The 72,089-nt window shown below is 42.1% G+C and overlaps 1 protein-coding gene across 1 annotated transcript; it reads left to right on the top strand.

Annotated features, from left to right (window-relative positions):
* Positions 1-13,309: 13,309 nt before the first annotated feature.
* On the top strand, positions 13,310-36,399 carry LOC134442689 (GTPase IMAP family member 9-like). Its single transcript, XM_063192731.1, has 4 exons — positions 13,310-13,484; positions 13,833-13,987; positions 22,361-23,116; positions 36,301-36,399. Exons 1-4 carry the CDS (start codon positions 13,310-13,312, stop codon positions 36,397-36,399), a joined length of 1,185 nt encoding a protein of 394 aa, XP_063048801.1.
* The last annotated feature ends 35,690 nt before the right edge of the window (positions 36,400-72,089 follow it).

Raw genomic sequence — 72,089 nt, 5'->3', positions numbered from 1 at the left:
GCTTTTGAAGTGTTTGATGACATAGTCATACGCGTTGAGGCAATATTAGGAATTATTGGTGGAGCTGTTGTTGGAGCAGGAGTGTCTGTGGCTGTTGGAGCGCATGCTGGTGTTGATTTACTTTATGCTGTTGGTGTTGGTTTTACAGCTTTATTAGGAGTGATTTCTGTTTTGACTGTTCTCTTTATAATTGTGTGTGAAGCACCTAGTTCAAAGACTGCACGGCTTACTATTGCTGCTGGTGTTTCTGTGGGAGCTGCATTTGGAGCTGCTGTTGGTGTACTTGGTGCATCAGATTTTGCAGGAGTAATCATATCAATACTATGTGAGGCAGTGACACAGTGGTTAAACAGAAATGTCTAGTGACCATTTTATGCCAGCTGGGTACCACTAACATAATGGTACTCTTACTCTGTCCTCAAATGTTGCTAATTTGTATTTGTACACGGCCCTACTAGAGCGTTTTTTTGGTTATCTGTTGCTTTGTCATCAACATTAAGATGAGGTGTCTGATGGTGTAAATATTTACACACATTATTACACAAGGTATTATCTTATCCATTTTAATGGTAAAAAAGTTAAAGCGTCTATATACTGTAAATCTGATCTATTATTATATTACTATTACATAAAACTGGTGGCTGGGTTGGTTGTTGTTGATATCCCTTGTTTTCATCTAAACACTTCACTGACATGAAATGCTTCTTCTTTTATTTTAGTATATCCTATCCACTCTAGTATTACACATAAACGATTGCTGGGGCTAGGTTGGTTACGTGTGGCACCTCATCTTTTTTCATCTAAACCCTTAAATGTAATTTAATGCTATATGTGTTTGTAAGTTGATGATGTATTCATGTCATGCCATGCTGTCAAATCACACATACAGTATGTTAAAAAGATCCAAACCAACTTTAATATTACAATAAAGTAAATTGGTAAATTGGTGTCATATATTTGTGTTTTTAGTTGAATATTTCTGTGTTCATCTGTCTTTTCCTCATCTGCATGGCACAACAGATCATAGCCAGGCCGTGCCCTGGTGACGCAACACTTCCAGCCTTGTAACTAGTCAGGTCAAGAGCAATGCAAGTCCTTTCTGAGTTCCACAAAAAATGGTAACTCTTCCCCCTTTGTCCGTAAGTAAAAAGTGTCTTCTATAAACAAGTGCATCATGGGACATCTAACAATTTAAACCTATGTATACAGATGCAGCATGTGAAATGTGTTAACATATCCTGAATGGCTAATAGTCACCCTTGCTAGATAGGAACACCAACTGTAAATGTGTAGTTTCACTTACACAACACCAGATGGTGACATTGAGCTGCTGGTGGACGTCTGTGAGTCACCATTGTAGTATCCTATTACCGACCATACAAGGACACCATTCTATGGTATGGTTAAAACTAGATATTGCAGAAGGTACTGTATTTAGATTATTCACATCCTGAAACACATTGAAACACATTGAACTGTCTTACACATAGTGGCCTTATGTCTCTCATTGCTGCACTACGCCCAAAAAACAGGTCTGACAGTAGACATGCATGACCAAGAAAGCCAATCAGATATTGAAGACGTTCACCGCTGTTGTGACATTCTTCACTACACCCTGTGATGAGATCAAACTGAGGGTGGAGACTGGGTGCACTGGAACAGATTGAAGATAACAGTCAACCAACAGCAAGGCCGGATTAATGCACAGGGTATACAGTATATGGCTGCTGGCTACCTGTAGAGTCCCCAAACCGCCAGGGACCCCTGATTGGCTAAAAGTTAAAAATTGCAGAATTGAGACAAGATGCAATGTTGGAAATTGAATCTGTCATGCCGGGTATCGTTATGATAATACTCCTCTCTACAGCTGGCTGATGAGTTATCCTTAATTCCTACCTTGTAATAATGACATTGAAAATGAACTGTAATTAAGCATCCTGCCCCGTGGCCATCTTAATCCAGCCCTGACCAACAGAAAGAAGTAGATATTCTCCACCAGCAGAAGTGACAGCACACACAATCTACCTGTGAACACAGACATGACCAAGAAAGAGACATTTAAACTGATCCTCCACGGATTCTTCATTGGAACAGATTGAAGATAGCAGTGAACCAACAGAAAGAAGCAGATTCTCCATCAGCAGATGTGGCAGCAAACATGAAATACTTGTGAAGAGAGACATTGGGTAGTGCCTCCTGATGCGAGAATAATGCATGTTTCACACTGTAATGTCCTATATTGGGTTGGTAATATATAATAATAATAATAATAATTATTAATAATATGGTATGCCAAACCGGCAAACTTTGAGAGCTTTTGTTTATTTCACTATCTCAATATTCATCTTTTTCATCTTACTTCATCATTTTTATAATTTATAGTTTTGCTATGCACAATAAGCTGAGTCTTCATATCTTTTACTTTCCATCTCTTTGTTCGTATTCCAAACTAGTCAGACAGGATGAGTAGCTTAATGTGCTTCTTCTGACAGAGTTCAGCTCGTGGTTTTATCATTGGTGTGGGGTAGCCAGGCTGTGCCCTCCTAGTGACGCAACACTTTCAGCGTTGCAACTAGTCAGGTCAAGAGCAATGCAAGTACTTTCTGAGTTCCTGCAAATACGGGAACTCCTCCCACTTTGTAAACAAGCAAACAACCATAAGCAAACCAAGGGAGTCAGGGCAACCATGCCCTTTGGGAAATGTTCATTGTTATGATCTTGGTCAGACCAAGTCTTGAAGAGATTTGAACGTCGATGATAATCAGGCTAGGTGGGGGGGGGGGTTGTTTTGACTGTTTTTCTTTTTACTGTATAAGTGTTGGAATTGTGCACTGTGAATTTTGAGTAAGGGATAATAACAGACAATGCTATATCCAGCCTACTATACCTCTCTCAAGAGGTCCTAAAGTTTGGTTATTGATTATACTTTAGATTACAGTAGAGATTTCTAATCCATTTCCGAACTTCTTGAACCTTAGTCATCATATATTATTTACGAAATATTAAATTAAATATTCATTAATAAAACACAATGGAAAATGTGACGAGTGGTTATTGTATGAGATGTGTTCTTGTCTGTCAGCACCTTCCTCTCCTTTGTCCAAGGAAGGAGACTAACGTATACATTTGTTCCAGTAGCAAAGAAATATTGATCTTCATAATACATGGTATGTGCTGTTACACTGAAGAAACTGCAAAGAAATTACTTGGTGACAGTTTTACTGTTGAATTGAATTGACTTACAAAGAGATAACATATCAGCTTCATCAAGTACCTGTGTTGTTATGGGTTCGCACGTTATCATCTCGATTGTCTTGATCTCATGTACACCACAACTTGTTGAATTCTGACATGCTGAGTGCTAGTAAGGCCATAATACAGGTACACTGGAAGGTAGTACAAAAGAAACTATATGTGACAGGCAGTACCAAAGAGGTCAAAGGAAATGACATTGACATTCCACACTCTGAAGATACGTAACAGAAGGAGGAGACTATCGGTTCACTAAAGCCAAAATACAAATCAAACCACTCAACATCAGGACTGGAGCAGTAACAGCACACACCATCAACTACCTGCAGAGACAAACATGGCGAGTGAAGATGGAAGTAAGTACCAGACATTAAAACTCATCTTTGTTCTGTGTTGCTGCTCTGAGAATATTGAATATTCATGTGTTCAAACCATCTTGAAAATGTATACTTAATGTACACACATACAAATGTAGGGGTACATGCTGTACATACTGTAGACGCAGATGGAAGTAACAGTCCATATCATTGAATGCCATTAGTCTTTCTGCACTGGGATTGTGCAAAGCCGATATACTTAAAGCACAGTTTGTTATTGCTTCAACCAGCAAAAAGTATACATGTTAAGGGGTTGTTTCAGATTATTTTCCTCTCCCAAAGTATATATTTTTTCTGTTATGTGTTTCATGCTTCTTGTCCGATATTTCAATGAATGTTAGTTAGGGAGCGTACCTATGTTCCCCGGGTCCTATGTTCCCCTGTCTTTGTATGGGAACGGGGAACATAGGACCCTTTTTCTAAAAAAGGGTTCTATGTTCCCCACATTGTATGTTTCCAAGTTTTCAAATTGTGCCCTTCCCAAAACCATCCCTAAACCTAACCTGTCAGAAATGCAATGTTTCTGAGTTGTAAATTTGTGCCCTAACCAAAACTATCCCTAAACCTAACCTGTCAGAGGTGCAACAACAACCTGCGCTTTGCCATGCGGCAGCAGTCTACTTAGAAGCAGTGGGGAACATGGGACCCTTTTTTGAAAAAAGGGTCCTGTGTTCCCCGGTAGAGGTCGAATACGAAATTGCACAATAGATATTCCAGTTCCTGATAAACATTTCACTGTATTACGCAAGTATTGGTGGCCACGTTATTTCCCAATCCTTGCCTGTAAGACCACACCTTAAAAACAGATTTGACAAGAACAGCTACAATATGTGTATTTCCTTTAGCTTCATTCTCCGCTCATACGTGTTTTTTTTTTTATTTATATATGTATTTTATATTTATTATTTTCAAATACCCGGCTGCACGGGCAGACAGGAATCCCAAACTGCTATGTGGTGAGGTGTTTGACATTGGAAGTTCCATTGGACCAGTGTAGTGCGTGGTTAGAACCTGTTCTCTAGTTGGCTGCTTGTTAATTGTGAGTACATCAGAATTATTTACATGCTTTGTAAATTAAGTTTTATTGTATCACTCCAATCACACATGAACGCTATGTTTAAGTGAAGGCAGCTTCCAAACAATCAGATACTGCATTGCATTATTTAAGGAGCATGCCATAGAATTTTGAGCAACATGATAGTATGTTCTGCTAAACTGTGTCACTGACAGTACAGCATACGAGCAGGTGGGTAAAACCGCTAGCTGACAAGACAAGTTCTTGTCATACACTGTGCAGGGCTCCAATGGGACTTACAATGATAAACTCCAAGCAGCGTAGCATTTTGGAATCCCTGACTGCGTACGCAGCCAAAGTTTACCAACAGAATAAATGTATCCATTAGAACACAACTTTACCCTGGCTGGACTTGTTATCTGGCATTTTTCAGGTGGGCCGACAGTCTTCAGGGGTCAATGCAGTTGTTTTTGTTTGTTTTTTTGATTTTTCGTTTTGTATTTTTCCCGTGGAGACCGGACAACCTATTAGATGTGGTGGCCCATTGGTCTATCTTTAATATCGACAATGGACTGAGCTAACCATAATATCTTAGAAAAAACAGGTGGGCTGTGTGCAGGCCCGCCGACAGGGGGGGACAAAAGGGCTTTTTGTCCCGGGCCCTGGGATAGGGGGCCCCAGAACTGGGCCCTCATTAAGTTTGTGATTAATGATTCGAATTAATTAAAAAAATAAGATGATTTTTGAGAGAGGGAGATTGCGCTATATTTACATGAAATAAATGATGCAGATATTTTGCCTTTCCTGCCCTTAAAAAGGATCAAGAACCCCCACCTCCCCCACCCCCAGTGCACAAATGGTTTGGTCGGTCATTACGAGAAAGAAAAAAACGGCTTCAACTTAACGCGGCTCGTGCCAATTTGCCAAGTTGTCTGAAGAAGCAGTCGTTCAAACCAGGAGGGCAGAAAATGAAGGATAGGAGAAAAATAGATTAAGACACCAGAAGCGCCAGGATTTCAGTAAAAAGTTCTTCAGATGATGCAGGTACTAACAATAGCAGAGGACACTAACAAAGCAAAAGTTTCCCTTCATAAACAGACACGCACTGCACTGCAGCATTCATGTTTAAAACATGATCAGTCACACAGTCACATCATTTTATAACCACAGCTTAGTAAAATTGTGTTTCAAATCTGACCATCTGTGACCTTAGCTAGGAATATGCACATTAGCCCCAATCATAATATGATGAGAAGTTGCGTCGCGCGCAAGGAGAGGGCAAGGGAGAACTTTTAAAACAGCGCTATTATGCAACGCTATTTCGCTTAGCGCGTATAAATCCCGCTTAGCGCAAATGCTAACACTTTATCAACCTGTTAACTTTGTGGGGAGAAAGAGTGTACATCTGTTTTTGCATATACATTTCTGCAACTTGACTTGTTCCTGTGTTTGGCTATTCCTGGTGTGGGAAGACTGACGTCTTTGGTGTGCTCACTTGTTCACTGTCATCACACGTCACTTGAAGTCAGTTTAGCAAACTAGAGCTGATTCAGTCAGGCACGTTTTGATGTGCAATCCCTACAATTGCTAAAGTAAATTACACGTACACTTGTGTTATTAATGATGTGAATCCTATTTATTTTGTTTCATTTCTAAATAAATATTGGCAAAAATGCATGGATAATTGGATGGATAGATCATTTACTATGGAATTATTATATGCGTCATTGATTTCTGAGGCTACTTTGATACCAATGTCATTTATTTTATTTATATACCTAATGGGTAGGCCTAATAATATATAGCATATCATGCGCTTTCAGGCCGAAAGTGTAGTCTGGCCACCTGGTCTCTTGAAAAAAATGGTGGTTTGGTGGTTGGGTTTTTTTTTGTTTTTTTTTGGTGGTGGTGGTAGGAGGAAGGGGGGGCCATTGATATTTTTTTGTCCCGGGCCCAGCCAAACCTGTCAGCGGCCCTGGCTGTGTGTGAATCTGGGGACTATTCCATCAATAATGTTAAACTCAAATTTGATTTCAAGTCATTAAACTGTGCTATTTTTAGACAGAGATCCGTTCCCCGTCTTGCTGACATGCATCTCAGCTGCGTTACCCTGGAAATGTATGCAGTGACGTGCGGTCAGGTTTGTCGCTAGCGAAGCACTGACTTTTCAAAATCAGATTTTCAAATATATGTTCAAAAATATTGTCTCATAGCAGCTTTCTTAACATAAAGTACATATTTTAAATTGCATTTTTGGCCCAGGAAGACTGAAAAATAAATGACATTTCAGTAGCCTACCTACCTACACAGAGCACACTATACACACGGTGTATTACACAGAGCAAACCACAGAGTGACTGATGCCACAGGCAAAACTGACCACATAGCATATGCATCATGCCACATAAACCACACAGCATCAGGATGCTAGACAAACCTGACTGCACCACAGCAGGTGCCGAAGACAAAACTTGTATGTGAACCACAGTGCTGGACAGGCCTCACAGCACCACAGCGGGTGCTCTCTCTCTCACTCACACGTGTGCGCGCGCACACAGGATAGGAATACTGGTCCTACCTTTACTTGAAAAATGAAGTTCATACCCCGCTCCTTCTGGACAAAAATGTATGACTGGCGTAGAAATCCTCCTTGTTGTCAGAAGCCTCCCTCATGCCAGGGATGAAAGCGTCCTTGACCGATGCTTGAGTCTTTTCAAAGCAGAGAATGACCTCTCCGGACACTTTTGTAGCTGGTATGGTGAGGGCCAGTTGAAGTCACTTTGACGCTTCAGGGACCTTTCTCCATCAGTTTTTTCTTGGCCAAAAAGATGAGAAGCTCTACAGGGTATTTGTATTCATGTCTCACTGCTTTTGCTGCTTGTGAGCTTTGCAGTTTTGAGTCATTGAAATGTTCGGCCATTTCGTTAAATTTAGAACAGTCGACTAGCGCAAGGGAAGTTAGTCTAGAAGATTCCCAAAATAGTCAAACCGGTCTTTCGGTTGAACCCAGACCTGCAAACTCGTCAAAGAAAAAAAGGTGACAGTCTCCAGCGGTGACCACAAATTAATAATAGCCAATTATTACCTTGGTGGCTGACATTAAAATCATAATTGCACACGTTGCAAAATGCGGGGACATGTCGAAATTGCTCTCTTGACACTTGGCCAGGAGCATTTGAGGACCATAGGCTACACACCTGTTCACAAAGCTTGCTGACAACTGGGGTTGCATTGTGGCCATAAAATAGGCGAATGGACCATTGCTTGGGGGACAACATTCCTACGACTTTTTGAAGGTGTCATGCTACAGGTCGGGTGAGCTCTGAGTCCGTGCACACGCAGTGTGCCTACCTTAATCGTTATTCTAGTGAAATTATCCGACGTAAAGAGAAAACACATTTAGTTCACTGCTAATCTGCCAATTCATAGCGCAACAGTTAGGCCAAATATTTTACCATCAGTCGAACACATGTTCTCACTCTTAAGTTATTAACATCGCTTTGGTCAAATATCAAAACAAGCATCAACATTACCATCAGATAAGTCAAAACATGTAGGATGACAGACCTACAGCGGGGCTAGTGTACAAGGGACGGGATCAGCTAATAGAAAACAATTCACAATTCCCAAACCTAAAAAAAAAAAAAAGCCCAATTACCTTTTAAACCAGGGCTCTAGTCGCACATGCGCCCTAATATTTTAATAGTGCGACTAAAAAAAATCGGAGGTCGCACCGGTGTGACCAGCCTTTTGTGGGAGAAAAAAACATGCAACTCTGACAGTCTACTTGGGTTCTGTCTACGCCCCATATCGAGGTTTAAACAAATCAGAATTGAGGAAGAGCGGAGCCTTCATCTGGTTGGTCGTAGTCCAGTGTGTGTGTGGGCGTGGGCGTGCACGTCTCCCTGTCAGTGGTCAGTACTACAGCTAAAGGATTAGCTAAGAGAACATAGCGGAGCTAGTACGAGATATAACATTTTGTGAGTCATTATGATAAGAGCTTTTGAGAACTTTTCGTCAAGTTAAAACCACACTAGAGAACTGCATTGGGCGGGTTTTCTCATTTCTCTCCCGCCCGCTCCCTCTGAATATTAGACCATTACCGCCCGCTCCCGCAGGGTTTGCGCACCGTGCCCGCCCAGTCCCGCGGTGTTGTCCACTCCCACTCCCGCATGCTGGTCTCTTGGTGCATTGGAATAGGCTTCGCGCTTCTGTTTTGTTTAGACTACGTTCATTTTCATAAGCGATATAACTGCAGCTTTTTCTATTTTTCTCCGAATGTAGGCTAATTAAACAGGGCTGCTTGAATGACCTGCTAACCCAATGGAATCAAATTTGATTTCGTTTTATTAACACAAACCAACAAACAAAAATCAAAACTTGCAGTCACATGGCAGAAAAAAACCCAATTATTCGTCAGATTTTGCAGGTATTCTGCTTGAAAAAAGGTGACAAATTCTGTCGGCAACATCTGGCATTATCGCGACGACCGGGTCCGAGGCTTTGGTGCTTTGCTCAATTTTATGAACTGATATGAAAAAGATGGGTTCATAACTTCAATTTTCCAGACAGCCTAACTGAGAAAACAGGTAACTGTTTTTTTTCCCATTGTAATTTGTGACATATTGGCTCAAGTAGCGCCAGATGTGGTTTGTAGAGATTGGCCTACAAATGAAATGGATGGCAAGTCAGCTTGAGACTAGGGGTGGGCGATATGGGAAAAAGAAGTCTCGATAATTTTTTGAATTTTCACGATAACGATAATTTGACGATTGCCGGGGGGGGGGGGGGGGGGGGGGGGGGGGGGGGGGGGGGGGGGGGGGGGGGTGCGTGCATGATTCCAGACTAATTTCAATTCTGCACTGGAGGTAGCCTAGTAGTGCTGCATTTGTGTTTTAACTGGGGAGGGACAGAGAGTTGGGAAAAAATGCTGTGCTGAAGAGCTTTCACTTTTTGAATTTAATAATATGCATATGCTGGACTGTAAAGTAATACTTCATCACTTGTCATGAAAACATATCCAAAAAATAGTTTTATGCTGTATTGCTAATGATTCTGTTAGAGGACAGTCATTTTTGACTGGAAACAGTGCATTTGTAGATAGGAATCAGAACCTAACTATGGCAGCTGCAAATTGCATGTGTTGGATTTCACACATTGTAATTTAACTCACTGCGCGAGTCTAACTTAACATTACTTGTCCACCTAAGCAGTTATGATATCTATACATGCAGGTGGGTGTTTGAGTAGTGAGTAACAGCCAATCTAGTTGTAGAGAACAACATTGCTTAGCTTAGTTCGCTAACTAGCATGCTAACACGATTTCTCAGACCAGAGACAAAGCTATTTCTCTTCCTAACTATTTGGCTTTCCATAATCACAGACAGTTGCTGATTAAAGCACATAGTTCCAAAACGCCCTCAGCATCATGCAATGGCTGGTTTAATGGTTGAATTCCTCATGTAAATCCACCATTTGGATAACAGCAACTCTCCTTCACTGCCCAGCAGCAGAAGCGCTGCACGAGTGACACGAGAGATCTCTCTCTCCCCGTCTGCTAAAAACGCTGCAGCCCGCCCCCCTCAGCACTGTCTGCTCATTGGTTCACAGACTTATTCTCCAGTTCACAACAACATTACTATTGGCTCAAAGGCTTGGCTGTCGTCGCTGTCTGGAGGAGTCCTGTCACAGCGCTTTGTTGAGTTTAGCGACTTCATAAAAATATCTCGATATTGCAAAATTACTCATCGTCAAAACAACATTCACGATAACTTCGCAGACGATATGTATCGCCCACCCTTACTTGAGACGTACAGATCTGACAGAACGACTGGCTCCGCTGTAGGACAACCTGCAAACTTCCTAGTACAGTGCCCAAGGTGGGGTATGATTTAATATTGTCATGTTTTACACAGCTCAGCCGCAGGGACATTTCAGCACACAAACAACTGAAGATGTGCGGCATGATCCTTCCCTTCACTCAAAAAACGTTTCAAGTGCGAGGGTGGGAGAAAGTGTCGGGTTTTCATGGCGTTGCAGTGCCAGTTGACACAATTACGGCAGGGCAAATACCTGAGGGGAGGTCACATAGCCAGTTATGAGGTGGAGTAGGCTATGTGTCTGCAGAGTCGGGTAGCCTACTCTATCTTTCATAGGCAAATCTCGGGGGTTAGAAAATGATTGTCCAAATGTTGGGTCATTAGATAAGATGTGATAATGTTTCTTTAGACCTATTGTGTTTGATGTCATTAGATGAGTGAAAATATAGCCTATTAACCATGGCCAGTCGTGGTTCGTCTTAGTTGCGCACTTGTTTCTCCAACAGGGTACTTCTCTCCAGGTATTTAAATTATGCTACCATAATGCTAATATGCTACCATGTTTTGTTTATTTGTATCTTTCTTTTGTTTATTTTTGGTTCACTTCACACCACTTGGGCCGCCCAGCGTGCGGGTTACCCCTAAATAGATATCGTTTGTTGTGCGTAAAAGTAAAACATAAATGTGTGCAGTGGTATCGGTGTGGGTTTGCCGTGCTTTGTACATTTCATTACTTAATTTTGGTTTGCTGTGCTGTGTACTACTAGTGGGGAAAACCTTGGCCTCCTTGGTTCATGTGGGGGGTGCGGGTGTCCAATAGCCGTTAGGCCAAATGTATTTCAACTGTTTGTAAATTTTAAAACGAAAGTGTAAGACAATAACAGAAAAGTCATTTGAACCCTGTCTGTGTGGTCCGACCTCAACGAACATGTGCTGCTGGGTTTAACAGTTGAAGTCTAAATACATTCTAGGGGCGAAATTCCCTCAGTGGCCTAGTCGTGCAATCATCTGTTTGAAATTGGTAATTATTATTTTAATTATTTGCCGACGGCCCAGAGTCACGGACTGTCTATAACTAGCCAAATATTATTTAATTAATTTAAAATTTAGATCGTCTCTGGTATAGCCTTCCTATCCTAGCTCCCAAACTTTTTTTGCCATTGTTTACCTGGCATTGTTGACATCGTGAGAATGAATGACAGCAGCGGTTGCTCTGAAGTGTGTCAAAGCCGTAGGCCCTATATAGATATGTGTGTTGGTTCAGACTTAACTGCTGTTAAGAAACATTAATACAAGTCTGACATCCAATCCAATCCGAGTCTGTCTGAGAAAACTATTAACCATGAATGCCCACTTTGGATAGTTCCAAATGTCGGGGTTGTTACAGGTCTAAGCTCTCTGCATGGCTGTGATAGCCTTGATTTAGCCTATAGCCTACATTAAAAGGGGAGAACCACAACAAACGACTTCAACATCGAGGCCAATGTTAAAATTAGCCTACATAATTCACATGTGGGTCTTGATATGACAAAATGATCTTCATATGCTTCATAGGCCTAATCTTTGAAAATAACCGTTCAGTAACAGTCGTCCCGACTGTCCTCCTTAATTCTGTCATGCTTCTGCAGTGCAGACACGTGTCGTCCAAAAAATCCTATTCCCCCTTGTGTCCGTGCGCAAAGCAAAGTGCTACGGTGTCTCTTAAAATATGTTGTTTATTTAACATAAAACAATGGATAAAATAACGGTATCCTTGCACGTCCTTCCAGCGGTAGTAATGTTTTTGACTGTCAGCATCCCTCTCGCTGTTATCCAACAACAGTAGTGGTGAATTGAATAGCCTACCCCTACAGCTGTGGTGTGTCAAAGCCGTACTCGTGTTGGTTCAGACTGCCCCCCGGTGACCAAAAAGTGTGCTGCAAATCAAAGTGGTGAACCCGCAGATGTAAGTTTTAATTTGCGTTATCTCGCAAAAATATTTGCATTATCACGCAAAAGATTTGCGTTATCTCGCAAATGGTTTGCGTTATCTCGCAAAAGATTTGCGTTATCTCGCAAAGGTGTTAGTCTCCAGTGCATACATTCCCCCCTCCAAAAAAAAATCCTCCGTGTCACTAATGGGCCACCGTAAATCTCAGCTTATGCATCGCGCCACTAAATTCAGCGCCAGTCCCTTGGTTTATGCCAAAATTGCCCGCACTGTTTATTTTTTTGGTCTCAGTCCAGCCCTGACTTAAACCTTGTGACTCATTTATGGGCATAGCTATAACACATATGTTTAGAGAAAGGGAACATTTGAAAATAATATTTTGTTATTATTTCAACAGATCCAGAAGAATTAAGAATCCTTCTTCTTGGTGACAGTGGATCTGGAAAGAGTGCAACAGGAAACACCATATTAGGGAAAAGGGCATTCACAGCCAGACAATCCCAAAACCCTGAAACATTAACCTGCCAAGCGGAAAGAGGAGAGTTTGAAGGTACACCATTGTCTGTGGTGGATACTCCTGAGACCATAATGCGCAATACCACTGAGATGTTTAAATGCATCTCTTACAGTGCACCTGGTCCTGACGCATTCATACTTGTGATTCAACTAAAGACAGTTACTAGTGTGAAGCAACAAGTGAAGCATCTTCAAAGGAAGTTTGGGGAAGATGCATTACGTTACACCATTGTCCTCTTCACCCGTGGAGATGAACTGCCAGATGGGGTCACCACTGAGGAATTCATTCATCAGAATCCATTTCCTTATGGTGTAGGATACCACATTTTCAACAACAGAGACGAAGATCTCTCTCAGGTCAGAGAGTTGCTGGAGAAGATCAAGAGACTGGTGCAGAGGAATGGAGAAAGCTACTGAAATCAAGGTTAAAGACTGGAAACAGAAGTATCTGTATCCATTTGCTAATGCAGTTACTATTGGATGTGGTATTGGGGCTGCCAGTGGAGGTACAGCAGGAGGAACTCTAGTGGCTGTTATAGGATCTATTGGTGGAGCTACTGCTGCTCATGTCGGAGGTAATAGAGCTGTTAATGTAGCTGTTGTTGTAGTTGCTGCTGCAATCATTGCTTTTGTTATAGCTGGAGCTGGTCTTGTAGCTGTAGCTGGTGTCGAAAACTTTTCTGGAGCTGTAGCTTTAGCTTTTGCTGTACTTAGTTTTGTACATCTTGTTATTATATCTGGGCCTGTAGCTGTGGCAGTAGCTGTGGCAGTAGTTATAACTGTAGCTGTAGCTGCATCTACATATGTTGCTGCAGCTTTAGCTGTAACACTAATTGTTGCTAGAGATCTTGCTACAAGTATACCTGAAGATGTAGCTCGACATGCTTTTCCAGCTCTTATTGTATCTATATTTATTGCTGTAGCTGGAGCTAGAGCTGTAGCTGCTGGTATGGGTGTTGTAGATGCAATTGTGGAAGGTGTTGTCGCTGGTGCTGGAATTGCTGCTATAGCTGCAGCTGCAATGTTTGTAGGAGCTCGTGGTGTAGCAGCTGCTTTTGGAGAGTTTGATGACGCGCAGGTACGCATTGAGCTATTGGGAATTTTTGGTGGGGCTGCTTTTGGAGCAGGGCTGTGTGCAGCTGTTGGAGAGCATGCTGATGGGCCTGGTGTTGCAGATTATGGTGATTTACCTTATGCTGATATAGCAGTTTGGATTGGAGTGGCTGTGATTTTGCTTGCTGCCTGTGCGATTGTTTGTGAAGCTGCTAGCGCTATTGACAAGATTGCAGGAATTGCTATTGTTGTTGGAGTGTCTGCTGGTTCTGCATTCGGAGCAGCTGCTAGCTACTGCTGGCATAACAATACCTTAAGATCAGTTGTCTGTTCGTTGTTGGCAACATTTACTCCCTCCATGACAATGCCCCAGTGCAGAAATGAATAAAGACATGGAGTCTGGTGTGGATGGAATTGACTGGCCTGCACTGTGTCCTGAGCCTGAACTTGATAGAACACCTGTGGGACAAATTAGAGTAAAGACTGAGAGACAGGCTTTCTTGATTAGTGCTTTTGGAAGAATGGTCAAATAAACACACACACAAATAAACACAAAGACCAGCATTAGATGTTATAGGTTAGGAATTGTATGGCACTTAAAATCATATGAGAGTCAAGGCAGGTTAGTGAATACTTTTGTCAATATAGTGTATGTTATCGTACAGTATATTTGTTTCAAAGTTGACAATGTATGTATGTATTCTATGCCATACTGACACTCCACATGTATTTTAAAAAGATAAAAAACAGAAATCAAAGTTAATATTGTAAGAATATCAGGGCTATGAACCGTTATTTTTTTCCAAACGTTCCGTTCCGAACAGAAACGGAATTATAACGTTTCCGGTTATGCGTTCCACCAATAAATTGACGTTCCCGAACCGGTTAGAACAGAAAAATACTGTTCCCGGAACGGTTAATTTCGTTCCTGTCAGCTGATTACTCCCATAGGCCTAACTGACGTTAATTAACCAAGAAAGACGGAAGTGCAAATGGGTCAGACTACATTCCAAACTGTTTATTCAAGCAGATGAAAAGAATATCCTCCAGCAGGGGCGAGTTTAGGCTATTTTTAGTGGGGCCACGGCCCCACCGTGACTTGGCTCGGCCCCACTAGCTCAGGAGCCTTTTAAAATATTATTTGTGAATTGGAAATGAATGCAATTGCGCAGTCGCTTTGCCCCTGCGCAATATTCTGCTGCTACTGCCCCGTCTGGCAACCCTGTGTATGAGCTTCAAGAAAGGTCTTGTGACGAGTCTGCTACACCTCTTCTGATTGGTTTGCATCTTCATGCAACTGCCTGCCGCCAGAGTTGTGTTCAGTTATGATTTTTGCGAAAGTAGTTTCTGGATTTATCATGCAGCCGAGGCAGAACCCAAATCGGCGCATATTCTTGTGATGAGAAGGTATGGAGCACACACTACACACAATAAGGTGGTGTGGGCTACAGTGCTATGTGCGGACTATGATAACATTGATTGTCATCATAACTGACATAATTATGTAAGCGTTGGTTAAAAAAAAGTGTTGCCATGAAAGACCATTAAAAACGTCCACTATTAGGTTGTGGATATCCGTGAAATATGCTTAACATGGGTAGCGGTGGGTAAGATCTTGTGAGGTGGTGCCTTGCGACGCACAATTTTACTTTCGTAGGTGTTATGGGGCTCTCTGTTGACCACTTCATGCAAGACAAGGTGAGTCAGTCAGAATCACAAAAGCTTGAGGTAGCAAGATAACGGAAAGGGGTGTCAAAATACGGATGGAATACAATGCGCATCAACCTACTGTGGAAACCATGCCATTTCTTTTGCAAACGTATCAGAAAAAAATCAGAGGACAAATGATGAGGACATAGTGCTAAATATGGGTTGTTGTTACTAATAGCCTACGCTACAATCAGGACAGTCAAAATTATATGTCTGCCTGGCAGCGTTTAGCTAGAAGTTGTGACCCGAGGGAATGAATGCTTCAGCGTTGGACTAGCGAACCGCGGGCAAATCTAGGCTGAAAATTATACTGCGAGTCACCATTACATTGATAGTCGAGGTTCACCCAAATGAGGTTTATCCATATTTTGGTGATGCTGTAGGCCTAATTATGATGTGAGAATGCGGGCTCTCCAACTTCTCACTTAGCCTACTGATTTTAATGATTGGGAAGTGTGAAGGTTGGACCTTACTTTGCTCTTATTGGAACATACTGGCTCGGAATGAGCAGGAGTGACTTTGGTGCCCGTGCCGTTTCTACTGTCCATTTAGTGAGGGAGCGCGCACCTTGTTGCGAGATTCCCATAATCGCATGACTTTGGGCAGGGATGTTTTCATTGCTATTTTTATGTTTGCTTGAGAAGGAGATGTCAGATTTTAAAAACCCACAATGAATAGGCTATTTATCTATTGAGCTACCGATTGGAACTGTGATTTGCGGTGCAAGGAGCGCACATGAGAGGGAAAACTCTTCTGATTATTTTTAAGTCACTCAATGGCCTAGCCCTAAATATATAGCAGATATAGTACAGTAATATCATCAAATTAGGAGTCTTAGTTCTTCAGTGTCTTTTCTACTTGTTGTGCCAAGGGTAAAATCCATACAAAGTGAAATGGCATTTAGCCATTATGCTGCCAAATGATGAAACATGCTTCCTGTTCAAATTACTGTACCTGTAGAGCTGCCCTAACTAGCTGCCTAGGCTATCATGTTTTGACAAAAAAAGCTTCATTGTCATCTGGCTTTGTATCTACTCTGTATAATACTTTATACTTTATAATATTTTCCTCTCTCTTTTTCTTTCCTCTGAATCACATAAGAACTACAGTATGCCAACCATTAGAGTGCATATAGGCTATGCCACACAGTAGTAGGCTACCAATCACAAGGATTACCTATCTAGCCTAGATAATGTAAGTTAGATTTCGTGTGGGGAAATGTAATGTCATGACTTGTGGGTAGTCCTTCATTGAGTGAACTGTTATTTAAAATTGAAAGCCTTTTGAAAACGAAATCTCAAATCTGAAATAGAAATGAAACGCTTACTCTGTCAGGTACTTCTGTCAGGTACCACTGTCAGCACCAGGGGCCCGGCCCACCTAAAGATCATAAGCTAAAATCGCCCCTGTCCTCCAGAATTTTGTCATTTAGGGACGACCTAAGCGGAGAATAAACCTCAATGATGAAAATGCACGCTCCACGCTGACTTGGGTCACGGGGAATGCTATGATGGACATTGTGAGTTTGTGCATATTTAAAGCGCCATGGATGCCCAATAACGTCGAACATTCTTGGTGCGCTTTACACGCGCTTCTCTGCAATGTCTTACAATGATGCTATGGAAACTTTGCCCTTTTGTATGACAGTGGTTTCTCTTATTTAAGATGTGGAGTGGAGACTTTGTAGTCCACACCTCTCTCTCCATTCAGTCAGACAATGTCTGATGTCACACAGGACGTGAGCCTCAGCCGTCATGGTAACGTGCGCAGGAAAATAATTACTTTTTTTGTTTGTTTGAGGAACGGTATTAACCGGTATTAACCGGTTACCATTATTTTTAAATAAGTGTTCCTGTTCCAGAACATAAAAAATAATAACGTTTCCGGTTTCGTTTCTGTTCCCTGTAAAATACAAAAAGTTCCCAGTTTTCGTTTTCGTTCCTTGAACCGGTTCAAAGCCCTGAAGAATATACATATTGTTGTCATACGTGTATATTTGTGATTGTTTGTTGACTTATCATCTTTATTTTCCTCACCTGCATGGCAACAAATAAAGCACCAGAAATAAAGCACCAACAAATAGAGAATGTCTGAATTTCATTTCTAAACAGGATCCACCTCTAACATGTTTCACCTTTCATCTAAAAGCATAGGCCTACTCAATTTTGGCCTGATGATGGAGAATCAGAAGTGATCTGTATGACTCTTAATAATAATGAAACATGCACATGCAGACTGCATCATAGTGTTCGCTCTGAGCAGTTTCAAATGTCTTTAATAAAGTTCTCATAACCAGGTGTAATCTTAAAAGGACACTGTGTGAGATTTTTAGTTGTTTATTTCCAGAATTCATGCTGCCCATTCACTAATGTTACCTTTTTCATGAATACTTACCACCACCATCAAATTCAAAGTATTCATTATGACCGGAAAAATTGCACTTTTCATACAAAGCGGATTCCAAAAAAGTTGGGACACTTGATATTTTGTGAATAAAATCAAAATGCTGGCATTTTCAAAACATTCAATATGTTAATAAGGTAGAGCATTGCGTATAGACAACATATCAGTTCTCAAAGCCAAGCAGAATTATTGTTTTGACTTGCTCATTTAAAATTTCACCCTTGCAACAAATCCCAAAAAAGTTGGGACAGGGCCAAGAAAATGCTTTTTATGTTGGATAAGACTAAACACAACACAAGGGAGGAGACTTAACATTTAAATACTTTGACTGATGGCATGATTTTATTTAAAAAATAGATATTTTGATGTGCGAGACATGATTTCAGCAGCTCAACTGATAGGTGTGTTCTTCGACTTGTTTACCTTCTTGTTATGCTTAATACGTGGCATATCCTCACTGCAAGAAAATAATTTTGTCACCTGTTTACTCTTATGATGGAACCACACTGTTGGAGCATAGTAGAGATTGAAATGTTCCATCATTATGGGGCAATATCTAAAGACTGTGCTCCAAAATATAATGCCTTGGTAGCTATGTATGCTGTTTAAAGTCTGAATATATCATTCAGCCCTCATTTTAATGCTCTACATGAGTAAGAAGACCATAAACAAGGCATCTCTGCACCCTTTTACCATCATATATGCTGTCTTTCAGACTGACCACTAAATCAAGCTGAAGTATTCATTTTCTTCATAACCTGGAGGGTGCATGACTCCATGATTTAAAAAAAGAATGAAATATTTTCCATTCTGTAATCAGAGGACAGTTTCACATGTCTCCTGCTACTGTAGGTCTATCTAGAATGAGCTTTGCCACTTGCAGCACTGTTTAATGTCTGCATCATGTGCCTTAATCAAGTGTTGTGTTTATGGTCATTTTTTCAACAGCTGTCATTGTTGGAGTGTCATAGTTTGCTTATTGACGATGGGTATGTCATGATCTCATAACTCGTGCAATGATTTCACAGAACTCTACATTACAGAAATAGGCCTTACATGCCTGCAATTTTGAGAATTCAATCTTTCTGTGTAATAGATCAGTAATTAGTCCCTCAAAATCTTCGCTTCTGAGTGCCACAGCCTCTCTGTGATGGTATTTTATCTGTGCATTCATGTTTGCAGTCAATATAGTTCCTTTCAAAATATTCCTCCTTGTGTTATTTTAAGAATTATTCAACTATTACAACATTTTTTGGCCCTGTCCCAACTTTTTTGAGATTTGTTGCATGGGTCAAATTTTAAATGACCACATATTTCCCTCAAAACAATGTTTTTGCCTCATTTTAACTGTTCCTATGTTGACCTTGTGCCATTGTGCATCTTATGCATGGATTGAATGTTTTGAAAATGCCAGCATTTTGATTTTATTCACAAAATACCAAGTGTCCCAACTTTTTTGGAATCCGCTTGTACATGAAAAGGGGGATCTTCTCCATGGTCCGCCATTTTGAATTTCTAGAAATAGCTGTTTTTAGCTGCAAAATTACTGTACTTGGACCATACTAGAAAATATTTGTTTATTACTTAGTAAACCTCCATGTAAAGATCAAATTTGTCAATAGGCAGCCCAGTTTCAATGACCAGCATAGTTGCAGTCCCTTTTTTGACCATTGCTTGCACAGTGTCCCTTTTAAGGTACCCAAGGTTAGCAGCGATGAGAGGGTTCAGATGCCCATTATGACCTGCTGTGGCCTCTAGACCAGTGGGGTGCCGCGGAAACATGGCTGATTAATAAATTATGTAATATAATACATATTTGTCTTATTTGTCTAAATTAATTAAATATTGCTTAGTCAGTGGAGTATTTCATCTGCAATTGATGCACAATAAAGTAAATTTAGGTCGCCCCAGTAAACTGCAGCTTCGAACGTAAGTTGTGTGATGTCTCCAAATGTGTTACTTTTCTAAGCTTTTGTGGTATCCAATGTGATGCCATGTTACAGCTTGTTGGTTTGGGGTGCCTTGAAATTTCTCAGGAATTGAAAGGGTGCCTCGCCTAAAAAAAGGTTGAGAGTCACTGCTCTAGACACTGGGCCCAGTTGAGTTGATTAAATGATATTGTTTTATCATTAATCTGCACAATAGCAGTCACCTGTAAAAAAGGAAATACACACATCACACACCACATCCCCTACACACCTTTTATATGCTGTTGTCTGACTGCAGGCTGTTAATCACTACCCCACACGTTTAAAGCAGGTGGTCACTTCAAGTTCAGCACAGCATCACACAGCAAAGATAAAATGTTGAGGACAATAAGCAGCATTGGAATCACACAAAGACAGCATTAACTGATGTAGTATGACATTTTACACCACATTGATGAGAGAGGAAAATGAATACAAAAATGAAAATATGTTTTCTATTAGGCCGGCTCCACACTAAAGCGGAACTGGCGTGAGGTCTTTCTGCTTTGTTTCGGCCGGTGTGTTCTACTCGGTCGCTCACACCGACAGCGTTGGCGTGCGTGGTCAGTCCAGTTCCAAATCCCCCCCACAGCCAAAGTTAATTTGCTATTTTGCCATTCATTTGAATGGGACACCGCTGGTCGCTGCTGTCCAAAATCCGCCAAGTTCTACTTTCCAAATGCAGCGCGGAGCAGAGCCGGCTCCCGCGCCGCTGACGCCCGACTAGCGCCGGTTGGTGTGGAAGGACAGATATGTTTCCATGTACTTTCGCCAGCACCGGTAAAAATCGGTGCCTCACCGCGTTGGTGTGAAAGTGGCCTTACTTCCTCAAGGGAGTGGACGGTCATGCCAAATTACTGGAATCCATTTCGTTGTTATTGCAATGCTGCTGTTGTCCTGTTGGTGAGTCTTAGTTTCATTTCACATCATGTCTGTGGTAGCCTATTAGAGCTCTCTCCTCTTCAGCAAGACAACCAGACAGTCACCATTACTGTCTGGAGGGCGGTCACTATGTACGAAAGCAACACTAACACAAAGAGAAACTTGAGAGAATGTGCATGCCATTCTACGCCCTTGATGAGACCAGGTGTGGTGAGGACTCTACTACATTATAACAAAGCAAATATGAAAATGAAACTGTCATTCAACAACAGGACCTCTGTAACTGAGGCTAACTAGCACAGAGTTGGTGTGGAACATTGGTAAACCTCCCTCCGATAGCCTCATACAGTCTCGTGCCGTTAGGCCGAGAGACTAGTCTCTTGGCCCAGCGGTATCGTACTGTGTCTCCCATTGCCGAACCGATGTAGTTGACGAGGTCGCACGTTCGATCCCCGAGGGGGGTGAACAGGTGCAAGATGACCTCCGTCACAGTGGTGCCGCTGACCCGGGATGGGAGTGAGGTTTAAGGGGGAGAGTGTAACGGAGGCTAACTAGCACAGAGTTAGCGTGGAACGTTGGTAAACCTCCCTCCGATAGCCTCATACAGTCTCGTGCCGTTGGGCCGAGAGACTAGTCTCTTGGCCCAGCGGTATCGTACTGTGTCTCCCATTGCCGAACCGATGTAGTTGACGAGGTCGCACGTTCGATCCCCGAGGGGGGTGAACATGTGCAAGATGACCTCCGTCACACCTCAGCAGTGACAGCACACATATCAACTGAGACAAAGATGACTTCAGGAATTCGTATGTATGTATATTTGTAAATTAACTATGGTGTTGATAAGGAATATAAAACTGTTTATTGTTCAGGGTTTTGAACATATTGTGATAACATTTTCAAGACTGGCTGGATAATTTTCTGGGATTCTGAGGGTGTTTCCCCACTTGGTTGACGATTTTTTTTGGTTTACAAATGCTGCGTGTGAAATATGTTAACATATCCTGAATGGCTAGTCACAATTGCTAGATAAGAACATTTAATGTAAAAAAATAGTAGTTGCACAGCACTTACAACTATACAACACAAGATGATGGTATTCACTGAGCTCCCTTACTGTCTGTGGGTCCCCATTTTAGTAATTCCTACCATACGAAGCCATGAGGTCACAGTTTGATATTGGGTATAGACTAGATGTTGCAAAATGTATTTAGATTATTCAGATCCTGAAACAGATTAAGCTGTCACACATACCAGAGATATTGGCCTTATGTCTCTCACTGCTGTGCTACACCCTAAAAACAGGTCCGGCAGGATTAGCAACAATTTGTGACTTGGTCTTTGTTGGTATTATCTGTTAATCTTTTCTGTCTTTACAGACAGAGATGCATTTAGATAAATAAAAACATTCTTAATATCATAATTATGTCATTAATATCCCAACAGAGCCAGAGGAAATAAGGATTGTGGTCGTTGGGCAAAGTGGATCTGGGAAGAGCGCAACAGGAAATAAAATCTTGGGAAGGGGAGCTTTTGAATCAAGGCCATCCACCTCCCCTGTAACATTAACCTGTAGAAAGGAAAGAGGAGAATGCGATGGCACAACAGTGGTTGTAGTTGATACACCAGGACACTTATACACCAAGAAGACAGAAGTGTTGAAGTGCATCAGTCTGTGTGTACCTGGTCCACATGCAATCCTTGTTGTGATTCAACTTAACAGAGTCACCGAAGCTGAAAAACATTTGAGCATTATTCAGAAGATTTTTGGAAAAGGAGCATCGTACTACGCCATCGCTCTGTTCACCTGTGGAGATAACCTGAAGGAAGATGGAGGCGTCATAGAGGACTTCATTTGTCAAAGTCAAGATCTCCACGCAATCAGCCAGTGTGGTGGAGGATACCATGTATTCAACAACAGAGACAAAGATCCATCTGAGGTTAAAGAGCTTTTGGAGAAGGTCAACAAGTTGGTGCAGAAGAACGGAGGAACTCATTTTACCAATGAGAAATTCACAAAGGCAGATAGAGCCTTAAAAGCAGAAATAGACAGACTTGTGAGAGTGAATCCACATATGTCCCATGAGGAGGGTCGTATATGGGCAGAGAGAAGCATCAATACTATTCAGGGAGACAACAGTGGAATACCTGGTAGTGCTATTGGATTAGTAGCAACAGCAGGGGTGTGCATAGTGGTAGGTGTCATGGTAGGGTTACGAATGATGAACTGACCTATCAATGTTTAATTAGGCTACTTTGTCCTGTTGAAACACATTGGAATTCGATTATATTCTGTGCTAATAGCCTGAAGTGCTCAAATTGAGTACCTTAATTATTGTTATATAAGCAGTTACATTGTAAATATAGAGTAGAGTAGAGTAGAGTAGAGTATCATTTATGAATCCCGTGGGAAATGAAAGTGTCCAGTAGCATACATACATAAATACAGAATACACAAGACAGTAGCATCAATACTATTCAGAGATGTCAACAATGTCTTACCTGGTAATGTCATTGCATTAGCAATATCAGCAGTGTGCATAGTGGTGGGTGCCTTTTTTAAGATGATGAGAAGATGAAGTGTCAATGTCTAATTTATTTGTCCTGTTTCACAAGTGTTGGAAATGATCTTCCATGCCTTCCACCTGAACTATTGTGTGAGCATTTTACAGCGGGGCTAACGCAACCGCGGACTCTGGTCCGGGTCCAGACCCAGAGACGATTCAGTGCTGACCCAAGACCAATCCGATAATGTCACAAGAGCATAGACTATTGTGTTATTTTTTTTAGCCATCTATTCTGACGGACAGCCATGCCTATTAACCGTAACAAGTGACAACCTCCAGTCATTTGAGCCAATGAAATCTAAAATTAATCTATGGCACTGCATTTCAGTTGCTTTGCTGAGTCTGACTGCGCGAGAGGCGCGGCGCCGATAAGCAGAGAGGATTAGAATGGTCTCACGAGTCAGTGGAAGCAGCGGCTGAGTTACAATGCTGAGAACAAAGAATCGCTTGAGGAAAGAACAGAGAGAGCGTGTCGCTCTTTCAGACAAACATTTCCAAACCCAAACACCTATGCTCCAAAACCATGGCATTTACCTCATGCCACTAAGAAGAAAAGTTTTGAAACATTTCATGCATGAAGCCAGATAGGACAGCCATCTAACCGCCAAATTGCATGTCAGTTGACTGACACTAAACTCGATGAAGGAGAATCTCCGCCAGCAAACAAACGTTTCAGAAACCGTGGGGTTTGAGGCGAGAGTCAATTACAGTGTTTTCACAGATTAGTATATTTGGGAACTTGGGAATTGCAACCTAGCTTTCATTAGGTATGAGTTTCGCTCAGCTTCGTGAGTTACACTGAAAATTCTGAGATCGACAAATCAAATTCTCATCTGCGCACCATCTCCGCTTCCCTTTCCCATGTGCTTGTGATATTGTGTAGGCTGATCACATATCCAAAATGAAACTGTTGCCCATCATCTCTGGTTGAACACGTTGGTGTATTTGGGCAAGCTAGCTACAATGCCTACTAGATAGATAGTAGAAGGGGATTGTAATTTGTTCATGATAAAGTTTTTTTTTTGACAGGCTCTGTCACTGAATTGAGTAGCCAAGAAAAATAGTTAAAATCAGAGGGTAAGAAAGTAGATTACTTTACTTTCAAAACTGATTTTGCTATGCTGCTGTTGAGATTATTCTGGTTAAGGGGATGTTTTCGTCTTGACATTTCCTCTTTCATGCTATGAGCTAATGCCCTGACTGTTCCTAAGGACACTTCTGCCACCTACAGGATCAGTTCCAAAATGTGTAGAGGCCTGAAAGTTTTACACAACATAGGACAGACCATTTCCAAGGCGTGGCTGAAAAAATACGTAATTGCCAAAGGCAAGGGGCGTCACTATTTAAAATGACGTCAGCAGCCGCCCAAGGCAGTAAATTAGTTAATTGGCACTGATTATACGGCTTATGTTGATTTAAGTTATCCTGTTTGTCCAGCTTTAATAGGAGTGACTATTGTTTTATCTGCTCTCTATATGATTACTCGTCGAGCTACTAGTGTTATTGATAAGATTACAGGATTTGCTATTGTTGCCGGAGTACCTGCTGGGATAACAATACATTAAGACCAGTTGTCCCTTGGTTGTTGGCAACATTTACTTCGAACAAGGCTGGGAACGACTGATGTATTTGTTTCTAAATTGCATATGTATTGATGAATTCATGCTGTCACACCACATGTATATATCAAAACCGATCCAACACAGATACCAACTTAAATATTATAATAAAGAAAATGTTGTTGTCATATATTGGTGATTATTTGTTGAATGACTTTCTTTGTTCATCTGGCTTTCCCTCGGCTGCATGGCAACACATAGAGCACCAGTGAGAATTTCCAGCCAAACTGAATCCACCTTTAGGATGTTCCACCTTTCATCTACAAAGCTTATTAGCTAGGATATTGAGTGCGTTGCAATATGCAACCTTGCCTCCTCCACTTGCTTCTCTCCTCGTACCAGGAAGTAATATGTCATGATGACATCACTGACAACAGCATTATATTTCAATATCTTGCAAAAGCTCAATTGTAGAGTCTTTTTCTCATTTGCAATTGGGATGGTGAATGAAAAGCAGTCCCTCAAAACAGGGGCGCAGGAAGTGGTGTGCTCCGGGTGCTGCAGCACCCCCCCCCCCTACTGGACAACAGGCGCAACTGCATCACTAAATCCAGACAGTCTTTTTCTCATTATTATTCTAAAATAAAAACAAAAAATATGAATATTTTCTACTTCCTATTATAAGTAGTTTGAAATGTGAATGCAATTTTGGTTTGAAATGAGTGATAAACTTTTATACCCAACCAGAGCGGAACAGTGGTGTAGAACGGTGCAGCCCGTGACGTGGGAGAGATGTTTGTTTTGTTTAGCTTGTGGTGTCAAGGTAGTAATAAATGTGGTATTAACAGCGATATGTTGGCTTGGGCATGCATCAACATACACGGTCTTAAACCCATAAGTGAGTTCGCAATTACCGGTGCGAAATGCATTGTGGGTAATATTCGCCATTTTGAGAGATAAACAAAACAGCGTTGCCCCGGGATACATATAAACGCGCATGATATTTCATCTAGCCGGGTTACTCCGAGCATGTAATGTTGACAACAAACAATTCACACAACCATTTAACAACCCCAAATTACTCAACATTTCGCTGGTAGGTCAAGGATGGTCTTGGGGTTGAAAACAAGACAATTTTGAACTTTTTAAGTGAAACCAGAATTAATTAACGAACTTGTTTTGGAGAGATGTCTGGTACTAGCAGAATGCTAACTATCCGGGTTGCTAGCTAAATCCGAGTACCGGTATGTAGTGTTGACTACAAACAATTCACACAACCATTTAACAACCCCAAATTACTCAAAATTTCGCTGGTAAATCAAGGAGGATATTGGGGTTGAAAGCAAGATATTCTTGAACCTTTTAAGTGAAACCAGAATGTAATAACGAACTTGTTTTGGAGAGATGTCTGGTAACTAACAGAATACTAACCATCCGGGTTGCTAGCTAAATCCGACTATGTAATGTTGACAACAAACAATTCACACAACCATTTAACAACCCCAAATTACTCAAAATTTCGCTGGTAGATCAAGGAGGGTCTTGTGGTTGAAAACAAGACATTTTTGAACGTTTTAAGTGAAACCAGAATGTAATAACGAACTTGTTTTGGAGAGATGTCTGGTAACTAACAGAAGGCTAACCATCCGGGTTTCTAGCTAAATCCGAATATGTAGTTCTAATGTTGACAACAAACAATTCACACAACCATTTAACAACACCAAATTACTCTAAATTTCGCTGGTAGATCAAGGAGGGTCTTGTGGTTGAAAACAAGACATTTTTGAACTTTTTAAGTGAAACCAGAATGCATTAACAAACCGGTGGTAGAGAGAGATGCCAGTTAGCCCACACATAGCTATGTCTTCAGTACAGCTTTACATGTCCTTCTTAAATTGAATGTTTCATTAATTTATTCTACCAGTTCTTGATATAGCTTCATTAATCACCTGTGGCCACTGTCTGTCATCGTCTATCCATGAAACTTTATTCAAAACTTAATTCAGGCTGTCATTTTGATGGTCTCAGTCACTGAGATCGCTCCCGGACGTGCGGTCCCAGGTGTTTCTATCACTCCCGGACGTGTAGTCCCACCCGGTTATATTTCACGTATTATCATATACTGCCACATACAAGCAATTTAGGGTTAGGGTTAGGTTTAGGGTTAGGGTTAGGTTTAGGGTTAAGGTTAGGGTTAAGGTTAGGGTTAGGGTTAGAAACAAAAAACTAACATCAACAACATAACTAGCTCCGTCATATGGCGGTGGTACCGATAGTCTGGCTAGTGGGAGCGAGATGAAAGGGGAGCGTCCTGGGTTGGGAGCGTCAATCAGGGAATCTCTCAGTCACCAGAATTGATAAGCGCAGCAACAGATGGCATAACGGAGAACGGCACACTTCAGCAATGGCGACAGTGCACAATGGCGACGCCCATGAATCGCAATGCAACCATTCTAAAATATACAGAAAGCACCACTTTTACCCCACTACGAAATCCACAAATTATGACATTTATTTACTTCGTTTACTGGTGTGCAGCTCAGTGTCCTACCGCTTTGGGAAGGCAGGATCTGGTATCCACGCATTTGTTTATCTACCGTTTTGCGTTGCTAGGTCAATTTCGCGCAGGCGCACTAGTAATTGCGAACTCACTTATTGGAGGAGCTAACTTGTTGTGAAGAGAGGTCTCATCACTTTGGTGATCAAAAACGGACCAACTAAGCAAGGAATTAGGTGAATTTAAAGTGCGACGGGAGAAGAATGTCACCAAAATTGTGCATCGTGTCAGGTAAGAAGTGACTTTTGTTTCTTGCGGTGGATTTCACACATTGTAGACTAGGCCTACTCATGGAGAAGAGAGAAACTGTCTCGGCAGCGCGATTTGCTCTTAAACACTCCCTCACCTCCACATTAGGTGCCTTCCCTTTCCCTTCCGCAAGAAGAACTTAATAATTTTGAAGTGAAATGTTAAACAAAAAAAAGGTACAATCTAGTCATCCTTGGTTAGGCTACATAAAACATGAAGAAGTTAGTCGGATGGGATTCGCCATTCTTCATCCTAAAATTGATTAGAATGCAGGAAATTGCATCTAAAAAACACATTTTTTTCTGGGAGAGGACTCCCAGACCCTCCGCCGACCACAGCACCCCCTGGTCAAAATGAGTTCCTGCGTCCCTGCCTCAAAAGTTGTTGTGGCTAGGCTAACAGCTAGGAAACTTTATCGTTTTCTCCACGGAGGAGGGGCCAGGAGGCGGGATGAGGAGACAAGCACAAGTGGAGGAGGCAAGGTCGCTATTGCAACGCACTCATTAATCCCAACCCATTAGCTGTCAAACCAGTTGGATCCACCTACAGGGCACCTGCTAAAGACTGTGATGCCTGTGCACCCTACCTACATACCTGAATGTGTAATGACCTTCAAGTCTGGATTTATGATTTGTTTCCTGCATAACAACCTTCCTCTTAAATTGGTAATGGGTTCACTAGGCTTGTCTGACGGGGATACGATCACAGCAGTCAAACTGTCACATCAATGTGCCTAACCTATATACATACTATATACTGCATACTGATTCAGGCAGCAGCATAGTAAGAATGTAATGCATCTGTGACAGACATTAACAGCCACATGGATACCAAGTATCTCTCCACAGCCGTGTGTCTGGTGTAGAAATAACACTGAGCCAATACACTGAGCAGATGATTTCATCTAAAGCGCCGCACAATTCCACTGCTACTGACCAGGGAGTATGTCAGCAGGGTTTGCAGGAGACCCACCCATATTCTTCTGGGATTCGGGATTCGAACCTGCACCCCTTCTACCCCTGACCTCCCTTAAAGATCTCCTCTCATCATTATTTCATTAATACTGCTGTGTCTCCCATTGTTATTGAATGCATTATGTGTTGGTCCTGTTCTGGTTGCTTTGTTTCAAGCCGGTTTTGCAAGCTAGCGAGGTGGCTTGTGGACAAAAGGGAGGGTTACTCTCTGAACGAGGCCATGTGTTTTGTAGGAGTCTTAAAGGGGCACAATGTAGAATAATAGTTAGGGCGGTGCCCGTGGCATGCCTGTCTCAAAATCCACACCGTCATAAAAACAATGCTGTATTCTTCTGGGATTCGGGATTCAAACCTGCACCCCTTCTACCCTATGACCAACTTCCTGAACGAGTCCTGAATGTTTTGTAAGACCTTAAACATCAAACATCTTTAAGCAGGAAATGTTTCGTTAGTGAATGTGAAAAGTCAACCCATGAGCTGTCAAACCAGTAGGGCCCACACCTGCAGGGAACCTGTTGAACAAACATACCTGAATATATAAAGACCTCAATCCTGAATTCATATTTTGTTTCCTGCAAAACAACCTCCACAGTTATAGCAATGCTATTTTTCGACTTCATTTTTAACAGCCAATTTCTGAATCATGTCTAAAATTCTCCAAACGCTACACAAAAATCCAAGAACTCACACACAACAGGCAAAACCCCACACCCTTAATGGTGTATAGTGCTTTGGTAGTTGGTAGTAAAGTGTTTCATAACAGAAATGTGAGTGTAAAGAAGGAATTGTGTTTGGCGTTCAGTGGCATTGGTTCATGGGTTTTGATATATAGTCTAGGCAGAATTCCTGAAAATGTGCTTATTTAAGGTCCTGAAGGCAAATCATGTTAATTTTTGGTATACAACTGATTTAGGGGTATTCAAGGGTGCTGAATCCAAATCTGCTGTATACCGGGCGCAAAAATGTACAGAAATGCCTCAAACGGGCAAAATCCAATATGGCCGCCGACAATAGGTTAAAATCTTGCAATCCCTTTTCTTTTTTACTAAACAAGGTATGAATATAAAAATAAGACTTATTTTTAAGTTTTCATATATGGGGAACCCCATTCTGTCATCAGATTTAAGGTCAGATTTGAAGAAAATGCTTATATAATTGGCTGGCAGCTTTTTTAAAACTGGGAGCCTCATATTGTCAACGTTTTTTAGCATTATGATCAAACTTTCAAGATCCACAGAAAATAATGTCTGATGTCTTTGTGAACACCAATACTACCAAAAACTGCACTGAACTCTCTACTTACACCTGAAAAAAGAAGTTTGTGTCTACCTATTTCCATTCTTTAGTTATTGTCAGTAGAACATGGGATGACACCAGCAAAAAAGCACTGTTTTTTGACCCAAAAATGCTACACTTCTCTGTGTCCATATTTTTGCTTCCTGAATAAAGTGTCTTTTTAGTGTTCATGTTTGGTTTACAGCATTTCCATGGGTTTTGAAAGATGCTTAACTAAAATCTGCTGTATACCAGGCTCAAAAAATCCCATAGTACCTCAAAATCAAGGGATCCAATATGGCCGCCGTCACCAGAGATATACAGTACATGTCTTTGATTAAACAAGGTCAACTCTTAAATAGGTTTTCATACATAGGGAATTCATTGCTGGGCTCAGGTTTAAGATTTGGATGAAAAGACATGATTTAGACCTGCATACATCTTTAAGACTGTTAAAAAATTGATCATTTATATTGGAATATTTCCCCTATTTCAATTTAATTCGGCATTAATTAAATGTATTGGTCTTAGATAACATACTGTACCTTGTTTTCGAATAGGCCCCCGGTAGAGTCCATTACAATACGAACACACGAACTGAAGAGACAACACTTACTACCCACATACACTAAATTCACCCCCTCATCCCCACCCTGTCGCCACTCTTAATGTAAATAACAATCAAGCATGGCAATGTTCGGACGGACCACACATTGAGAGTACATACACACACAAGTGGTAGAGAAGACATTGTTATTGGAACACCAACGTACACATACGTACGTATACAGGCGCTTTTAATATACACTCAGGCAGATTTCAATTCAATAATTAAGGCATTATACCATGATGAAATGTTTTCATCTCAAACCACTTCCCATGCTCCCATCTTTTCAACCATAAAAGTAAGTGCACACACGAGTCTGCCTAAGTAATTCTTTTTATACAACTTTACAATGGAAATCACTGTTTGCCAATTTTATTGATGTACTCATCCAGTCTATGAATAAAGGAGGATTGAGTGGCGAGCTGATGTGTAGAATAGAATAGAATAGAATAGAATAGAATAGAATAGAATAGATTGGAATAGAATAGAATAGAATGGTGTTTGTCACTATGCACATGTTCAATAAGATTGAAAGCAACACACTTCAGAGAACACATTTAATTCACAAAACAGTTTAGGTGACCAGAATATACAATTAGTAGTGCCAAAAAAACCACTAACAGAGCAGGGATTGCATACGGTGTGTGTGTGTGTGTGTGTGTGTGTGTGTGTGTGTGTGTGTGTGTGTGTGTGTGTGTGTGTGTGTGTGTGTGTGTGTGTGTGTGTGTGTGTGTGTGTGTGTGTGTGTGTGTGTGTGTGTGTGTGAATATATACACAGAGGACATACTCATGTATTGATACTCATGTCATACTCATTGGTATCCAAAAGTTATTGCATCGATTGTCTTGCTCAATGTAGCGGTGGCCCACTCTGCAACAAACACAACCATTTTACATGGCTCATGTTCATTCTGTATTACAGTACTTCAAACCTCAGCTCAATATGTTGTGCTGTATCAATTAGTCTGTTGCAGAACACCAGATGGAACGAGATCAGTGGATTGAGGGATACCAATGAATGGTCATTCTGTGCATGTGTGTGTGAAATGTGGTTATGGCCCTTTGTTGAGTTGTTTGGTCCTTGCTTTGACACACCTGTACCAAGAGGACAGCAAGGCAAAGAGCTGAGGACCGGGTTGGAGGCTCCTAGATAATGTTTTAGCTCTGTTGATGCAGCAGGAGGATTAGAGAGGGGCTAAGTTTGTGCCTCCTGAAGGCCGCAATTATCTCTTTGGTTTTCTTTGCATTCAAAGATACAGAAATTATTCTCTGTATACCAGACTGCCACCTTTTGCTGGCCACAGCAACTTCCATCTGGAGCTATGCCATAGGCATAGAGGTTCAAAAGAGTGGATTTATTTTTTTAAAAATCCTTGCATTTATGACACATTTTCTGTCACATTTGTCTGAGCTGCGCTTTAACTATTCACAAATTCGAAAAGTGACTCATTGGAGCAGCCATTGTTGCTGAAAGAACAGCTTTTTCACTTATTTAACTTCTCACCACCATACATTTTGACTATGTCACATCTCTGATAAATCAGTGATCCTGATTGGTTCTATGGCATTGTGGTTTGGGATCAGGGCGAATCCAAAGGATTAGAGGTTATCTACTGTGCGTGATGGAGTGACCAAAGTGCCTGAAGTGTGATGGCTGCCTTGTGGCCATGGGAGGCACACCCATGAGTGAGTTGTAATCCCATGTAAGGTACCCAAGTGATAGGTGAAGCTTAGATGATGGAGCACATTGGATGGGAGAAGAACAGTTGTGTGAGGGACACCACGGGGGTGAAGTGCAAGTAAGGGGAAGGCAGCGTGATATTGACCATCACTAGGGTTATGGGTGTGCTCTGACTGTCCCACTTATGATCCAAGCCCTTTGGAGTAGAAGTCAGAGCCCTAGGTTAATCTTATTCTCAATCACCTCTCCTCCTCTCCAGTGATTTTGAAGGAGTTGTTTGCTTAAATGCGGCAGCTATGTATGCCCAAGACAAATTTCTCTTTGGACGAATAAAAATAATCTTGAATCGTGAATTTGCAGCAACTGAATGACTCCATGCCTCTTCTTGCAGATCCAGAGGGGGATGAGGCACTCCTTGGGGCAAGCACAAGTTGTGACGTCTTTTCATGCTTTGTGAATGGCAGATACAGGAGTAGTGGGACTAATGCCCCATTCAATTTTCAGTGACTGACAGGAGGACAGGGTGGAGTAGTATGTGATCCTGCCTCAGTACATTGGCTTGATAATGTGGGGGCACAATATGTCATTGTGTGGCTTCTGATGTAGATAGCAAAGACTATATGACTGGGACTCATCACTGCAAAACAAATCCATAGCTTTCGCTACATCTGCAGCAAAAGTACAATGTAGTGCATGGTGCATGCAGTGTCTAAACATGTAGTGGCCAAATCACTGAGGAGGAGGAGCTTGACAATGATTGGGAATAGCCTAACTATCAAGAAAGTAAATATTTCACAATGACATCAACCTGTCTTTTGTTCCACCTTTCACCGTTTTACCGTTTAAGGATTCAATCTAAGCAAAGCAATAAAATCAGCAGACAATAACTTCCCAAAACTAGATATTCATTTTAGATGAAGGTACATTCAGGCATACAGGCATATCTGTGTATAGTTTTGTCATAATGGAACAGGTGGGCTGAGGTGGACACATTTCATTGTGCATAAACAATTGAAATAGACAAAACATTTCAATAGAAATTAGCCTATCAGTTAATTGGCATGAAAAACAATGGTTGTAAACATGAATTCAGACTGCACTGAACTGCCTGACTACACTGACTACCTTTGATTATAATTTTAAATTAGATTACATACATTATTTCCCCATGTATGAAAAGAAAACATATAGCTACATAATGTTTTTAAGAGTTCACCTTGTTTAATCAAAGATATGTATATCTCTGGTAACGGCGGCCATATTGGATTACTTCATTTTGAGGCATTCTAGGAATTTTTTGAGCCTGGTATACGACATATTTGAATTGAGCATATTTCAAAACCCCATGGAAATGCTGTATACCAAACATGAACACTATAAAAAGGCACTTTGTCCTGAAAGAAAAAATATGGACACAGAAGTGTACTATTTTTGGGTCAGGAATCAGTGTTTTTTTGGAGGCGTCATCCCATGTTGTACTGCCAGTAACTAAAGAATGGAAATAGGTAGACACAAACTTCTTTTTTCAGGTGAAAGTAGACAGTTCAGTGCAGTTTGTGGTAGTATTGGTGTTCACAAAGACATCAGACATTATTTTCTGTGGATCTTGAAAGTTTGATCATAATGCTAAAAATCGTTGACAATATGAGGCTCCCTGTTTAAAAAAAGCTGCCAGCCAATTACATAAGCATTTTCTTCAAATCTGACCTTAAATCTGATGACAGAATGGGGTTCCCCATATATGAAAACATAAAAATAAGTCTTATTTTCACATTCATACCTTGTTTAGTCCAAAAGAAAAGGGATTGCGGGATTTTAACCTGGTGTCGGCGGCCATATTGGATTTTGCCCGTTTGAGGCATTTCTGTACATTTTTGCGCCCGGTATACAACAGATTTGGATTCAGCACCCTTGAATACCCCTAAATCAGTTGTATACCAAAAATTAACACAATTTGCCTTCAGGGTTCATCTTATGGGAAAACTGACCCTGACTAAAATGAGTGAGATGTTTTCAGAACAGCCTGTGGCTGTCGACAGGCTCAGTTCTCAAAGCAGACCACTAGGTGTCACTGTTGTCCAGCCAATATTCGCACATGAGCTGCTTTGCAGTGTTGGTCAACCAAACAGACGGAGACTTTAACCTTATAACCAACAGACACAGACACACACACGCACACGCACACGCACACACACACACACACACACACACACACACACACACACACACACACACACACACACACACACACACACACACATAACCTTTGATCTGCAAGTCAATCAAGTCACTCCCGGCCTATATGGCCTCATGATGTGAGGCGGCACAAAATTGTCGATCATCGCTATAATGGTACATGAATAGTATCGGAATAATGTTGAAAGTAATGTCTGATTTATGGTACATTAACACATGATTTATGCAGTGATGTTTAATCCATTAGTAAACAATTAGGAGTTACTATTGGAGCTATGAGGACTCTCACCATTAAGTAGGCATAAATGTGGTACATAAAAGGTCACTTAATAGTGAAAACTACAAGTGTCAATATATCATATACTAACACTGCTGATGAAAATCCTGCCATATCTGTTCAATCATATATAAATAGAGAGCAGTTAGTGGTGCATGGGTAATAATGGAAACATTTTGGAAGTAATGTCTGATTTATGGTAAACTACGTGAATTATTTATGCAGTGAAGTTTAACCTATCAGTTCTTACTATGGAATCATAAAGGATTCCATATTTGAGTCATAAAGGATTCAATATCAAGTAAATGTGGTAGCCTCCGTGGAGTTGCCATAAGGTCAGATTCAGATATAACTGGATCCATATGTCAGGATTATTATCCACAGTGGTAATATTGATTATTTTACAAATAGAAATCCACATTAGTCATTGACCTTTGATGCACCACATTTACTTGATAGCGAATCCTTCATGACTCTAGTAGTTGAGCCTATGACTCCTTAATAATGAGGTAAAATATAACTGCATACATAATTCAAGTATCAGACATTATTCACATAATGTTATTTCAGCTCTTTTGAGCTCGACCAATTATCCATCAGCCACTTCTGCAGTGCACAGTTTGCCTTATTAGCAGGCCTCTCCTTATGTCCACAACAGTAATAGTGTGTCAATCACATGCTATGGGGACGATGCCATATGCCAAAGGTTGACATGGAAAGCTCAGCATTTTAACATACAAATTCATTTCAGCTGCATAGAACTGTTTATATTCCTAATACACAGCAGGCAGTTAAGTTCCACTCCTGCAAAATGGTTGGTGACACATTTCCTGTTGAATTGACTACTTTCAAGGAGATAATAGATCAGTAACCAATACGTTGTTGTCTTTTCACAAGTTATCATATCCAATGGCTTGATCTCATCTACAACAAAACTTGCATACGAGCAACATGTGGAAAATGTGATATGCTGAGTAGGGCAGTAAGACCATGCCAGAAGTAAAACCAAGATACAGGTGCAGGTGCAGTGCATGACAACAGGAAAGAAATTATTCTTGCCAAGCAGGATGAAAAAGGCCCAAGGGAATGACATCGACATTCCACACTCTGATGACACGGAACTGAGGGACGAGACTACCTTCATAACAGCAAAGTCAAAATGCAAATAAAACCACTCAACATCGGGACTGGAGAAGTAACAGCACACATCAACTTCCTGCAGAGACAAACATGGCGAACGAAGATCGAAGTAAGTAGCAGACATAAAAAAAAAGGGCCAAGGGAATGACATCGACATTCCACACTCTACTGACACGTAACTGAGGGACCAGCGAAATCCGGGCCATCACGGAAATGGCCAAAAACCGTGTTCATGTGGAACGGGCAATAAAAAGGCTTAAGGATTTTAAGATCCTAAAGCCTGTTCCACATTATCAGCGGCAGTCAGCAAATGTCCTGGTGCAGTTATGCTGTGCCCTGGTGAATCTGCAGGCTCCACTGATCCAGGAGGTTGCCCACACCCTCACCACTGAATAGTTTGTATGTAATTTTCTTGCGTGTAATATTTTTTTCTTTCCATAATGTCCTCATTTCAATATTCTGATTCTCATTTCAATAAGGCAATTGTCCTGATATTTCTCATTTGTTTAAAAAGAAAACCATAATGAACTACAATGTTTTCAGCTTCAATACAACCCTTTGCAAAATGTTACCTTTTCTATGAAAAGTATAAGAATACAAAGATCTTCTGTTAAGTATTTCAATCACCGTGTTTGTCCATTTGTCTGGTGTTTTCCACAAACAATGGGGAGTGTTGGGGGGCAGAGAGACGATGGCTGGTTTAGGATGCCTTGCTCCAGAGAAGGTTTAAGGTTGGATCATTGGCTTCCCTAATATTGCAAAAAGGTACTGACGGGAGACGCGACGAGAACGCTGATCCATGTCTCCCACAACGAAAAAATGCCGGGGGCAGTAAGGACAACTGAAAATATTCTTTTAAAACTATTTACACACTTTTCACACCTCCTCAACACTGGCCAACACAGGCAGCATATGCTGGTGGTAAAATGTCTCTAGGACAGATACATTGCCACTCCATAAGACAACAAAATAGCACAAAGACCGACCAGTGATGTGAAGCTGACCCTGTACCTGATGCCAGTATGGGTGGCCTTCACGCAGCTCATAAGATCCCCCAGCTTCGCGAAGGCAAAACAATGGCGAAGGGGTAGCCTCTGAGATGGTCCCATTGCGGTGGCTGTATGGGCACTTCACCTCCAACAGTGCATCAGGCTCCACTAGTCCATCAGGGGATGCCCCAAGGACACCTGACGGGGTCACGTAAAGGCCACACTGTTGAACGTCCTTCTGGTAGGCCAGCTTGAAAGCCTTCACCCCCTCTGGCTCATTCACTATCCCCCAGTTAACAGTCAACACACCATCCAGCTGGTATCCCTCCACACCATCCAGCTGGTATATGGATGTCGGCCTCTCCACTGAACACCACTGAGTGCATCTTAATATGGGACCTTGCCTCCTCCACTTGCTTCTCGTCATGATGACATCACTGACAACAGCATTATATTTCAATATCTTGCAAAAGCTCAATTGTAGAGTCTTTTTCTCGTTTGCAATTGTTATGGTGAATGAAAAACAGTCCCTCAAAAGTTGTGGCTAGGCTGACAGCTGGGAAACTTTATCGTTTTCTCCACGGAGGAGGGGCCAGGAGGCGGGGCGAGGAGACAAGCGCAAGTGGAGGAGGCAAGGTCACATATTAAGATGCACTCACTGTGTGTTTTTTGATTTTGACATTTCAACACAAATTAGTACACCCAACAATGTCATTCACAGATGACGCATTAATGCCTCTGCTGAGCTTAAGATTTCAGACCTCATCAAATCAGGCGACCTACTAAATGGTCACTGCACACCTGAGGAAATGCTTGATAGCTTCAAATGATAGAGGGGTGTAACATTCTCCTAAGGGACTGTACGTTATTTACCGGGGGGGGGGGGCTGGTGCGCTGGAAGTCCGGTCAAAAAAAAAAATCATGGCCCCCCCCTCCACCTCAATTTTTTTCCCCATGGCCCTCCCCCCACTTCAATTTTGTTTTCCCATGGCCCTCCCCCTACAGGTAAAAAAAAAATGTAAAATTGGTAGATGAACAACCATCATGAGAACAGTCAGAGTAGCCTACATCAAGGGCGGTTGTCTGCACTATTATGTGCTATCGATATGGATATGGAGTGGATACCTATGAGAAAGCGCTAGAATCTACCACTGAGGCTGCATGGGATGCCTTTTTAACTCCACTGTCACCAAGACAAATTGCCTTCACTATTTTTTTACGTGTTAAGTAATAATAATAATAATAATAATAATAATAATAATAATGATAATAAAAACTTCCATTTCAATACCAATGTCCGAGTTGTTACTACTGTAAACTACAAAGTGGAGAGAGTTTCCCCACCGCAGCTTCAATATTTCCCTGCTCGACAAGCAGCGCCTTTTTTTACATGTTCAGCACAGTAGCGAAGCCAGGGACGCAGGAACTGGTTTTGACCAGGGGGTGCTGTGAAAAAAAAATCTGTTTTTTAGCTGCAATTTCCTGCGTTCTAATCAATTTTAGGGTGAGGAATGGCGAATCACATCTGAATAACTTCCTCATGTTTTATGTAGCCTAAACAAGGATGGCTAGATTTAACTTTTTTTTTCTTTAACATCTCACTTTGACATTATTAAGTTCTTCTTGCGGAAGTGAAACGCGCACCTGATGTGGAGGTGAGGGCGTGTTCAAGAGCAAATCGCGCTGCCTTGACAGTTTGTCTCTTCAGCATGGGCAGTGTGCAATGTGTGAAATTAGAAGAAATGCTTTGACTAGGCTATGCGATGCACTCGTGAGAGGTGACCGGGCTTTCAAATAATTTAGATTTTCTTGCAATTGCGACTGTGGATCAGGTGCATCTCGATCAGGACCCCTGTCCTGTCTCCCAGACCGCGCATAAAAGCACGCACGCACACACACAGGCATAGCTCTACCTTCCCGAATGTAATTACACTCTGACGGCCAAAGAGTTCGGGATGTGATCGGAGCAAGAAGTAGGCTAAGCGCCAAAGCAGCTCGAGCCATTGCTGGCTATTGATACAGGGAGAGTGAGAAAGCCACCTTTAGTTTGCATTTAACGTAGGGCATATTTAAGACGCATTAATAGGTGGTGCTATGGTGGTCAAATCAGCAGCAAGAGGCAAAAGGAACAAATTGCCAAAACAGAACCAGTACAACATTCCAAAACATCCAACAATAGCACAGCCATTACACACCGCGGCAATTCAACTTTGACAACTGTGATGATAGACAAGCCAGGCACACAATCGGCTGTGCACTCCTTCAGATTCACCCCATAGCCAACTCCGAGGCTAAGCTAGACTACTTCACCAGCAACAGGCAAGACCTAGCATACCAATACACGCTTGTACGAATCCAATCTCCACAGCAAGAAACAAAAGTCACTTCTTACCTGACACGATGCACAACTTTGGTGACATTCCCTTCACGCTTTAAATGTAGGCCTACATAATTCCTTGCTTAGTTGGTCCGTTTTTGTTCACCAAAGTGATGAGACTTCTCTTCACAACAAGTTAGCTCCTCCAATGGTTTCAAGACCTTATGATGCATGGCCAACACATCGCCCTTAATACCACTTTTATTACTACCTTGACACCACAAGCTAAACAAAACAAGCTCGCGTCACTGCACCGTTCTACCAAAGTACGTCTAGGGGTAGGCCTACTGTTCTTTCCCGTCTGGTTGGGGTTCTTTGAACACAAATGTAAAGCACACGGCGGTGCTGTCGTGCCGAAAAGCGAGTGCCTGCCAAAACACGAGTGCCGTCATTGAAACCAATGGAAACCGATGACCATTTTTTCAGATAGTTTTTACCCATTTTTGCAGATAAATCTGACACAATTTAAGATGGAAAGCCTATCAATAAAGCATCTACATTCCTTCTGGAAGTATTACAAAGAACTGGTTACAATTTCAGTATTATTTCCATGAAAGAATCGAAGAATTGTCATAACAAATGTTACAGTTTCATTCAAATAGCTCATATTAAGTGCAGGACGAGTAATGTTTCATAAGCATGTTTTTAGTTCATAAATTATGTAATTCATTCTGCAAGAAATTGTATAATGTTCTCTCAAAAAATGTCATTGGTTTCAATGAGGGCACTCGTGTTCTGGCAGGCACTCACTTTTTGGCACGACAGTGCCAATAAATAAAACCATGACTTACCAGAGGCTGTGACCACCAGTTGACTACAACACCTCTCCAAAATTCCTCTGGAAATGCCCATCCAATTCGTTGTCAAAACTTCCCAAACTGTTATAGTTCACCTCAGCTAGTTTGATATTTGCTCACGGGCATTTCCTATGATGCTCAATGTTCCTCCGTAGCACTAGCAATCCTACAGTGAAAGAGAGTCAGCGCGGGCAATCTACAGTAGCTGCACCTGATAGTTTTTTGACTACAGATACACGCTTCAGTGCTATAGTATGCACCGGGACCTTGCATCGCAAAGCGATGTGTTTCAGAGCATGTTTTATTATTGTTTAAAAAAATAAATAAAAATAAAATAAAATAAATTCGTTTTTTTCCCCATGGCCCTCCCCCTAACTCCGATTTTTTTTGCCATGGCCCTCCCCTCCACCTCATTTTTTTTCATCATGGCCCCCCCCCCCCCACGCACCAGCCCCCCCCCCCCGGTAAATTACGAACAGTCCCTAAGCACTTGAGCTCATTGAAATAGACCCAGAAGACATGGGAAACTGTTGTTTGCTTACAGAAGTCTGCAGAAGTTCTAAATAATAAAGCATTGCATATCCTGTGCTACAGTGGAAATGGACCATCCAACTTGTGTTAGTGCCAACTTCAAAGTCAGCCTCCATGATGACATGCGGGTGCAGTAGTGCATTGGTTAAGATGTTCTCACTCATCTGTAGAGTTAAATACAGTGCTGAATGATATAATGGGGTTTAAACAGCATGGAAAGCCACTCATGCATTGTATTTTGAAGGGAGATCTTCGATTACTGCCACATTACATTACTGCCAAACACTACACTGTTTTTTATATATATAAAATCATCTCATCGGTTAATGTATTTAACTGTTAAGTGTTGTCTTTTGTTTTGTTTTTAGTCTTCCTCGACATTTGCTGCCATTTATTGTCCCCGTCCCAACTCTTTTGAGACGTGTTGGATTTATCAAATTAGAAATGAGTACATATGTCCCCCAAAACAATATTTTTTCTCGGTTTTAACACTTAATATGTTGTCTTTTCACTATTCTCCATCTAATGAATATATTGAATGCTTTGAAAATGATAGCATTTTGATTTTGTTTACCAAACGTCCCAACTTCATCGGAGTTGGGGTTTGTAGTAGGAGCCACACGCAATGTTAATGTTGCAGCAAAGTTTGAGCTCTTTCCATCAGATTAGAATGATGACTGATATCCTCAACTTTCTCACCAACAACACCACTTTGAAGCGGACGGAATGCCACCTCCAACATGCACTGAGCAGTACTCCTCGCCTTACAATCAACTGAAATGTGTGATTGTTGCTAGACTTTGTGGTGGATCCGCAGAATCCATACTCAGTGACTGTTAATGCACCCGCTCCACTGCACAATCTGCTGAGCAACCAGGTTGTCGCACCTCGCCTGCGCAACCGTCTCCAAAGCTTGTCTTCAGCTTATACAGGCAGGATAGGTTAGTTCTCACGAACATACAGTAAGATAAGTGGAACTGTTTCAAAAAGGAATCTTCTGCAGTACAAAGATCAACCATAGTCATCAAGTCATCAACCAATCATCATAAAGGAGCAGAAGTTGGTCTCATCTAAAGACATAGCTGAGGCACATAGGAGAATGGACATTGCTGAAGTATTCAGCAGATCTCATGATGTCCTTTCAGCATCACCCCTGTTAGATGGTGACCTTCCGTTGGTTGTTAACAAGTCAAAGCTTGTCAGTGAAATTGAGCCTCACCTTAAAGGGGTATGCCACTATTTTGGGGCTTAATACAGTTAAAATCGTTGGCTGGGGTTTATAAAGGTGGTAATGTGTCTTATTTTTCATGTTAAGCGTTGTCTTGCTGTAAGACAAGTTAAAAGAGGGAATATGTCGCTAAGCTAGTGAAGGTCAATGTATCCGTGTAGCATTGTAGCATGCTACACGGATACATTGACTTTCACTAGCTTAGCGACATATTCCCTCTTTTAACTTGTCTTAAAGCAAGACAACGGCTTACATGAAAAGTAAGACACTTTACCACCTTTATAAACTCTGGCCAACGATTTTAACTGTATTAAGCCCCAAAATAGTGGCATACCCCTTTAATCTCACCCAATGAAGCTCTGAGTCTACATATTGTCCTCATGTTCGGGTAGGCTTCATGTCAAAGATCCGTCAGATGCCTCTGGCAGAAATTAGGCGCTGTCATCAATGCCACCATCAAGTCATCTTGTGACTCCTACATTGAGATGTCATTGAAGGAAGGTGAACACATGGGGCTTACCAACCCAACAACAGCCGTTGGCATCATTGGCATGAACGGACAAACACCCATTCCTCATCAACTTGATAAGTTCTGGGCCTCTGTGGAGAACAAGTGAAATCTCCAATTATTAGTTCCAGACATGATTTATTATCAAACCAGAATCAATACTACTGTCATTGTCAACCCTATTGTTGTTGATGATGAGGTGCTACCAGCAAAGTCAGCTGATGGTGAAGAGATTCCAGAGCTCTTGAACTGCGTTGATGAGGCTTAGGCCAGGTTGCTGGTGCATGTGAGTGCGCTGTTTGTGTGAAGCAGAGCAGACAAGTTGTTATAGACTCAAATGATACACATTTGCATTGCTTCTCCACTACAGCCCATATTTCCAAGAATTTGGTTTGCAAGAGATTTTCCAGCAGTATGGCACTGGTTAGATGAGGAGAATGCTTCCCCTCCATCAATTAGTCTCTCATTTTAGAGCATCACTGACTGTGAACATATCCTGTAAGGAGATGATTGCATGAGTAGGGGGTTGCATGAGGTTGGGACTAAACATGCAGCCATGGTTTCTGATCCAGTCCAGTACTTGGCTAACTTTGGAGAGGCCAAAATATTGACAGAGCAAGATGCCACATTGGCTGAGAAGTACTTGGTGCGTGTCTGGGCTGGGGCCAGATAAACCACAACAGCTGTAATATTTGATGATCACAGAGCAGAAATGTACAGCAGTGGTGCTGGACAGGGCTTGAAAACGAAATTATTTTTCAAATGTTCCGTTCCGAACGGTTCAGGCAGGTTTCAGTTTACGTAACGTTCTTGCAATCGTTCCGTCAGAAAAATATCGTTCCTGAACCGCTTCGGAACGAAAAATAACGTTCGTTCTTAAAGGGGTATGCCACTATTTTGTGCCTTAATACAGTTAAAATCGTTGGCTGGGGTTTATAAAGGTGGTAAGGTGTCTTACTTTTCATGTAAGCCGTTGTCTTGCTTTAAGACAAGTGAAAAGAGGGAGCATGTCGCTAAGCTAGTGAAAGTCAATGCATCCGTACAATGCTACATGGATACATTGACTTTCACTAGCTTAGCGACATATTCCCTCTTTTAACTTCTCTTAAAGCAAGACAACGCTTAACATGAAAAATAAGACACTTTACCACGTTTATAAACCCCAGCCAACGATTTTAACTGTATTAAGCCCCAAAATAGTGGCATACCCCTTTAACGTTCCTGCCGTGTTTAACGGCCATATTAAGTCTATTTTCGTGGACTTTATCTTAGAATAGACATACTCATTATTTCCCCTTGATTTACACAGTTATTCTCAAAAATAATAACACACCCAAAAACACTCAGATGGGCTATCCATCCTGGCAGATTTAACCTATGCCTATAATTCTTATCAACAGTAGCCCATGCCGGGGTCAGCCCAATGTTCCCACGGCCCATTGGTCCCACAGCCCATTGGTCCCACATTGCTAAGACTTTTGCGTTTTTTCAAAACTAGGCCCAATGGTCCCACAGCCCATTGGTCCCACAGCCCATTGGTCCCACATCACTAAGATTTTTAAATTTATTTTTAGGTCCGTTGGTCCCACAGCCCATTGGTCCCACAGTCCATTGGTCCCACATCACAAACACTTCAATGGGCTGTGGGACCAAGGGACCCACTAGTTTGACGCCCTCTCGGTACTTCACATGATAATCAAACATTTCAAACAAGCGATTTAAGGTTAGGGTTAGGTTTAGGGTTAAGGTTAGGGTTAGGGTTAGGTTTAGGGTTAAGGTTAGGATTAGGGTCGTATGACGTAAGCGGTAAGTACCGAAAGAGCCTTGAACTAGTGAGTCCCGTGGGACCAATGGGCCTAGAAATTCAAATAAAAAAGCAACGTGGGACCAATGGGCTGTGGGACCAATGGACTGTGGGACCAATGGGCTGTGGGACCAATGGGCCTAAAAAATGAAAAAAAGTCTTAGTGATGTGGGACCAATGGGCTGTGGGACCAATGGGTTGTGGGACCAATGGGCTGTGGGACCAGTGGGCCGTGGGACCAATGGGCTGTGGGACCAATGGGGCGTGGGAACATTGGTACGCTCCCCCTTTGCCAGCCCAGTAGCGGTGGGTGGAAATGTTGATTAGGGAAGCACAATACAGAATAGCGCAGGTGACGTTAGCATAATAAGAGGTGTCGATAGGCATGGATTTCAGTTCTTGCCTAGCTCTATTTAATAGGCCAGTGCAGCAAGTGAAATGTGTAAGTAAAAGGGACACAAGCTTGCTCCACATAAAAAATCCCAAACTCTTTTGAGATGTGCACGATGCAAGGGGTCACTAGAGAAGGGACAGGTTGCATAGTCTAAAACCTCGGATGCTCTCAGATATCGGCTACCAACCATTCCAGCGCAAGTCCATCATCACAAAACCGGAGACCTTTTGTAGCCTAACAGACAAGCGTCACAAAATAGTAAGAGTTTCCACGTAGGCTACTCCAGATCCCCATCAGCCCAGCCCTCTGCACGACAGAAGAGAATAATAACTTAAACAACAACAAATGCGCTGTCTTTCTCTATCCCTGCTTGTTGTCACACGCAACCTACTGTTATTCGTGATGACAGCCAGGAAATATTGCGCAATACTGAGGAAACCATCGAAACATTGAGTGGGCCAGCTAGCGTCAGTCCATCTGCCACGAATGACTTTATCCCGCATTGACCACAACAACAGATAAATAAGACGTCCTTGATTACAGCACATAAAACACCAGCTCTCACCTCCCTTCTCTACAACCGACAGTGGGATACGCTGCGCACAACAAAAGCACCTCAGTAACTTTACGACAACATAATTTGCCATAACCGCATTGAACATCGAGGCACTCGGCGGTGCCATTACAAGTAGTAAGCTAAACATGACTTACCCACCAGTTCTCAAGAGCACTCTGTGAATTAGGTTCATCAAATCACCTATCCAATTCCTTTGCAAATCATAGACTGTATGGTCCAAATACTGTCCCTGTAGGAATCCCAACACCGATCTCAAGACATGTTCTCTTTTGTTCTCCATTGTGTCAATATAAAACTCTGTACGGTCCGTGAATGAGACTGAAGAACAGCGCGCGGGTAAAGTGTCATCTCTCTTACAAAAACGTATTTGATATTGGTGGTCAACAACTTTAGGGCGGGTTTATTAGAGCCAACTTCCAATCACTACGAGAAAGCCAGGAGAAGCACATCCGTAAAATTTACCCAGGAAGTTTCTCCATACAATGCACAGCATTACAGCCGCACTCTGATTGGCCAATGCTCCTCAATATTTTATCAATCGGCGGCAAGAGCTCAGGTGAAGCAAAATGCTGTTGCTGTAGGCTATGCATGCATCCCCTCATACACGTCAGTAGCCGAACTAAAAGACTGCTCGTCGCCATGGTTACTCCTCAAACAAAATCGTGCACTTGTATGAAATATAGAGAACAAAAAAAAAACGTTATTAACCGGTTTGTGGATTTCAGAATAACGTTTTTGTTCCGGAACACTTGAAGACCATTTCGTTTTCGTTTCCGTTTCCGTTCCTCGTAAAATTCCATAAAATTTCATTCGTTTTCGGTTTTCGTTTTCGTTCCTTGAACCGGTTCGGAGCTCTGGTGCTGGAATCAATGCTCTTCCTCCCATCAGTAGTGCTATAAGAGGGCACATTCAGAGAGGGGCATTTCTAGTTCATAGAGTCTGCAAAATACTAACAAGAACCAAGGACCCCAAAATAAGGCATGAGCCTAAGCAACATGGGTGGCAGGAGCACATTAAAATGCCTGAAACCATTATCATAAGATATGATTATCATAATGATAACATGATTTTTTGAGTTAAAATAAATAAATCACTACAATGTTACAATGTTCCACCTTAGTAAATGTATTGTGTTTTGGGCTTAATTTAAGCCTAGGTCTTTATCATCACATTTATTCATTAATTGTTTATGCTATGATGGTCCCTAAAGTGTTAAGAAATATTAAATGTTAGAAATGTTAGATTTACATTTATAGTGGCAGTTCCTTATTCTTAATAATGACCTAATGGGCAAGCACATGGCTGAGTTCTTCAGAATAGGAAAAAGACCTTGACCTTGACCTTTTAAGGACTTTACTGATACAAATAATCATAATGTGAGGAGTTGATCTCCCCCCTCCTCACTGCTTCGCTGTGAACTCTTATAAGAGTAGCGTTTTGCGAGGTTACTCGCAGGTGCCTTGGCTACGTTTGCGCAAGCAAAGCGCAACGCGAATTTCATATTCATATTTACTGACTCGCATACACTCGCACACATACACTCACGAAATGCACCAGGACTCTCAAGGGACAATGTAATGCTTGTGGACAATATTTGTGTGCTTGGTGTGAACTTGGGAAAAGTTTGTGACTTGTGGGGGGAAACGGGGAAGTGTTGGAGGCGGCGCCATTGCAACAGCCTCTCAGTTTGGCGTTTCCACATACACAACCCCGACAGTGAAACTCACTCATGTATCATTTCTCCCGTCTGCCACAAAGTAACTTTTACACCATCTTTGACACGTAGTAAGGGCCCTACTACCATGTCTCATTTTCCACACATTTTCCACTGTTAATTTCCCCATAGTCTCGAACACAAACATTACCAACTTACCTGTCTGCCGCCTCCAGCACAACTGCCGTGTGAAACGCGAGCGCTGGGAGAGGAGGGGTTTTCTCTCCAGCCTCGGAACTGTGGGAGCGCGCATTTTGAACATTGGGGGGGAATGTGTGCATTACGCAGTTATCTGTATGTTTATTTTCTTTTTGTTATTTTGTTATGATTCTATTATGGTGGTGGATAATCGGGATTATGTTTATTTTGGTTTAGAGGGGTTTATGGTTTATGTAAATACTTTTCTTTGATATACTTACCTGTTAATGGGACTCAGCTCTGATTGGCTAATTTAGAAGGGAGAGGTTTCCTTTTCAAACAGGGCCTCATTTCTGTTCAGGAGAGCAATGGGGTATGAGCTATATGTAAGTACAATGCAATGCTGACTGGCTGTATTGTTGGAAGGCCAAATGCTATTGGTTTTTTCTGTTTGTGAATAACCGGGGGTTAAAAGCTAATTGCTGAAAGCATATTTTTTACTTTTTAAAAAATTATTTACTTAATTTACATTTTTGATTATTTTTCATCACTTATTTTTGGACTGTTTTTGCATTGCACCCCATGCGGGTATTCTTGGAACTGCGCAGAATGTTAAAATAAATCACAAACTATTTTTGTACGTCTTGACTCCTGAGCCTCCTTCCACCTCCAAGTGTCCAGCCTTGCCTCACCCGTACCCAGGGTACCGCTAGCCCATTCACACATATTATTATATGGTGTGACGTCATCGGTCGAATGCTCCATTCATTTCAACGGGGCTCCCCAACGTTCGCACGTCTGTTATTTTTCGATAACGGACGGGTTGGTCTATAACAGACCGCTGTCAATGGCAACAAGACTTTTCACTGCTAAAGCGACTTTTCAACAAGACTCTAATCAGCTGCTGTGATAGACAACACCTGTTGTCCTGGCTACCTAGCTGTTGCCTAGCGGTGTTCCACAACGGCACTGTTTTGTTTTGCGCAGCCTTTTGACATTAAAAACTATAATAGCCTTAACATTAAATAGGCCTAAAGAAATGTCCCCGCCATGTGTGAATCATTTAAGTATATCCATATAATAAGCGGGTTAACTTTCGGCGAGTCGGTCGCTTTGTTTCCGCTCCGCATCGGGGTCTAAAGATTCTCTCTGTCGTGCTGCTATTCCACGGTAGCGACCTTCTCGCCGAACGTTAACCCTTACATAATATCAGCAAATAACTCCTCGTGCCATAATTGATCATTTGTCTCTCATTTTTACAATGGAAGTCTATTAACGTTCTGCAGAATAGCAAATTTGACCTTGGCAACGACCTTTTAAGGTAAAAATCACACATAATCATCATGTAATTGTCAGAATTGAATTCCTCATGTGTATAAACAGTTTAAAAGTAAAAAGACAGAAATTTGTCATAGGCAATTGTGGCCATATTTGGCGGCCATATTGTGAAAAATCTGGCACTATGGTGGACGAGCACCTCCGTGATTTTTAATGTCTACGAACCCACGAACTCAAATCCAGTGAGAAACGCCCCCAACTCAAAATTGCGAACGGGTCTACAGGGCTGGTCCAGGACTATAGGTGACCTAAGCATGCACATTAAAGATAAGGTTACTAGCCTATGTGTGATCATAGACTCGGATTTGAGCTTTGAGCCTCACATCAACAAGATAACAAAATCTGCCTTTTTCCATCTTAGAAATGTCAACAAAGTGCGCGGTTTGGCCCCCCGACAAGACGCTGAGAAACGTATTCATGCCTTTGTCACCAGTAGGCTAGACTACTGTAATGCTCTCTTCTCTGGTCTCCCAAAAAAATAATTGACAAATTGCAACTCATTCAAAATTCTGCGGCAAGAATCCTAACAAGATCGGCGACGCCGCGTTTGCCTGCTATGCGCCCAAGAGATGGAACGCCCTCCCCATCGAGATCCGATCAGCCACCTCCGTCGACTCCTTTAAGAAGCAGCTGAAGACCCACCTCTTCATCCTTGCCAACTCCTAGCTGCCAAGGCGTCATAGTGTCCCAGCTGCCGCAGCGCCCTTACTACTCGCAACCAGCCCTGGCAGGGGGCTCCCCTAGGTGGCCGCTGGTCTCTGCCTGAGGTTTCTTCCTGACTATAGGGGGTCTTTTTTTCTCAGACTTCACTGAGCTTTTTTTTCCCCCTTACAAACTATGCATCAAGCGAAAGGGAGTTTTTCCTCACCCCTGATGCCACCAGGGGCCGCACCTGAGCGCCCAATCTCTGTGTGACTACCTATGACTTATGATAGGCCCAGCCACTATGGACCTTACACATCTAAGAATCCTGGTCCTATCCTACGTTGACCTTATGACTCTACATTCTCTGTCTATCTCTTCTTCCTCTGCCTTCCTGCTTTTTCTGCCTCTCCTCTATACCTCTCCTTTTAAATCTATCTCTAAAAATGTTTTTTTTTTTCCATTTGTTAAGCACTTTGAGTTACATGCCTTGTATGACACAGTGCTATACAAATACAATTATTATTATTAAATTATTATTAAGAACCAGAATGAGAGAGCACATCACTCCTGTCTTGGCGGACCTGCACTGGTTACCTGTCTCACACAGAATGGACTTTAAGATTCTGCTGACAGTATTTAACCCTCTCGGCGCCACAGGTTTTTGCCCAAAACTGATGATTTTGACATGTTATATTCAAAAGGCTGTGGCTTAACATGGGTAATAGATAGAGCCTGACAATTAATGAGACAAATATTGAGGATGACCCAAAGTTTATTTTGGGAGTAAATTATCCCATCTAATTTGCATATTATGACGTCATATGGTGTCGGCCATTTTTAATTTATAATGAGTTATTGCATATTTTTGCATATTTTTACAATATTTTAAATCATTTATTCAATTTAATGTATAAAAATTCCCCAGACACCTTCACTATTATATTCTGTGCATACAGTTTGGTCTAGAAAGCAAAAATTGTACACTAAAAGTGTAATTTGTAACTAATATAGTGCAACAATGTAGCATAGTGACAAACACAAGTGAATGGACGGTTGCCGTTTTGCCTGTAGGGACTGGTCTATGAAGGTGACAAGTTATTTTTAGTGCATGGACACCCTTCATAGCAATGCCCAGCATACAGATTCTATCCACACTAGGGGTATTATGTGCATTTTGTCCATTTGTGTGTCTTTGAACCAAGTACAGCAGGCCTACAGTAGCCTACAGTAGGCCTGTCAGCGTACACCCTGAAGGACTCTGGGTATGGGCTACATGTCTAAAAACTTGTGCAAATATCTATTCAAACCCAGTGTTACATTTACTGATATACAAATAGGTGATATAAGGAAAGTGTGTGTGTGTGTGTGTGTGTGTGTGTGTGTGTTGGGGGGGGGGGGGGGGGTTACCTAGCCTATATCGCCCATGTCTTTCTGATGCACCAAACCCCAGCTGGTATCACACTTTTTTGTTGCAAATAGACTCAGTCAGGTCGCAATTGGACATAATTATTACTATTATTATATCATTAGAATAGCATTGCTATTTATTTAGACCTGCAGTCGGCAGGAACAGTGTCGAGTAGCGTGAACTATGCTTCCGTTTTGCACCGAGTAGAATGCGCACGAGACCTCTGTGTCTCGGGCGCATACTCCTCTCACTCCATCCCCCACTGTTGGCAGGAATATGCGCACTTCTTTTGTCTTCATTTACTTTTCTACTTAGTATACAAGCTCTTCTACAAACATCCTGACCACTGTCACCCTCCAGATGATGAATATTGACTCTGTAACAGGCAAATTACGACGCGTTGCATCATTCCCCTGTCGTTGCAATGAACGTCGCCAGCATAGCGACAGTATAGCCTACAAAGCAGCATGAAATTACCTCGCATCTCGATCGGAAAAAACCTTCCCTTCCTCAATATACAAGTCTCCTGCAGAAACGAACACTTCTATTGTGTACTTACAAGTGAATGAATGAAGGTTTTTCTTGTTACAGTCCCCATGATCGACGAATAGGCTGTCGATAGTTTCCCTCAGGCAACAGTAACATGGGAAGTATAACGCGGCAGAAAATACACTCCTGTTTGCATATTACCTCATTTAGGGGCGAAATATATGATGAATACATATGTACAATCATGACAAGTTACCATTTGAGTGCATTTGGTCGTTTATTCAGTAGAATTATCCACGTAATGTCACTACAAGGCTGCTTCCGTCTTTCGCGTTGTTTCACAGGGGAAGTTACTTCCGCAATGTCCGAGGTTTGTAGTTTTGTAGTTTTCTTAAACAAAATACCATATAAGGCGTCCCAATGTGTTTAGAACTGAAGTACTACATGTCTGCCACCCAATGGAGTGGAAGTTGAACTACATTTGATATCCTATTTGAAAAAAACGGCCGTTGTAATCAATACGGCATCTCGTCGACAAAAGTCGCCTGTGGCGCCCAGAGGGTTAAAGCATTAAATGGACTTGCCCCTAGTTATATCTCAAGTCAAGTCAAGTTGTATTGTCAATTTCTTTACATGCACTGGTCATACAAAGAATTTGAAATTGTGTTTCTTGCTCTCCCATGCAGACATAGACTAATCTAGGTAAGGACATAGACAGTATAGACATAGACAGCACTCATACATGGACATAAGACAGTATGGACATAGACATTGCTCATACAGACATTTAAAGTGCAAGACTGGACAACAGAAGACTTGTAGAGAACATACATTAAGAGGAGGTATTTTGTTGTGCTTTTCCTAAAAGTCCTTTATAGCGTTATGACATAATAATAGTAGCATTTGAAGAAAATAAATAATTAAAATAGGTTTATTAAATACACCAGCAGCAGTATGTGTGTGTGTGTGTGTGTTTGTATGTGTTTTGTGTGCGTGCGTGTGTGTGTGTGTGTGTGTTTAGTGCAGGTAGAAAGTGCGGTGTGCGTCTGTGTGTGTCTGTGTATCTGTGTATGTGTGTGTGTGTGTGTGTGTGAGTATGAGTTGTGTGTCAGTGTGTGTATGTTTGGGTTTAGTGCAGAAAGTGCGGTGTGCTTGTGTGTGTGTGTGTGTGTGTGTGTGTGTGTGTGTGTGTGTGTGTGTGTGTGTGTGTGTGTGCATGTGTATGTTTTGAGTTAGTGCAGGTGGAATGTTCAGTCGCAGATATGGTGGTGGGGATGAGGGGGGGAGGGTTGTCAGTGGCCTGGCTGGCTAGAGGCTGACAGTGGAGGGAGAGTGGGTTGAGTGTTCAGTATCTTGATTGCTTGATGCATCGTGCTGCTTGCAAGCCTGGTGGTACGGGAACGGAGGCGCCTGTACCTCTTTCCAGAGGGCAGGAGGCTGAACAGTTTGTGTGCAGGGTGGCTTGTGTCTTTGATGATCATCAGTGCTTTCCGGGTGAGGCGTGCGGTGTAAATGTCCTGCAGGGAGGGGAGTGGTACTCCAATGATCTTCTTCGCTGTGTTCACAACACGCTGGAGTGTCTTCCTGTTTTTATCCGTGCAGCTTCCTCCCCACACTGTGATGCAGCTGGACACGACGCTCTCTATGGTTCCTCTGTAGAATGTTGTCATGATGGAGGGTGTAGCACTTGCCTTCTTTAGTTTGCGCAAGAAGTAGAGACGCTGATGGGCCTTCTTCACCAGTGATGTAGTGTTGGTGGTCCAAGAGAGGTCGTCGCTGATGTGCACTCCAAGGAACTTGGTGCTGCTCACTCTTAACCTGACTCTCGCGCAGATGGATTGTCATCCATCTGGAATTTTGGTAGTAACCTTGCTGTTCTAGCTCGAACGTGATTGGAGAAATTAGGTAAGAGTGACGTACTACTTCAACCAATCACATCGAAACGGGCCGTGACGTAGTTTTCAGCGACGCGAGATAGAAGCCACAACAGAGCAGTTAGCATGTTGACAGTAGTCCCAGCCCAGCTAGCATGTGTATAGTGGATCATTGTTGGCGTTTGAACGGCAAGCCGCCTGTGGTATGCCACCTGTGTCCGACATCGGACCACTGACGGTTACAAAACACACAAGGCATCGGTGGATTTTGGTTGGCAATCCGACATAGTGCACGAGTACTCTGCAGGGTCCAAACAGCGGCATGCTACCTGACAATCCACCTACGTGAGAGCCAGGTTACATGCTACCAGCCCCTAGCACCAAGGAGGACGGCTACTCATTTGGTGCCAGCATCGTTTGCATCAGATAAATCACAACAAAGATATGGTAAGTTAGATGTCTTGAAATGGCTATATTTTCTTTTAGTGAACACATCACGGGCATGGGTTTGTCCGTTTCTGACGGGGTGATAAATATTGCAGACAAAATGGACGTCTGCTTGCCTGCACAACCAATGTGACATATATTGATGAATAAAACTTAATCAAGTATGTGTATTTCGCTGAAAATGATTGACCAGCGATAAAATGTTATTCAGACAAAATTGCCAGTCATATGAAAACAATGCAGCCTCAACAGCATGCAGTTGCTACTAGCATTATTGGTTGTGTTCTGGTCACCGTTAGGCATGCCAATTTACCTATGATAATACAGTAAATCGTTTACAGTCCCATACGTTTTGTATATCCTACCATGAGAGAAATATACACCAGGATTGCATTAACTACTCCCGGTGTGCACGATTAACTTCGGGTCTGATTAACTTGGATGGCATAAAGAGCTGTTCACGTCAGACTAGACAGGATGGGGCGTCTTAAGTTCTATTATACACTTTGGAAACTGCATTACGGTTCGACGAGAGGACCATGCCGTCGCACTTTTGCCGTTGTTATTGTGCGCGATTGTATTCTCAAACACTTCAGCTGTGGTCAATTCAAATAGTCGATTCGTGAGTGTGCTAAGCACTTCGATAAGTTGTAGGTGACCATCCCTAGTTGAATGTTCGGACGACCCAAAGTTAATCGTGCTCAACGTCATAAGCTGGGACACACACACACACACACACACACACACACACACACACACACACACACACACACACACACACACACACACACACACACACAGTGTCATTGTTAATTGATCAATGGTGATGTCTTTTCTCTCTCTCGCTCTCTCCATTATTAGGTGACCCAAGACCCACGGTTATATAAGGTATGTCTGATTTATTACATCCATTGCTAGGTCAAAGGCAAAGAGTACATTACTGAAGCAAGCAAAGCCGTATTGTTAAGGGGTGTAAAACCCATTTGTGTAAACAATTAGTTTTTTTCATCAGGGTGGGGATGTGAAATGACTGAGAACCTATTATCAAGGTAAATAGGACCCTTGCTGACCTCACCTGTACCTGTGGCCTCGGAAGGTATCCAATGTTACAGGTTTGAATTCTTAGTAAGAGTAACTGAAAAGTATATGTGCTGTCCTGCACCACTATCCACCTAAACCTACATCCCCTCACAGATTCCATGCCTTTCAAAATATTAGAACAAGATTTCAAGGCATTTTCCTTAAAGAACTTGCAACATTTCAGGAGTGCGTCACCATTTGGGTTTTCATTTTGTACAATACATCACCTAACACCAAGAACGCTACATTTTGTAAGCTATGTTTCTTGCATTGCCAGTAACCAATATTTAAAAGAAAAAAATGTGTATATATAAATTGATATCTTATGTCATTATTTACACTTTCATTACTGTACATTGAAAACAATTAGACAGTGTTTTCTTTTCACAATAAAATTGTATTTGAGTGATTCTCTAATTCGCCTACACTTTTAAGTCCGTGGATTTTATTTGGCAATTCCACTAACTATTAACTGCATCCAATGATGTTTTGGACATTAGAAAACATTTATCTTTCATATAATACAGAAAGTGTAGACATAGCATTATTTCCCTCAGCAAGAATGAATATTTAATACTGGTTTTGGGCGTTTTCATGCCGTCCTGTTTTCCAAATGTCAGATTCAGACTTCATATTAGCATGTAAAGAAACTTGTTTTGCCCAAGACGATTGCAAATGTTGATTCACAGTAATCATCACAATATGACAAAACTGTCAGAAAGACCACTGTCCTTTCCATTATACATGAAATTTGCCATTTTGTGTTTGTCCACGAAAACTGTGTTAACGGTGTCACGGTCTGAAACCTCCTCCATAAATCAGTAATGGTTTGGTCTTAGGCCATACGAATAACATCACGTGATGTCATAACCTCTTTGGCAGGATACGGGAAGACTTTTTGGTAAATATTGAGCTCCATCCTTCCATAATTTAATCCATTCTTTTTCATGTTCTCATAGCGGGAAAATTGCCTGTCAACGGTGTTATCAACATATTCATAAGAATCTGAATTAGAAATCACATGTAGAAAAACACAGATAAAGCATACGGATACATGAATTGATTAAGGTGTTGTGTTGGAACTTCTGAGGTCCTCAGTTAGCACAACGCCATAAAAATGGCTGAAATGTCAACAGTGTTACCGTCAATGGTGTTACAATTAAGTATGACAGTCAGGGTTGCCAGATGAGGCTGATGATTTCCAGCCCAAAAAGTGATCAAAATCCGCCCTAAAAACCCGCCCAATTCTATTGATTTATATGGCAGTGGGAAGGTTTTTCTGATAGATGCCATTTTTACCCGCACCCGGCCATCCTAAGCAGCCCAATTGGGCGGGAACCAGCCCAATCTGGCAACACTGATGACAGTTGAGGAGGAGTATGTTTTTGCCAACTTATATCCATATTGACAGACAAACAAACTAAATAATTTGTGTTCTAGGGAGATGGGTTTGTCTGCTCTGTTTTTTCTCCTAAAAAAGTGCCGACTTGTTCCCCTGCACTGTTGACCGTAACACCGTTGAGTAACACCGTTGACTGTTTTGAAAGTGTTTTTGCGCTATTGATCCCTTATGTGTTGGAAAAATCCTATGAACATACACTAGGGATTATCTCTGGAGAAGGAAGTCTTGTGTAAGGAGGGTGACTATATTCAAATCAGACGTTACAGGGATTTATAATGGAAAATGTGTCAGTCTGTATCACAGTGACTCATAAAATCCTACTTATGAAGCTCAACAATCACATTTTCTATATCAGTTGCACAGATTAAAGACAACATTACTGCTAAGGGACATAAGCACTTTCAAACATATATTGTTTCAACTCTGTAGTATTTTTATATATGTTTGAAATGACATAGTATTTGTCCATAACACTGTTGACAAAATAATTAAGCAAATGTTCGCTTTCATTAGAGTATTTATCAAATGATTTAAGATTAAGCTTGGCAATTTGTTTGTTTGGAAACTTAAATATATACACTATGTAAACATCTAGGTCATTTAGTTGAAAAAAAATGCTGATAATTGACATTTTGCTTTTGCCAAAAGCGTAGGGGAATCGTAGAATCACTCATTTACATATGTTCCAATTACTTGTGTACACCATTATTTACACCATTTGTTCAATATTCGGTTCGATATTGTGACAAGATTCCACTTCTTTGTTCCTAATGGATGATGGTTAGATTCTGAACTAATGCTGTGTTACATGTTCCATTATGTCTATGAATCTGTCATTAGGGAGAGTCAGTCACAAAAAGCCTCGCTCACAACCAGTAGCATGAAGTACCTTAAAACCATAGGTTGTTTTGTAACTGATGTCAAATGTAAGGACTGTTGTTGACTGCTGCCTCATTAGGCTTTGTCCCAAACCCAGAGCAGACAGTCTCGTTAATGAAAGTGGCACATCTGGTATTTAAGTACACATGTTCTGTACAGCTGTCAGCAGACCATGATAACATTTCCAACTCTTCAGTAATGTCTAGATCTTGGTGGAGTAGTGTAGTGTAGATTCTATACACATGTGGTTGTACAGGCGCATTTTGAAACAGGCTCAACACAGAAGACCAAAGAAATGGAATTGTGGTAGGTGCAACACGTATGACCTGGCTGGCTCCAAACTTGTGGTGCGCATGCTCTGTGCCAGCCATTACTGAACTCACTGTCTTGTCTACCCAGAGTGTTCATTTGATGGTTTACAACAGTACAAGTGAGGGAAGAGCCTAATTCAATTTCCACTGTACATGTGTAGCAGCTGGATGACCCGGTCTGTGATGACAATCCCAGCAGACGCTGCCAACTCCATGACTTGCCTACCTGAAAACAACACACAATGTTAAAATAGAATCGGCAAACAAGGCAACTGTAATTCTAAATACTCTATAGGCCTAGTATCTGCATTTTAATTCATACCTATTTAAGGCTAAGACCTGAACAGCAGTAGGCTACTATTACTTAGTTTTAAATTTACTGCTGACCGAAAGGGAGACTTGGGGTTGCCAGTAGCTGGTGAGTGACAGGCCTCACCCTGTTTTTATTCCAGTACCCTCTTGTGTAAATTCTGTTTCCACACGAAGTAGGTCTCTTAACCATGCAAAATCTGTGATTACTTTAGTCTTTACCATCGAAACAGGTTAACAACTAGGGCAGAAAGTGAAAAGGGGAAGCCCACAGACCTATACCAATATGTATAGGTCTGTGGGGAAGCCATCCTGGTGAGTTTGAAGTCAGAATGTCGTCGTGAAATAAACATTCCATCTCTCACATGCTGACGTTTTGGGACATGCTGCATTGGCAGCGATCACGGGGATAGTACATTTAATTTAACACGAACTTTATAGCATAAACAAATTTGTCTGAATGCGAAATCTTGGCATACTATCATGATCAACAGCACTCAGTCACCATAGCATGCGAGGTCTGGAAATGAGGCTTGTACAATATTGAATTACCGGCACTATGGGGGCATTCACAGTTGTAGCCTACCATATCAGTCATTGTTTCACACACATCAAAAACACATTAGAAATAACCAAGAGGTTTTCACTCACCATTTATATGTGGCATGGACCTCTCGACTAAAATCCCCACTTAAAGTTGGTCTTGTAAACAGTTGAAGACTGCGCTCTGCTCACTCGCTGCGCTCTGCTCATTCTCCTTCAGTGGATCATTGGAAGAAGAGCGAGAACGTTCTTGCCACCAACTAATTCCTTGTTTTCTGTTCCTCTCTCAAAGAATGAATGTTTGGTAGTTTTGATAACACTTGAAATCGCGGAGTTCATACAGTATGCAGGCCGCCGTTGTTGTGCTAGCCACACTGACTGAGGGGTGTGCTAGCAGCACTACAGTGATGTCGCGCAAGATGCTACGTCATACCCGTCAACGCCTCACTCCACGATGATTGACATTGACATTGTCCAATGGTCGGGGCACGTTTATTTTCTACTCGAGGACTTCGGGCTCGACAAGGCTGAACCAGACCCCTGTGCGAGCTCACGAAGTTTAAAGAAGATGCACGAAGCACTCGGGGTCTCGCGAGAGCCAGGCTAGCTCACTCTCTCCACAGCATCACCGTCGATGGTCAGTGGTGGCAGCTGTTTTTGGACCCTCTGAAAGTTGACAACAATCTCCTTGGTCTTGTTGACATTCAGCAGGAGGTTGTTGTCTTTGCACCATCTGGCCAGCAGGTCTACTTCTTCTCTGAAGTGGGTCTCATCGCCCTTAGTGATGAGGCCCACCAGTGTTGTATCATCCGCAAACTTCACTAGATGGTTAGTGCTGTGGGTCGTTGTGCAGTCATGTGTCAGCAGCGTGAACAGCAGGGGGCTGAGAACACAACCTTGCGGAGCCCCCGTGCTCAGGGTCAGGGTGCTTGATATCTCTGACATGCTCTCTTTTTATGCCCCTGCTCGAGCTCTCAGGTCCACTGATGCCAAGCTGCTAAGGCCCCCCCGCAAAAGAAGATCGGCGACGCGTTCGTTTGCTATGCGCCCAAGAGATGGAACGCCCTCCCCATCGAGATCCGATCAGCCAGCTCCATCGACTCCTTCAAGAAGCAGCTGAAGACCCACCTCTTCATCCTTGCCAACTCCTAGCTGCCAAGGCGTCATAGTGTCCCAGCTGCCGCAGCGTCCCTATTGCTCACAACCAGCCCTGGCAGGGGGCTCCCAGGTGGCCGCTGGTCTCTGCCTGAGGTTTCTTCCTGCCTACAGGGGTTTTTTCTCAGACCTCATTGAGCTTTTCCCCCCTACAAACTATGATTCCTGATGCCACCAGGGGCCGCACCTGAGCGCCCAATCCCTGTGTGACTATCTATGACTTGTGCTAGGTCCAGCCACTATAGACCTTACGCATCTAAGAATCCTGATCCTAACCTACGTTGACCTTATGACTCTACAATCTCTATCTATCTCTTCTTCCTCTGCCTTCCTGCTATTTCTGCCTCTCCTCTATACCTCTCCTTTTAAATCCATCTCTAACAATTATGTTTTTTTCCCATTTGTTAAGCACTTTGAGTTACATGCCTTGTATGACACAGTGCTATACAAATACAATTATTATTATTATTATTATTATTATTATTATTATTATTATTATTATTATTATTATCCCTCAAGGACCCTCTTCATCAGGGACTGGCATGGAGTGGCCCGACGGGACTGCAACACTGCACCAAAGTTGCTCGCCGTCAACCTGCCCTGACGATAAAGTTGCCACTGAGGGTTCCGACGCTGTCCCATGGTGGCTGTCTGGATGGAGGACCGCTGCTCTTCAGTGAGGGTCATGGAGGCAAGGATGGCTTCCAACCCCTGACCCTTCTTCTCCCGAATCAGCTGTGGAACTGTCAGGATGGACAGATTTTCGGACTGTGGCTCCGGAGCTAACAGCCAAGCCATTCCACACTTTCACATCCCTGGTTAGTGGATTGTAGACCTCTGATACCTGCGGGTACAGCTCAGACACCTCCTGGGGGGGAAGGGGGAGGGGGGGGCTTCGAAGTGCTGGCCTTGCTCCACTGACACGCAACAACTGTGGCACTGATGTTGTGGATGGCGTGAATTGTCAGAGCTGCTGCATGGCTGCACTTGTACTCTCCCCTTGGGCATTCACAAGTAGAGCTGAGGATAGTCCCATCATCTCTCAACCAAATCTGTGAAAACACTAGCGACAGAACTTCACATACACTGAATAGAAAGACCTTAGCCTGATGAACCAGGCTAAATGTGGATGTCTGATGAGAACAACCTTCCCTCAAAACCCTGCCCGCTTTGATTCAAAACACATCTTTGCGTTGTAATTGGTTTGCCAGATTCATGGCATTCTGGCTTCATTGAATCATTATGCGAGGCCAGACCCACCCGTAGACAAAACATTTTGCCGTCCAGCGGGTGGCGCTGGTTCACCAGGCTAGAAAGACCTACAACAAAAGTTATACCACAACAGATCTGCAGATACAACTACTTGTTTTCATGGTTGTCCTCCGTACACATCCTCTGTGCGGTAATGGGATTTCAATTGCAGAGGCAGTGTTGCCAGGTTGGGCGGGTGCCCGCCAAATTGGGCTACTTGGGAAGAGCGTCGGCGGGCAAAAAAACGGGGGAAATTGGCCATTTGGCGTTTTTTTAAGCCATTTTGGGCCCATAGAAGTCAATGTAATTTGTTGAATTTGGGCGGAATTTAGCGCATTTTGGCGGTTTTTGAGAACCAATTGGGCGGGATTTGGTCAGACACATCTGGCAACACTGTGCAGAGGTTGCATACTAGTGCAGTGTACATTCATAGTTATGCTTGCGTGGTTGTGGTAGGGACAAGCAAAAAAAAGCTGGAAGGACCTTCAGTGTGTGTGTCCGCGCGCCACACACACACACACACACACACACACACACACGGCATGTTGGCTACTGTAATGCAATACTGTACAAACCCGATTCCAAAAAAGTTGAAACACTTTCTGTTTTGTGAAGAAATAGAAAAGGCGCCAATTTTGACAACATTGAATGCATACATAGGCATATGATTGACAATTGGGAAAAGTCAACACGTCAATTCTTGACACCAAGCAATATTACTATTTGCAGGTAACGGGGTACACTAAATGAATCAAATGTTGAAGAAGTTGGGACAAACAAGGCAGAGCATTTTAAAACGACCTATAACATGACTGCCCAAATGATGACAGTCAGAAAAGTGTTGTCACGTACACACAATGTTAAGGGTGTAATGTGTATGAGAGATTGAACTGATCAAACTGCACACACAAGCCAATATGTCTACTATGAAAATAATTAATTACATGCACATAGTCACTTCAACAATGACATCTGTTGGTTGCCCATACACAACACAATATAGCCTACTATAAATGCATATCATGCAAATGTGTTATCTTTGCACAATGCCTCTCCATTCAAATGTAGTGTTTGCACAATCGGCACACATTAAAATAATACAGTAAACTTAGATAGACTAGCCTACAGGAAAACGAGACACCATAGCCTACCGCATTCAAACGGCAGAAATTCACATAGCAGGTAACCCATGACATTGCAAAGCACAAATTTCCCAAACAGACACACTGTAGGCCCTACTGTAATAACGTTTTTATTATAGCCTACCTGCCACACCGGCTAACTAATACGGCAAACACATGGCCTGTATCGTGTCTTTTTGAATTAATGACTGCAATAACATCCATAACTAGACTGCCTGTGCAGTCGCCTTCGACTGCTTAAGGTATATCCCCGAAACGCGACGCTTCCAGTCCCCAATCATTCCTACCACTCCCATCCACCTTTTCATGAACGTTTATGATAAATACAAAATATAAAATAAATATATTTAATATCTATACATAGATCAATGACGTGCATAGTAGGGCCGTCAAAAGTAATCGATGCGGCAAAGGATCGCGATCCAGGGCATTGACGATCCAGCATCGATTCGGCCACAAGCCGGATCGATTCGGTGTATTAATACATTTAAAATAATCATACCCGCGCCTCCCATTTTGCCTCTCCTCCCTCCCTGTCTTTTCTTTCAATTTCGGTTGCGCGTGCATCACTACATCCAAAGGGTTGGTGCTGCCCACTCTCTCTCTTTCTCTCTCTCCAAATGAATTTCATCAACCTCTAACCTATTCTGTGTCTCGTTCTCCATTCTCCCAATAATCAACGTCTTTGAAAGCCTGACATTAAATCGGCATTGCGCGTCATACACGTTTGAAACAAATAGGCTGATGACAGCACCGCTCGTGCTTAATAAATCGACGTCGATCAATGACCATATTCATAGACTGCGCCCTACATCTGCATGACATGAACCTATGATTGATGCAAAAAAGCTTCTGGAATCTTTGTCTTGGAGCACTTTTGTGTTCCCACCAATGTCAAAATCAAAGTTTCGCCCTTGGTGCCCATGCCCATGGTGACAGGTTTAATTTTCCCCGTTGTGGACGAATGGGATAACACGGCTTGGTTTCATTTTTCGAGTCGATCACACTAATTCGCAGGCGTTTTACTGCCATCTGGTTACTTTTCTTATAGCATCCATCTTAGGTCGAGAAACTGGCACCAAATATTTGGAAATTAAGATACCGACCTCCAAAAGAGACACAGAATAATAACACAAAGTAGACCCATGCTTTACAAAATATCTACAGGCCTATATTGTCCTTGATTTCCCTCGGGATTAATAAATGATAGCCTAAAACAGGTGATGCTGTGCATCACACGGTTGAGTTAAAGCTCCCCGCGCTCGTGTTTGCATAGAACTAGAGCTAAAATGCCACTTTGGACCTACGTCCCCCTCTGGCTCTAAGCCCACGAAATGTAACCTATAGCGCAGCTTTGCCGGTAGGAGGGGGTCGAGACTAACGAATGGCTGAAGTTAGGTCAGGTGTCTATAATGGTCGCGACGTGAAGGCATGCGGCAGTCAAATATTTGTTTGCATGGATCAACTGATTATATCAAACAAGCTTCGTTGAAATAAGACAACTTAAGGTAAGACAATAATGGGTTAAGCGCCAAGGAAGGCTTTGTGGGGTTTTTTTGTATTATGCGTTGTTCCCCCATTAATCCTTTTTAACGCATTGGTGCAGCAACCAACTTTGGCCAATTAGACAGGTCATCAGCTGGGAAAATTAGGCCTTTCGTCCTACTGCCCTATTGGAAGAAATTAAATCATGGGGCCATGTCAAATTTTGCTCAGAATTCAATATGGCCGCCATTTTCCAAAATGACTTGTTTTCATGCATCATTACATTGTACTGTAAGGTGATATTCATGACTATTTTTTAGCACTATTCTGTCCTACAGGTATTTCCTTACATACATGTCTACAAAGGTTGACTAAACAAAATAGAATGAAAATAAAGTTGGTCACCTTGCAATATCCAAAGGAAAGTGCTGAAAATAATTGATTGAAATGCACATACAGAGTCTATAACTGCGAAAATTAGGCCTATTGTCCTCTCAGGGTTTTCATAGTGGATTACAGACCAGAAGGTCTATTGAAAAAGATTCACTAGTTGGTTGCCATCTCTCAAATGTGCTCCAAAATTCAAAATGATCTCAGAATGGCAGACTTTCACACATTTTTCTCAATACCTTAAGGCCATAATTACCAATAAAGATGACCTATTTTTCAGTTAAATTGTCCTATCTCCTTACAGACGTGAGTATAAAGGTTGTCTAGAAAAAGACATGAATATATATACAGGGGGTGGACAAAATATGATGACCTGTCTAAATCGCATTGAAACAAGCTCGTGAAATGCACTTATGTGGTGGTTAGCCCTGCGCAGTGGCTATTCAGCAGATAGGCTAGGCTACATATTCTGGGCCAGTGTGTAGGCTATATCGCCTACAGTAGGTTGCCGATTTCAGTTATAGTCAAGTAGGGCCCAAGTTATTTGACAACTGTTCAGTTCCTCCCTCCCGACCCCTAAACATTTTACTTAGCTGCTCCCGAAAAATTGCCCCTTTCGTGGCATGCAGCATCTAAAGTTTGACCATCCTTCATCACATTAATTGAATAGCCAATATGCATGCTGCAGTGATCCACGGCCGTTTCCACATGTCTCCCCAAGTTTCACCCTTGGCAAAGCGGAACCATATAGCCTATCGGCGAGAGGGCTGGCAGTTTAAAAATGAATCCGTTTCGGACAAGGATGGGGCCGCGCGTCTTGGTCGTGACAGTTATCTTGGATGTGGAGGAGGTATAGAATGTGTTAGTAATCTATGGGAGGAGGGCATTGTGGTCGGATAAGGTGGTTGACAAACGAACTGGCACCGTTACTGTTGGCTGCGGTTGCGCCCACACAGTCGCCTCTTTCTTTTTCTATAATTGCACATAACAATAATATTAATGTTTGAGCTCATCCCTGGTGGGGTGCGAATGTTGTGAACAATAACAGACAATTAGGCTAGACGTTTGTAACATCAAGCATAGCGTATGGGTAGAGGACCTCGACATAACCCCGTCACAAACTTGTGCTCCGTCCCTGCGCATCGCAATGCATCGTTGAATCGGATCGGATCGGATCGGATCGGATCGAATCGTTACCCGTTACGTAATTGGATTGAATCGTGAGATCATTGACGATCCACACCACTAGTGCATATGCTTAAAACCAAATGACTATTGTGAAAATGAAGGAAAAAATGCGGCAAATGGTAACACTGTTTTAATGGTTCACTATTACAGTGGATATACCACATTAGGTACAGTGTAATAACCAGTGTAACAATATTTAATACCACGTCATACCAGTGTGACACCATGTACCAATTTTGTACTTATATCATGTAGGCTATTTGTGTGTAAGTGGTATTACATGGTATTGCATATTTTTACACTGGTATTACACTAGTATTACATGGTATTACATATTGTTACACTGGTTATTACACTGTACACTGGCAAATCAATCCACCCAGTCAGAAGTTATGGGCCAAATAAAAATTCCACCATTTTGAAAGTGTTCACCTCCAAACTCGAATCAATTAATGAACCTACCCTGCAGCATTAACACACCAAATCTGGGACAAATTCACTGGTCAAACTGGTCAAACTGGTCAGAAGTTATGGGCCAAACAAAAGTTCTGCCATCTTGAATTCAGCCATCTTGAAAGTGTTGACCTCCAAACTTGAATCAGTTCATGAACCTACCCTAGAACATTCACACACCAAATCTGGGACAAATCCATCCACCCGGTCAGAAGTTATGGACCAAACAAAAATTCGGCCATCTTGAATTCGGCCATCTTGAAAGTGTTAACCTCCAAACTCTAATCAGTTCATGAAACCACCCTAGAGCATTCACACACCAAATCTGGGACAAATCCATCCACCCGGTCAGAAGTAATGGGTCAAACAAAAATTCGGCCATCTTGAATTCGGCCATCTTGAAATTGTTGACCTCCAAACTCGAATCAGTTCATTAACCTACCCTAGAACATTCACACACCAAATCTGGGACAAATCCATCCACCCGGTCAGAAGTTATGGACCAAACAAAAATTCGGCCATCTTGAATTCGGCCATCTTGAAAGTGTTAACCTCCAAACTCTAATCAGTTCATGAACCCACCCTAGAGCATTCACACACCAAATCTGGGAGAAATCCATCCACCCGGTCAGAAGTAATGGGCCAAACAAAAATTCGGCCATCTTGAATTCAGCCATCTTGAAAGTGTTAACCTCCAAACTCGAATCACTTCATGAACCTATCCTAGAACATTCACACACCAAATCTGGGACAAATCCAAACATCAGTTCAAAAGTTATCGCGTTAACACGAAAGACCTTGCTGTGGAGAGAGTGAGCAGCACCAAGTTCCTTGGAGTGCACATCAGCGACGACCTCTCTTGGACCACCAACACTACATCACTGGCGAAGAAGGCCCATCAGCGTCTCTACTTCTTGCGCAAACTAAAGAAGGCAAGTGCTACACCCTCCATCATGACAACATTCTACAGAGGAACCATAGAGAGCGTCGTGTCCAGCTGCATCACAGTGTGGGGAGGAAGCTGCACGGAGAAAAACAGGAAGACACTCCAGCGTGTTGTGAACACAGCGAAGAAGATCATTGGAGTACCACTCCCCTCCCTGCAGGACATTTACACCGCACGCCTCACCCGGAAAGCACTGATGATCATCAAAGACACAAGCCACCCTGCACACAAACTGTTCAGCCTCCTGGCCTCTGGAAAGAGGTACAGGCGCCTCCGTTCCCGTACCACCAGGCTTGCAAGCAGCACGATGCATCAAGCAATCAAGATACTGAACACTCAACCCACTCTCCCTTCACTGTCAGCCTCTAGCCAGCCAGGCCACTGACAACGCTCCCCCCCTCATCCCCAACACCATATCTGCGACTGAACATTCCACCTGCACTACTACATCTGTGACTGAACTTTTAACCTGCACTAACTCAAAACATACACATGCACACACGCATATACATACACACAGACACACACACACACACACACACACACACACACACACACACACACACACAAGCACACCGCACTTTCTGCACTAAACCCAAACATACACACACTGACACACAACTCATACTCACACACACACACACACACACACACACACATACACAGGTACACAGACACACACACAGACGCACACCGCACTTTCTACCTGCACTAAACACACACACACACACACACACACACACACACACACACACACGCACACAAAACACATACAAACACACACACACACATACTGCTGCTGGTGTATTTAAATAAACCTTTTTTAATTATTTATTTTCTTCAAATGCTACTATTACTATGTCAGAACGCTATAAAGGACTTTTAGAAAAAGCACAACAAAATACCTCCTCTTAATGTATGTTCTCTACAAGTCTTCTGTTGTCCAGTCTTGCACTTTAAATGTCTGTATGAGCAATGTCTACGTCCATACTGTCTTATGTCCATGTATGAGTACTGTCTATGTCTATACTGTCTATGTCCTTACCTAGATTAGTCTATGTCTGCATGGGAGAGCAAGAAACGCAATTTCAAATTCTTTGTATGACCAGTGCATGTAAAGAAATTGACAATAAACTTCACTTGACTTCACTTGACTTGACTTGACCTTACGCGGCGGCGCACGCAAAACCATTACATCCCCGACGCTCCGCGTTTCGGGGATATAATAATGCCGTTTTACTAGCTAGTACCTAAACTATGACAAGGCACTGGCAGACAGAGATTCGGATACGCAGCTCGCATTAATGCAATGATGTAGGCCTATTTGTCGTGGTCGGAAACTTATCGAAACCTTGTAGAGCTTGTCTCGCATGCTGGCTCGCACGCGACCGACAAGCTCTCCCCCGGCAATGCTGGCACTTTACACATGTCCCGAATTGTAGTGGTTTTCTCCCCGCTTGATGCTTCTTCCTTCGTCCTGGAAGAAGGAGGTGAAGCTGGAGAGGGATACTGCCATCCTGTCAAATTCCAACTGTCAAAGTTGCCTGAATGACGTTAGTTTCGTGGGACGCAGTTGTAATCCCTTGACTACTTCACAGAACAACTAACTATACGGTTGATTCCGGACAAAAATGACTGGTTTTCCAGGGCCAAGCTAACTATTCCTATTCCACCGCTATCATATGTGAAATCCAGTGCACGTGTCAAACGGAATCATGAGTTAGCTTGACTAGCCCATTCAAAATTCAGCGACTTTCAGCCCCACAGAACGGACGTAGAAGGGCGTGACAATAGTGCCCCATGCTGTGGCAGTAGCATTAGCAAGAGAGATTCTGGGCGCCTTGAGAGGCTGGTGAGGCAGGCATAGAACTGGAGGCTCTCACTGCCACAGCTGAGAAGAGGGCACTGAGCAGACTCAACCTTATATTGGACAACTACAAGCACCCCCTGTACCCAGTCTTTGACAACCAGAGAGCCCTGTTCAGTTACAGATTTCGTGCCATCCCCTGCTGACCAGACAGGCTACGGAGGTCCTTTCTCCCCAGGGCCATTCAGCTATTCAACACCACATATAAGGACACACAGAGAGAGATTGTCTTTTTTGACTGGACCGCAAAAACCCAACCCCCCACACCTGCACACGTATCTGCATGACCCCCCCACCCCCCACCCCCCCACCCCCCCGTTTCCCCCCCCCCCACCCGTGGTCCTATCAGGACTCTTATCCTACACCTGGACGGAGACTGCTGATACGACTTTTCTTCACTAGGACTTTGCACTAGGACAATTACTTTACTACACTGAGGTATTCTCCGATACAGCCATACAGGACAACAATCACTTCTTGTCTCCTCAAGTGTTTGTGTGTGTGTGTGTGTGTGTGTGTGTGTGTGTGTGTGTGTGTGTGTGTGTGTGTGTGTGTGTGTGTGTGTGTGTGCGTGCGTGCGTGTGCGTGCGTGCGTGTGTGTAAAGGTGGAGTTTAGATAAGGCTCAAGGAGTGACATCAGCATTTCAGTCAGACTATATGTAACTGAGGGAGGAGATTATGTTTGTTAAAGCAAAGTCAAAATACAAATCAAACCACTCAACATCAGGACTGGAGCAGTAACAGCACACACCATCAACTACCTGCAGAGACAAACATGTCAAGAGAAGATGGAAGTAAGTAGCTGACACAAAACTCATCTTCATGGATATTGAAAATCTGTGTGCTTAAAGATAAAAAGACATACAAACATACATACATACATACGCGAACATACGGTACGGTAGTACATACTGTAGACGGACATCTAAGTAACAACGCATATTGTTGAAAGCCAAGTATTTTTGTGTTAAACGGATGTTTGTTATTGCTTCAACCAGCAAACAATACAGTAATACATGATAGGGGGATGATTCAAATATTCTGTTAAGCTTTTAATGCATAAGCTCTTGAAATCCACACTAACGCATAACATGGGTCAAAAATTACCCACATTAATTTCCAATGTAATTCCAAGCAAGGATTTGTGTTTTTTTTCTTACAATGTCTAAATTAGCCAGAGTTAATCCCAAAATTGTTTGAAAAGTGATTATTTGCATTGTCTTTTAATGCACAAAGACTTTTTTATTCATAAAGAAATATAGTTTAGCTATACATCCACTAAGGCGAAACACCACAACTGAATAGGGTAAAAAAAGTAATTTGCATATATCACAACTTCACCAGTTGATGAAAAACATATACAGTATATCTAAATTATTATTATGTTGACATATGCTAATACAATCTGCGTACATTAGCATATACTTCAAAATTCGAAAATTTGAAGTGGAACAGTTCAACATTGCTTGTTCAGGTACAATCAGGTTCCCTCTGGAGCGCAAACTCCACCCACTTTGTTGGGAACCGAGCATCTTCCAACGTTCCTGGGTAGAGGCGTGTTCAAGGAGGTGACGTGGTGTTAAGCAGAGACGTTCTCTTGCGACTAATGGTGCATTCCCCAGCGGTAGGAGCTTCCCAATATGCCACCAGGAGTCAGCTACCTCCCACTTGAAAGTGTATCAACCAGAGCCATACAGAGAACAGAGTTACGCGATTGGAGGACCAGGAATTAAATTGCAGCCCCGCCTTTCAACGAGATAAGGTTGTGCCTAAAGCGGCTGTCTTCCCATAGACTCAACATAGAACCACCACATTAACAGCCAAAAATAAGGACTAACGAACTATACTGCGGGATAATCACCACAAATATGTAAACTATCAACTGTCTCGGTGGTGATAATCACAACATTTTTACCATCTGTGATGTTTATCTGAAGTTATTACTACGAACACCAAGTCTTGTCATATTCCCTGCATTGCATCGCATTTCATTTGCTGTGTCCTACGCCCACTACTAGGCACTAACATTCGCAACGCTGAGCAGCACTGAGAAGCTAAAACAGCTAGTTTTGCTAATGAGGAAGTCGGCCCTAGCGTACAGCGGAGATCGCCTGACTCTGGTCTCTGTATGGCTCTGGTATCAACCAGCAAGTCAAACAAACTACAAACATGGAGGGACAAAACATACATTTCCCCTTCTCAAAGATGTCAGCCATGTAAACAACACGTTCTTTTCATTTAGCAGCATATCATCATTGAAAGAGGCAATGTCATTATAACTACACATTAGAAAAGATCACGCACGGTTTTCCAACCATTTAACCTGTCCGATTCAACTTATTTGTCTACAGAATGATGATTGCTGAGTAATATGCAACATATACTATCCCTATCACTGTGCGCTGCCGCTGCTGTGATGACGTCGCGGTTTTCAATGGGAGGAAGTTGGTTTGCTACTAATTTGCCCCAGCTCGTGACTTGAACATTCTGTTTTAACAGGCGTTCCAATGCATTTCAGTCAGTAGGTCAGAAACATCCCATTTCCCACCCTCAGGGAATGTGCCATTAATAAGTGCATTTCAAAGCAAGCATCAGAGGCATAGTAACAATAGTTCCAATTGCCATCACATGCACACGCACACACGGACACACACACAATGTGACTTACTATGAGTAGAGTGGCAGCACTGTCTTTTGTCAATCATGTGTCGGGGTTTCTCCAAACTGAACTTCCACATCTCACCTCCAGTTAGCATCCAGAAATAGCCAGCTATATCACCAGCATCACTAAAAACTCCAACTTACCCGACTCGCCAACTCGAGCCAATCCCAGTTCACAGCTGGAGGAAAATGAATGTCTTTTCGAACCAAAATATCTCAAGGTATTCTTTCAACAAAGCCTGATTGGGTTTATCAGTGCTAAGGTCATTCACAGATCCATCAGTGGGGATAGTCACAGTAGTTAACCTGCTAGTGCTACTGTAGGGCACCGCTTCCTAGTCACTGCAGGTCCGGCTGGCATGGTCAGGATCCACAGAGATAGTCCAGCCTGTTCTTAGCCAGCGATGACATGTCGTCGGTTATTCAAAGTTAGCGATGTTGGAGATTTAAAACAGTTACGCATAGTGTTATCCTTATTTAGGAAAGCACAAAAAACTTGCATGTCTGCTTGGAAAAACTCATGTAATTTCCCTCCACACTACTAATTACACTTAGACAAACTTTCCAACAAACTAACATGGTTTTAGTTGTTTATTTCCAGAACTCATGCTTCCCATTCATTAATGTTACCTTTTTCATGAATACTTACAACCACCATAAAATTCTAAGTATTCATTATGACTGAAAAAAATGCACTTTTCTTACATGGAAAGGGGGATCTTCTCCATGGTCGGCCTTTTTGAATTTCCAGAAATAGCCATTTTTAGCTGCAAAAATGACTGTACTTGGACCATACTAAAACATATTAGTTTATTACTTTGTAAACTTTCACGAAAAAATCAAATTTGACAATAGGCTGCCCAGTTTCAATTTGCAGCATAGTAGCAGTACCCTTTTTGACCATTTTCTGCACAGTGTACCTTTAATGATTATATAACACTAAGTTCAACCCAAAACAAGTACAAGAAAATGAAATTAGGATTTTATATTTCTATTTTAATAATATTATTATTATATAATTGTATATATCTATTATTTATTAATTTGCGATCTGGCTTGGGTTGGTGGGCACTGGGCCAGGGCGGGCTCAAGCGCATCAGTGGGCGGGCCCGGCCCCCCCAAGGCCTGCCCATGGCGACGGGTGTGAATGTTCAACACATTAGTAGTAATGGAATAAAACATAAAATAGGTAAATTAAATATTTCATAGCATGATAAGCAAGCATATTGGGCCAGCAAATGCTGAAACATGTGATTGATGCAAACCATTAGAGGTGAATGAGGTAACCTTTTTTATTTTGAGATATCCCCATGAAACAGTTGATTACTCAGATTAATATGAGGAGAATATGCTCTGAAAGTTATCTGTAATCAGTAGGGTATAGTATGGCATGGCATGGTAATTCAACCACATATGATCGAATATATGCTAGCTGGCATGTATATGACATAAAATCTAGGCCTCTATTAGTTGGATACTATCGGCATATCGGATATCGGCAAAAAAGCCAATATCGGACATCTCTAATAGCATCGTTTGTTCCCTAATACTTAAATTAATATTCATCACCCATTCTTTTAGGATTTTACTGTACATGTTCTATGAATGCGGGCAATACCCATGTGTGGGTCCATAAAAAGTGCTACAAATCAATAATTCACCATAACAAAATGAAAATAAAGTATTAATCTTCTGAGTGAGTGACGAAAACAATGGAATATTGTATGATTGCTTAAAGTTTAACCATTTAACAAAATGTTGGTAAG

Source organism: Engraulis encrasicolus, unplaced genomic scaffold (genome assembly GCF_034702125.1).
Source record: "Engraulis encrasicolus isolate BLACKSEA-1 unplaced genomic scaffold, IST_EnEncr_1.0 scaffold_211_np1212, whole genome shotgun sequence".
NCBI classification, from domain to species: domain Eukaryota; kingdom Metazoa; phylum Chordata; class Actinopteri; order Clupeiformes; family Engraulidae; genus Engraulis; species Engraulis encrasicolus.
Note: the sequence above shows the minus strand (reverse complement) of the source record. Positions and strands in the feature narration are given on the sequence as shown.

Excerpts from the sequence above, each read along its gene's own strand:
- LOC134442689 (XM_063192731.1), top strand. The coding sequence starts at position 13,310 with ATGGAGAAAGCTACTGAAATCAAGGTTAAAGACTGGAAACAGAAGTAT. Across the intron at positions 13,988-22,360 it reads GAGAGTTTGATGACGCGCAG|CCAACAGAGCCAGAGGAAAT; the intron begins GTACGCATTGAG and ends GTCATTAATATC. Across the intron at positions 23,117-36,300 it reads CAGCAGGGGTGTGCATAGTG|CGGCAGTCAGCAAATGTCCT; the intron begins GTAGGTGTCATG and ends CCACATTATCAG.